This window comes from Podarcis liolepis (genome assembly GCF_965112155.1).
Source record: "Podarcis liolepis genome assembly, chromosome: 2".
NCBI lineage: Eukaryota > Metazoa > Chordata > Lepidosauria > Squamata > Lacertidae > Podarcis > Podarcis liolepis.
The window spans coordinates 173,886-245,557 of record NC_139555.1 but is presented as its reverse complement, the minus strand read 5'-3'; the positions used below and the strand labels follow the sequence as shown (position 1 = coordinate 245,557).

At 45.8% G+C, this 71,672-nt stretch overlaps 1 protein-coding gene, 1 long non-coding RNA gene and 2 pseudogenes across 4 annotated transcripts; 2 read left to right on the top strand and 2 right to left on the bottom strand.

Moving 5' to 3' along the window:
• Positions 1 to 12,499: 12,499 nt before the first annotated feature.
• On the top strand, positions 12,500 to 13,836 carry LOC310700887 (1-phosphatidylinositol phosphodiesterase-like; annotated as a pseudogene). The gene is made up of 2 exons: positions 12,500 to 12,604; positions 12,813 to 13,836. The product of its transcript is annotated as a 1-phosphatidylinositol phosphodiesterase-like (transcript).
• Positions 13,837 to 31,046: 17,210 nt separating this feature from the next.
• On the top strand, positions 31,047 to 34,975 carry LOC310699129 (olfactory receptor 10K2-like). Its single transcript, XM_083486757.1, has 2 exons — positions 31,047 to 31,098; positions 33,936 to 34,975. Exon 2 carries the CDS (start codon positions 33,975 to 33,977, stop codon positions 34,923 to 34,925), a length of 951 nt encoding a protein of 316 aa, XP_083342883.1. The 5' UTR covers positions 31,047 to 31,098; positions 33,936 to 33,974; the 3' UTR covers positions 34,926 to 34,975.
• LOC310699162 lies at positions 31,097 to 40,773 on the bottom strand. The gene is made up of 3 exons (XR_014521952.1): positions 40,421 to 40,773; positions 32,302 to 32,421; positions 31,097 to 31,462 (listed from the first exon to the last, which is right to left on the bottom strand). It is a non-coding gene; the product is annotated as an uncharacterized lncRNA (long non-coding RNA).
• Positions 40,774 to 58,248: 17,475 nt separating this feature from the next.
• On the bottom strand, positions 58,249 to 59,541 carry LOC310700286 (olfactory receptor 13H1-like; annotated as a pseudogene). Its single transcript has 3 exons — positions 59,443 to 59,541; positions 58,757 to 59,298; positions 58,249 to 58,512 (listed from the first exon to the last, which is right to left on the bottom strand). The product of its transcript is annotated as an olfactory receptor 13H1-like (transcript).
• Between the last annotated feature and the right edge of the window lie 12,131 nt (positions 59,542 to 71,672).

The following is a 71,672-nucleotide window of genomic DNA, read 5'->3' as shown; positions in this document are numbered from 1 at the left end:
TCTCCTTTATTTCTTCTCCGTAAGCCTCTGGCACCGATCTAAATCTCAAATTATTTTCCCTCTGTCACAGTTCATTCATCGCTAATGCATCCCACATGTCCTCTGGAGTCTTATTAACTTCTGACACCTCTGCTTTAATTTTTTCTTCCTCCCTCTTAATTTCTTTAATTTCAATTTTAGTCCTTTTCGCCCCTTCTTCCAGATTTTGCGTCCCTTTTATCATTTCTTTCATCTGTCCATTTATTTCATTAACTGTTTCATCCATTTTTTTCACTGTCACATCTATTTTTTTATCCATTTGCTCCAATTTTGTCTCAGTATTTTTCTCACTTTTCTGTATTTCTGATTTAAGGTCAGATTTAAGTTCAGTAAACATCTTTATTAAATCTCCTTTAAGATCAGATTCTTGTCTAGAACTCTTCCTTTCTGCTGGTGTCCCTCCTTCCCCTTTCTTCTGTGTGTGAGACATTCTTAAAATAACAAATTTTAAGTGTACCAATAAAATTGTCCACTAGGGGTCGCTAAGTACGTAGAAATTATTTTCAAATTTACCAAGACTGTGTTGGTTTCTGCTCTCTTCACTGTGCAGCGAAGTGCTTGTCAAAAGACAATGTTTACATTCCACAGTCAGAGTACTGTTGGGTTTTCCCACGGGAATGGGAGACTGGATGTGATGTACACTGGTTTCCTGTTTTTCACTTTCTCTCGGTGTTCTTCGTTCCGAGGAGAAGGACGGTTGCTCCTCTGCTCCCGCAGAGGCAAGATGCATGTTTGTAATTTCTCAACATTGAACTGAAAATAAAGCAACGTTAAGCATGTGGCACGTACTGCTCATCATTCCGTTGTGCACAGGACTCTGCAATTACAACATTTTTGGTTCCGGGCCCAGAAAGACGCAGTCAAACTGAAGGATGGAGACTCCAGAAGCCGAGTCGGAATGCCGGCAGAGGAACAGAGAAACGGATCGGTGTTATCTGCTCTGCGCGTCAAGTTTGATTGATGAGAAGGTATGTGCTCATGCTCCGGGCAGCCTGCCAGTTTCCAGTTTATGGTTTTATGGCTGGACTTTGAACTTTTAAAGCCGTTTTGCCGCAATACAGGCAAAGGCTCTAAGGCACAAGCTCACAGGCTTGGAGGCTGGGAAAGCGAAAGTACTTTTACAAGTGCTTTTGGAAGCAGCAATGATGGCTAATGCAAAGCTGGCTGATGCTTTTGGGATTCCTAAGCTCAATAAGAAAAACTACACGGACTGGGTACTCTATGCAGAGGCAATTCTGCGGAAAGAAGGTCTGTTTAATGTTATTACAGACAACCCCCCAGCTCCAATTACAGATGAATGGGCTACTAAGGATTCCAAAGCAAGGGGAACACTTACATTGATAGTATCCCCAGAAGAGCTCTGTCTGTTGCGTGGTAAGACCACAGCCAGAGAAATTTGGGACACTTTAAGAGAGGCTCACTTGAGGACAGAAGCTGGTTCCTCAATGTACTATTATGCCAAGCTGCATGGTATGGCTCTTGCTGAAGGTGGAGATGTGCATAAACATCTGATGGAAATGCAGAATCTGAGACACGAGCTGCAACAGAGAGGACTCAACTTTCCAGAGGCTGTGTATTCCTTTATGATACTACATTCTTTGGGTCCAAGTTGGGAGTCCGTTGCCACTCAGATTGCTGTTCAGCCAACTGCTCAGCTCACAGTAGCCTATGTTACTGCCGTGATTCAGAATGAAGCAGATCGCCGGGGTGCTAGCTGCATGGATAAGGGGGAGTCTTCACAGACATCATCCCTGAGTGCAGTGGAACCACCAGAGGGCGCCAAAGCTTTGAAGGCAGTGAAATGCTACTCGTGTGGACGTCTAGGCCATATGAAGAGGGAATGCAAATATCCCAGGGTCAAGACAGAGCAGCGCAGCGGAAGCTCATCGCGTGGAAAAGGCCAAAGCAAAGGCAAAGGTCCGGTCTCCAGAACAACGCAGCACAAGGCAATGGTCTCACGCTTCACTCCAAAGGTTGCAAAGGTCCAGAAGACGTCTAGATCTTTCTTCGTTGTTGATTCAGCAGCTACCCACCACATGTGCAACAATAAGCGACTGTTCGTGTCTTTTACACCGCAGGAAGGTGCGATTTACCAGGCGGATGACCACACGATCCCCAGTCAAGGCTACGGAACTGTTGTACTTCACAGTTTGGACTTATCGATACAAGATGTACTGTACGTTCCAGATGCCACACACAATCTACTCAGTGTGATGCAGCTGAATGAATGAAACATTGACGTTTCATTCAAGAACAAGAAATGCACCATCACAAAGAAAGACGATTATGTATTGCATGCTGAAAATGTTGATCGTTTGTTTGTTTTGTATTATGATGATGTGGTGCAGAATGAAACTTGTTGCATTGCAGGTTCTAACAAAAGTTTGCATGCAGGATGTATTCACGATTTTCACAGAAAATTTGGTCATTTGCATTTTGAGGCAGTATCTAAAATGCCTGCCTTGGTTGAAGGTATGACTATTAAACCCTGCAGGTACCACATGAAGTGCAAGGCATGCGCAGCAAACAAGGTGAAAATGGCTGCAAAAGGTAAGGTGTCTAGTAGGCAAGCTACAGAACCATACCAGGTTGTTCATGCTGATTTAGTTGGTCCACTATCGCCCTCTTTGGGTGGCAATAGGTACTTCATGGTTCTCATTGATGCGTTTTCCAGGTATATTTATGTGTATAATCTCAAGCAGAAATCAGAGGCTTTTCCAAGGTTCAAGGAATTCTGTGCTTGGTTGGAAAATGTGCATGGTAAGAAGATAAAGACTCTTTTCACTGATCGCGGGGGAGAATTCACTTCTCAGCAGTTTGAAGCTTTTCTGACTGAGAAAGGAATTCAACACGATTTGTCTAGTCCTCGCTCGCCATGGCAGAATGGACTTCGCGAAAGGGCAAATCAGACATTGCTTCAAGGGTTAAAAACCTTGCTGCATGATGCCAATCTTCCAGAGAGTTATTGGGCCGAATCTCTCTCGTGTTTTGTTTACAGTTACAATCGCAGGTTATCATCAGTGATTGGTTGTACCCCCTATGAGAAGATGTTTGGCAAGAAACCATACATCAAACACATGAAAATTTTTGGTTCTGACATGTGGGTTCACACACCACAAAGCTCCAAGTTAGGCAAGCGTGGATTGCATGGTATCTTTCTAGGTTATCAGAAAGGTTCTTGCAGAATAATGATGACTGACTCTAAGACAATTAAGCTCACAAGAAGTGTTGAGTACAATGCCAAGTGGGGGGAGAACGTGGGAATTTTCCAATGTTATCCTGATGACAGTGATGAGACTGAGGATAAGCAACAGCAAAAGCAGCCGCAACAACCCACACCCACTGATGAAGGTTCTGATTCTGAGTCTGAAACTGAATCAGATAATTCAGAGGATTTCAAGAGTACGAAAGCCTCTGTGCGACCCTCTGAAAGCTCTGATCAAGAATTGGAAGAACCATTGTTCACAATAGGCCACTTTTCTCCTAAGAAGGAAGAGGAAAGTGTTGAGGACTTAAGGCTGATTCGCAGGTCACAAAGAGACACAAAGGGCAGACCTCCAAAGAGATTTGCTGATGAATTTGCTAAGACAGCAGTAGCAGCTGTTAAAAGCTCCAAGAAGGTATTTGAACCTTCAAGTTTCCAAGAAATCCAGGATTTGGATTCAAAGGAAGCCGAGCCATGGTTAAATGCCATGAAGGCTGAGCTTGATTCCTTAGAAAGGAACAAAACTTGGGACCTAGTTCCAGTAGTTCCAGGAATGAAACTGCTTGGAAGCAAATGGGTCTTCAAAGCGAAGACTGATCAAAATGGCAAGATAGTCAGACACAAAGCCAGATTGGTAGCCAGAGGTTTTGCACAGGTACCAGGTGAAGACTATCATGAGACCTACTCATCCACTGTGAGATATGAGAGCATTAGGCTTATGCTCAAGCTAGCTGCAGAGGAGAATCTACACGTTAGTCACCACGATGTGAATACAGCGTTTTTGTACGGATCTCTAGGTGAATCACTTTATATGCTTCCACCTGATGGCGTACAGGTAAAACAGGGATTTGTTTGCGCTCTAAAGAAGTCCCTTTATGGTCTCAAACAAAGTGCACGGTGTTGGCACACAAAACTCACTGAAGTATTGTTTTCTCTAGGTTTTCAGCAAGGGAAAGCTGATCCATGTGTATTTGTCAAAGAGGAGGGGCAAAAGAAGCTGTATTGTTTGTTTTATGTTGATGATATTTTATTCTTTTGGAAAGATGTCACAATGTACAATAACGCCCTAGCTCAACTGAAAGAGCACTTTGACATGAAAGATCTTGGTGAGGTAAACAACTACCTATCTCTGGAAATAGAAAGAGATCAAAGTGGTAACATTCTAGTACACCAGTCACGGAAAATTGCTGATGTGTTAAGCAAACTGAACCTGATGGATGCTAACCCTGTAGACACACCGATGACAACAGGTTATCAGGTAGATGACACTGAAGAAGCATTTTCTGACACTACACTGTACAGAAGTGTGCTAGGCAAGCTAAACTTCATTGCCAGATGTTCAAGACCTGACATTGCTGTTAGCTGTAATTTGCTAAGCAGACAAGTTAACAATCCTACTGTTAAGGATTGGAAAGCTCTGAAACGCATAGCACGCTATTTGAAAGGCACTATGCATTACAGACTGAGATTTAACAATCAGAAGTCTGGTGGTCTTGAGATTTTTGCAGATGCAAGTTTTGGAAGTGACACTACAGACAGGAAAAGTACGTCTGGAGTTTGCTACATGTACAATCAGAGTCTATTTGATTGGTCATGCAAGAAGCAAACAACAATTAGCTTAAGTACTTGTGAAGCTGAACTGAATGCACTGTCTTATTCACTTAAAGATTGTGAATGGTTGTTACAATTGTGCAAAGACATGAAAATTCCTGTCAAATGTCCAATCCAGGTTTACCAGGACAACAAAGCATGTTTGGCTTTGCTGAATTCGGAAGGTTGTAAGCAAAGCACGAAGCACTTGCAATTGAAGTTGCAACATGCTAGGGAACATATTCAAAAGGGACTCGTAACGGTGTCCTATATGCCAGGAAATGAAATTCCTGCTGATGTATTGTCCAAGATTGTATCAAGGGATCAACACTGTACCTATGTACAGAAGTTGGGTTTGTACTGATATTGTACGAACACGCTGCCCAGTGATGTTCACAGAAAGGGGGAGGATGTTGGTTTCTGCTCTCTTCACTGTGCAGCGAAGTGCTTGTCACAAGTCAATGTTTACATTCCACAGTCAGAGTACTGTTGGGTTTTCCCACGGGAATGGGAGACTGGATGTGACGTACACTGGTTTCCTGTTTTTCACTTTCTCTCGGTGTTCTTCGTTCTGAGGAGAAGGACGGTTGCTTCTCTGCTCCCGCATAGGCAAGATGCATGTTTGTAATTTCTCAACATTGAACTGAAAATAAAGCAACGTTAAGCATGTGGCACGTACTGCTCATCATTCCGTTGTGCACAGGACTCTGCAATTACAACAGACTGCACCAATAAGAATGTCCACCAGAGGGCGCTCAATACCTAATAAATCAAATTACGTGCCTCAGAGGTATTTTCAATATATTTAAAAATAAGGAGTATTTTATTTAGTCTCTTCTTTTCTTCTTGCCACTTGGATGGCTATATCCAATATTTAAAGTGCTTATAATTATAATCCACCCAGCCGGAAAAAACAAAAACCTAGAATCATAGAATCATAGAATCATAGAGTTGGAAGAGACCACAAGGGCCATCGAGTCCAACCCCCTGCCAAGCAGGAAACACCATCAGAGCACTCCTGACATATGGTTGTCAAGCCTCTGCTTAAAGACCTCCAAAGTAGGAGACTCCACCACACTCCTTGGCAGCAAATCCCACTGTCGAACAGCTCTTACTGTCAGGAAGTTCTTCCTAATGTTTAGGTGGAATCTTCTTTCTTATAGTTTGGATCCATTGCTCCGTGTCCGCTTCTCTGGCAACCTTTCTCCCTCCTCTATGTGACATCCTTTTATATATTTGAACATGGCTATCATATCACCCCTTAACCTCCTCTTCTCCAGGCTAAACATGCCCAGCTCCCTTAGCCGTTCCTCATAAGGCATCGTTTCCAGTCCTTTGATCATTTTGGTTGCCCTCCTCTGGACACGTTCCAGTTTGTCAGTGTCCTTCTTGAATTGTGGTGCCCAGAACTGGACACAGTACTCCAGGTGAGGTCTGACCAGAGCAGAATACAGTGGCACTATTACTTCCCTTGATCTAGATGCTATACTCCTATTGATGCAGCCCAGAATTGCATTGGCTTTTTTAGCTGCCGCGTCACACTGTTGGCTCATGTCAAGTTTGTGGTCAACCAAGACTCCTAGATCCTTTTCACATGTACTGCTCTCAAGCAAGTTCCAATTGAACTTGTGCAACAACTTCACAAGCTCATCAAAAAAATCTGGGAGAGTGAGGAGATCTCAAAAGACTTTAGGGATGCCAAAATTATCAATCTCTTTTAAAAAGGTGACAGAATGGATTGTGGAAACTATCGAGGCATCTCTTTATTAGCTGCAGCCAGCAAAATTATTGCAAGGGTCTTAGCAAACTGTCTCTTAACAATATCTGAGGCTACCCTTCCTGAATCCCAAAATGGTTTTAGACCTTCTAGGGGGACAGTGGACATGATTTTCACTGCTCGACAGCTTCAAGAAAATTGCAGAGAGCAAAACCAATCCCTGTATATCGTGTTCATTGTCCTGACTAAGGCCTTAAACACTGTAAATCGTAATGCCCTGTGGACTGTCCTTCTGAAAATTGGCTGCTCAGAAAAATTTGTGAACACCCTTCAGCTCCTCCATGATGATATGACAGCAGCAATCACAGATAACAATGGCTCTCAAAGAGAACCATTCACAGTGGGATCGTGTGTAAAACAGGGCTGTGTTGCCCCAACTCTATCTATTATTTTCATTGCCATGATCCTTTGTCAAAGGGAAACTGCCCACCAGAGTCAAAATCATATATCAAACAGATAGAACACTCTTTAATCTGAGTAGACTGAAAGCAAAGAGTAAGGTTACCATAACTTCCATCGGAGAGCTTCAATATGCTGATGACAACGTTGTGTGTGCACACTCAGAGGATGACCTCCAAACCATCCTAAATATCTTTGCAGAAGCTTACAAAAAGCTTGGCCTATTGCTCAACATCCAAAAAACCAAAGCACAAAACACCCCATCTACAGCACTACAAATCCAACTCAATGGTGTAACGTTGGAAAGTGTGGATCATTTCTCCTACCTGAGTAGTTATCTTTCCACACGGCCGACATTGATACTGAAATCTAGCATTGCCTAAGCTCTGCAAGAGCAGCTATTTCCTAATTGAAGTGCAGAGTGTTGAGGACCAGGACATTCACAGGGGAAGCAAAGTGCTTGTTTACAAATCTATTATACTACCAACCTTACTGTATGCTTGTGAAACATGGTCTGCTTATAAACACTATCTCCAGCTTCTCAAAAGATTCAATCAACGGTGTCTATAAAAATTACACATCACTTGGGAAGACAGGCAAACTAATTCCAGTGTACTGGAAGAAAAAAACATTAGCAGTGTCGAAGCAATTATTCTTCAACATCAACTTCGTTGGACTGGTCATGCAGATGCCTGATTATCGTCTTCCAAAGCAACTACTCTATTCCGAGCTTATAAATGGAAAGCGTAATGCTGTCTCAAGGCAAATCTTTAAAAATATAGTATAAACATTGACAACTGGGAAACGCTGGCCTGCAAGCGCTCCAATTGGAGAACAGCCTTTACCAAAGGTGTCATGGACTTTGAAGACACTCAAACTCAGGACAAAAGGGAGAAACATGCTAAGAGGAAGGCATGCTTGGCAAACGCTTACCGGGATCAGCTCCCACCCGGAAACCTATGTCCCCACTGTGGAAGGACGTGTAGATCCAGAATTGGCCTCCACTGTCACTTACGGACTCACTGTTAAAACCATGTTCATGGAAGACCATCTTACTCGGCTACGAGTGAATGCCAGAGAAGAAGAAGATGACCTTTGAGTACCCCCAGAAAAAAGCACTGGATGGCTTTAATAATTCACATTTAAGTGAGAACTTAATAATTATTGAAGGGAACTCTAGGAAAATTAAATTGAACCTTCTCTTTTAAAATGTTTCAATTCTTATCAGACCATAATATTTATAAAATAAAATACTTCCATGACAGTGGAAGGGAGATTTATTTTCTTTCACATTCAATTTATGGTATTTGAGAAAGTCAGATCATGCATTGAGACTTCAGAAGCAATTGTGTTCCTTTGGAAGTATTTCCTTTGGTTATAAATATCTGCTCAGAAGTAGGACCCATTGAACCCAGGTTAGTGGATATAGGATTGTGGCCTCATTCACTTAGATTACAGATTACAGATTACAACCACTCTGAAATTATTTAAACCAAACCTAATTGTTTTAAGATGAGCCTGTAACAATGGGCCTGTAATCACTGCACTACAAATAACTACTTGCACTACATGAACAATATTGGCAAGCTTATTAACCTTCAGCTGTTATTTAATAAACATCCTATTCCCTGTTAGCATTTATTGCATGGGCCAAGCGCATAAGGCATACTGTGTGCCAATGGGGATTTGATAGTGAAAATAAGACACAGAAGACTATGGGGTGGATTAGATTAGGCCACAACTTTATAGATTTCAGATGTAAGCCGTTTTGACATCAGGCATTGGATAAGCATCCACCATCCACCCTTAACCAGACCACGTGCTGGTTGAACTTAATAATAATCATCGTCATCATTATCATTATTATTTATTATTTTATTTATACCCTGCCCATCTGGCTGCATTTCCCCAGTCACTCTGGGTGGCTTACAGAATATATAAAACATAGTAAAATATCAAACATTAAAAACTTCCCAATACAGGTCTGCCTTCAGATATCTTCTAAAAGTTGTATAATTCTTTATCTCCTTGACATCTGAAGGGAGGGCATTCCACAGGGAGGGCACCACTACCGAGAAGGCTCTCTGCGTGGTTCCCTGTAACCTCAGTGTCCAGGCTGGATGATGGGGTTAGAGATGCTCCTTCAGGTATACTGGGCCAAGGTCATTTAGGTAGGGCTGCCAAACGTCCAGACTTTACCGGGATTTCAAAGGCTGAATTGATGTCTGGGGGGAATTTCAGAAAGGCAGCACTTTGTCCTGGATTTTCGGGTTTTCCCTACTTTAGGGCTTTAAAGGTCAGCACCAACATTTTGCATTGTGCTTGGAAATATTCTGGGAGACAATGTAGGTCTTTCAGGACCGGTGTTATATGGTCTCGGCGGCCACTCCCAGTCACCAGTCTAGCTGCCGCATTCTGGATTAATTGTGGTTTCCGGGTCGCCTTCAAAGGTAGCTCCACATAGAGTGCATTGCAGTAGTCCAAGCGGGAGATAACCAGAGCATGCACCACTCTGGCAAGACAGACAGTGGGCAGGTAGGGTCTCAGCCTGCGTATCAAGTGGAGCTGTAAACAGCTGCCCTGGACACAGAATTGTCCTGGGCTTCCATGGACAGCACTTAACGAAATAATACAATAAAATACTGGCGTGTTCTGAAGGGCCTTCTAGGCTTTGAGAAACTGCTTGGACCCATGTTTCCTAGGCGCAAGTGCAAGTCTGGATGAGCCCATAGTGCAAAGGGCACATGTGAAATGTGTCAAGAGCAGTGCACCAGCTCAAGTAACTTTGGCAGCCCAGCCCAGGTGAAGCTGGTGAAGATTGACTAAATGAGGGAGGTGCTTGGCATGATGTTCCAGATTGGTTGATAAAGCCCTGTCAGATCTGCAAACGAGGCTTAAGCAGGCACTCAAACCTGTCTTTCCTGCCTGTTGAGTAAGGTGACATCCACAAACTGATGAAATATTAATCTGTTTGTAACATTTTAGCAATTAAATCTGAACTCTAAAGTGAGAGAGGCAGGAGAGGATCATGATTTCCAAAACAAGTAAATGGATCTGGGGCAGAAGAGTTGCTTAAACCATAGAACAAGGGGGACCTGTACCCAAAATGTTCCACTATGCAGCGCTCCCTATCCACCCTTTGATTCTTTCCAGCACTTTGTTTTCTCTATTTTCCTCAGTTATCATTCCTTGCCTACTGAGCATGTTGAGTCCTCGTCAGCTTGCTTCTTTTCCTTTTTGTTCTTCGACAAAGGGGTTTCCCAGAACACAATGGAGCAGTTCCCTTATTGGGGAAAAGTTTCACTGTTCTGAGCTTTTTAGTTTAAGGAAAATGCGATGAGGGACTCATACCTGCTTCCTTTTGCACCATGCTTTTTGCACAAGTCTGGGCTGCTTTTCCTGGAAAAACCCACATTTCACTGTGGAATTGGAGCAAATGGCAATCTGCGGAAAACCTGACTGACAAAATATGCTTGGACACAGTAAAACCCAGACCTGTGCCTAGAAATGCAGCACAGAAGGCAGTCTGGAGGAGCACTTCAAGGCAACATGATAGAAGAGTGTAAAATTATCCATGGCTTAGAGAAATTGGGCAGAGAAAAGCTCCCCATCCATCCCCATAGCACTATGTGAACTTGTGAACATCCAATGAAGCTGAATGTTGAGGGATTCAGGGCAGGTAAAAGAAAGTCCTTCATGCAGCCCAGTGTTAAACTGTGGAATGTTCTCCCTTAGGAGGCAAGGATGGCCACTAACGTGAATGGCTTCAGAAGAGGGTTAGACCAATTCATGGAGGAGAAGGCTTTCGGTGACTGCTAGCCACAATGGTTGGAGGCAGCAGGTCTCTGAATGCCAGTTGCTCTTGTGCGCAGTGGCTGCTTGGGTACTTCCCACAGCTATCTTGTTGGCCACTGTAAGAGCAGGACACTGGACTTGGTGGGCCACTGGCCTGATCCAGCAGACTCTTCCAGTGCTCTTAAGCTGATACAATACCCTCTTGTGTATGCCATTTTGGCTACGAAAGGACCAGTGGTCAGAGAACTGAGACCTGCAACAGAATGTTGTAGTGCAGGGTGTTAAGGATTCCAAGCATTCCATTATTTCCAAATTGCCTGTAGGTTTCCTGTTTCTCTTCCCAGCAGTGCATGAGCATTCAATGCCACTAAGCATGCTCAGTCCAACTTCCCTCAGAGCTGCTTTTTTTTTGGGGGGGGGGGTGTCCAGAGGCGGAGCTAGCGGCTCTGGCACCTGGAACGGCACACATGCTGTGCACCCAGGGGTGGGACGAGAATCCCAGGGGGACGCCGCAGTGATGTCACCCCTCCTCAGGGATGACACCCGGGGTTGGCCACATACACTGCACACCCCTTCCTCTGCCAGTGGGGGGGGGGTCCCTTCCCATGAGGGTTTCTTCCCCTAAAGATTAGTTGTATTTCTGCAAAACTTAGGGTATCTTGAGTCAGTGGTGTATTGGGGGGCACAACCAGGGCCCCCCGCTACAGGCTCCCTGCCAAGCTCCTACTGCCTTCCAGAGCTGTGAAGAGGCAATTCATGCCCAGCCTGATATTCAGATGCATTAGTGCCTCCAAGCATGAAGACTGATCAACCATACTGACCATTTTTACACAATTCAAACTCCAGCAAATCCTCCTAAAGGAGGTGTTCTGAAAATCAAGGGGTTGGGTTTTGAAAGGTAGGGGTTTTTCACATTAAAAATATGAGCACTAACCTCCCCAAACAGAAGATAAGTGCACCTGTGTGTTGAAAGTGGGCTGCTCTTCTGAAGAACTGGGATTCAGCTGTGGTGCTTCTGTAGCAAAAGTCCTTCCATATGCCTTTAAATCCACCAATGACAGATGAGGCAGCCACAGCTCCTCTTGCCCCATCCCTTGCTGATCCTTCCATCCACCCCCTTCCCTCACCCAGTGCTGCTGGGCAGAGAGGGGGAGGACATTCAAATCTAGAAGGGAATGGGTGGGGGAAACTCTGGATGCCTCTTCCTGTGCTACCTTGAGAGATCTAAATATGCCTAAGTGTTCATGGGGTTATTCACCCACGCACCTACCCATCAACCTCCCAGATATAAATGAGGAAGAGGGCATTTATGTGGTGGTGGACGTGCTCTGCAATGGCCTACCCACTGGAAATAAGGGGTGCACCAACTTTTATACAATATCAGTGTATGCTGAAAACTTCCTTGTTCATCTTGGTCTTTGCTAGCTGTTGATGCTAGCTGCTCTAGAATTGTTAATGAGAGCTTGTTGGGACTTGATTGTAACTGTATATTTTAAAAATTGTATTTGTACTGTTTATAAGATAATACAACACACTGAATAACTTGAATTTGGTATGTACGCGTATATTCTCTCTGTGTGTATGTGTGTATGTTGTTTTTATGTAGACACACAGAGACAGACAGAGACATTCGTTTCTCAAGTTCTCAGCTGCCTTATATTACTACAGGAAGTGGTAAAGCTTCCCTTGCAGGAAAGTTCATTTTCACCATGGAGACTGAAAATCATGAGCAGACGGAGGCATTTGACAACACTCCATGGCCCACTGTTACCCTCCCTTACTGGATGTCAGATATGACAGTTTGATTCCCTCCCCCTCTTTCTTTTTCTTTTTCCTTTCCCCTCCTGTGAAGAGGCTGCATCCTAATGTTTTAATGTTGTATCTTAAGCTTTTAAATTGTATTTTAATCAACTTGTTTTTATTATTGGTTGTTAGCCGCCCTGACTTGGCTGGGGAGGGTGGGAAATAAATAAATAAATAAATAAATAAATAAATAAATAAATAAATAATCTTCTCCTTTCCAGAGTCTCAATCCCTGGTACCCATGATTCCATGAGTCTCCTTGGTGACTTGAAGATCCACTGTCAGAGCTGGCCTCTCGAAGCTCAGCTGGCTGCTGGCATGCGCTTTCTGGACATCCGCTGCAAACTAGAAAGTGGCCATTTTCTTATCTACCATGTCAACACTTTCCAGAAGGCTGATTTTTCTGAAGTTCTGAACAAGACATTGAGCTTCCTCAGGGACCACCCACAGGAGACTGTACTTATGAGGGTCAAAGAGGAACTCCCAATTATTCCCAAAGAAGACTTTGTCCCCTGTTTGCAGCAGTATTTGGGTGAAGAAGGCCAGGGCTGTGTTTGGACAAAGGAGGCCATTCCCACCTTAGGCCAGGCATGAGGCAAGGTGGTCCTCTTGGAGGAACTGGAGAAAGAGGTGTTGGGAGTGCTGTATGAGGAACTAAGTGTTGGTGATGCCTGGGACGTTTTCTCTGCGGAGCGCAAATGGGACTGGGTTAAGGAACACCTTAATGCAGCAGCCAATGGTGACCAAGCTGTCATACACCTTACCTATTGCTCTGGTAATGGGCTTTTCACCAACCCTGAGGAACTAGCCAAATAAATCAATCCACTCTGCTATGAACGCCTGAGGGCTCAGGCTGTGGAAGTTGTGTGCTGGGGTGTGGTGATAATGGATTTTTCTGGTACAGGACTGATTCGCACCATTGTGGAGAGTAATTTGGAGATGGGGAGCGGCCACACAACCACTTAGCTTGGTAGAGGTTAGTTTTTGTTAAGAGATGTACTAAGGAAGCCAAGTTAAGGAGAGCCTAATCTATAATCACAGATATTTGTAGGCAGGTTGTTATCACCTAGTGGTGTCCAGAATCACTTTGTTTTGTCCATTATTCCTTTACTACTGACTAGACGATTTGCCTTTGTTCTGTTTGCCAGCATGAAGTTCAGTGAAGTGTTTCAAGAGGAGTGAGACCAGAGCTCAGTGATAGTCCATGCTTTGCATGGAGATGTTATCAGGTTCAATCTCTGGCATTTCCAGGCAGAGTCCAGAAAGAGCCCTGTCTGTTAAAAAGAAATGCACATGAAAAGTCATATTTCTATACATATAATAACAATCTAAGAATGTTGTCACACTGCAGTTCACTTGGCCAATGACAGAGGGTGCTGTTGCCATACTGTAGTATGGCAACAGCTCAGCAGTAACAGCAGAGAGGACGGGGGGGGGGGGCTTTCTCCTCTTTATTTCACTCTCCCCCACTGATGACATGCTGATCCTTTCAATCTTAGACATCAGAAATTAAAATGTTGACTCCAAGGTGGATGAGACCTTCCCCTTTCCACCTCATGCTGCTGCCAGTGTCACTCCAGAGCCAGTGGTTGGCTGCCACTTCTGGGTGCTTTCCATGTCCCTTTCCATCTCATGCCATTGTGGCCTATGGCGGGGGTGGGGAATGAGGGACAGAAAGTCTTTCCTCACATTCACCACCCCATCACTTCAGAGCTGCCTTTCTGCTGCAGTTAGCAGCACCAACTTGTCTGTGGTCAAGCGGAGTGCAGTGTGGTGACATTCTTAGTTTTTTATTATATGCAGTGCTTTTTATTGGGGGGGGATGCAGGGGTACGCATACTCCTAAACATTTTGTGAATCTTTGTATTTTTGGAGGACTTCCGGTCGGCGCCAGCGTTAATGGCGGTCCTCTTTCCGAGCTCCGGAGGAGGACTGCTCTGCGAGTTCGGGTCTGACCCGCTACGGCAAGCGGGGGACCCCTAAAATCACAGGCGCTGAAGCCTGTGAACAAGGAGACTCGGTGGGCACCAGAAGCGCCCCCCCTTACTGCAGAAAGAGCCTTTTTAAAGGCTCTGGAACGGCATCGGGAGAGCGCGGTGCTGAGAGTCGCTACCCAGCCCGCAGAGTGAAGCCGCGTCGCCATTGACGGAGAGCGCCGATTTCTTCCTGTAAATCTGAGACTGGAAAACCTGTGAGTAAGACTGAACGCTAATTTGGAACCCTTTAAAAGAAAATTTGGCTGAAAATGGGGAAGGTAAAAATTAAGGAAGTCTGCCTCCCCCTGACTGCATGACTGCTAAAGCAACGGAATTTTAAAGCTGCATCCGCATGAAACATTCCTTGACTATTTAGCCTGACATTGGACTTAGATCCCCCCTCTAACAAGCAGGATAGAGGGGAGGAAAAAAAAGGGGACAATAAGAACTGCATGACTTATCTAAAAGGGAAAAATCTTCTGCTGCCTTAATACCCTGAAACGGACTGCCAAATAAGACAATAGAGCACTGAACTGTCTTTAAATTCTTGGGAAAGTTACATGGTTGAAGTTTCCTTTGCTACAAAATTTTTAGATCTTGTTGCTACAGTATATTGGAGTATGCTGAAATTGTATCTATTGGAAAAGTGCTGTAACATATATCTACAAGCCTCCTGATATAATTGTCTTTAACTTTTTTGTCTCCGTACTCGGACATTTTGTTTCGCTCCCCCTAGAGGGCTAAAGTAACAGGTGTAACAGTCTAGGACAGTGGAATTTTCCACCAGGGGACTGTTGTTGTGGGAACGACCTTGGGACATGAGTGGCCCAGCAGAAGAGATAACCACCAGAGCCAAAGCTAAGCAACAACAACACCAGCAGCAGCAACAAAAGAAAAGAGGCTCAATTACAGGCGTAACTCCTACAGGAACAACAGGACAAGAAAAAGTGACAGCTGCCTCCATGGAGTCAGTGACACAAGCGTTACTCAAGATAAATCAATCTTTGGAGACTTTGACAAAGCAGAGTACAGAAAATACACAGAAACTAACAGAACTAACAGCAAGATTGGACTTGAACACAGAATCTATAAATAGGCTGGTTCAAGAAAATTCTGCAACACGTAAGATTGCAGAGGAAGCTAGAACTATTGCTGGAGAGACTCAAGAGAATTTAGAACCGATTGCTAAAAAGGTTCATGAACATGATGTAACTCTGGCCTTGTGGGAATTACAGAGAAAGGAAAGAAATCTCAAATTGAGACTGATTCCCGAGAGTGAAGGAGACAACCTGGTGGAGTTTTTAACACAAGAGTTTGCTGATTTCTGGGAAGATTTGGAGGAGGAAGAATTTAAGATAACAACAGCATTTAGACTGGGCAAAAGACTGAACAGAAAGACCCCGAGGGATTGCTTGATCACCCTGAGATCTAAGGAAGAAAGAGATAAAATATTAAAATTACACTACCAAAAGGCCTTGCAAATTGAAAATTCATCCATACAGATTTTCAAAGACATCCCTAAACATATCTTGGAGTTGAGAACATTCTACAAGGATTTGGTTTACCTGCTGAAGAAGAACACCATTCCTTTCAGGTGGGAGTTCCCACAAGGACTGTCTTTTGACTACAAGGGAAAGAAGGTGGGGGGGATACAATCTATTTCAGAGAAACAGACCAGACAAGAAAGGAGGAGGAGTGGCGTTGTATGTCAGAGATGTGTATACCTGTGAAGAGATCCAAGATTTAGAACCTCAAAGCCAAAGTGAGAGCATTTGGGTCAAAATTAAGGGAGAGAAGAATAACAGAGACCTCATTGTGGGAGTTTACTATAGATCCCCAAGCCAAACGGAGGACGTAGATGATGCCTTCCTGGAACAGATGGCCAAGCATGCAAAAGGAAGGGAGATAGTAGTAATGGGGGACTTCAATTACCCGGATATTTGTTGGATGTCAAACTCAGCCAAGAGCATAAGGTCAAACAGATTCCTCACTGGCCTTGCAGACAACTTCATTGTCCAGAAAGTGGGAGAAGCAACAAGAGGAACAGCCATTTTAGATCTGGTCCTAACCAATGTTGATGACCTGGTTAGTGGGGTAGATGTGGAAGGATCATTAGGCGCGAGTGATCATGCTCTTCTGAAGTTTACTATACAGCGGAAAGGAGCAGCCAAGCATACTAGGACTCAATTTCTTGACTTTAAGAAAGCCGACTTCATAAAACTTAGGGAAGTGCTGGGTGAGATCCCATGGACAACAATACTAAAAGGAAAGGGAGTTCATGATGGCTGGGAGTTTGTTAAGAGGGAGATAGTAAAAGCACAATGTCAGGCAATACCAATGAGACGGAAACATGGAAGGTGCCTAAAGAAGCCAGGGTGGCTATCTAAATAACTTTTAACTGAATTAAGATTAAAAAAGGATGTGTACAAAAAATGGAAAAGGGGGGAAACCACCAAAGAGGAATTCAAACAAATAGCCAGCACGTGTAGACACAAAGTCAGAAAAGCTAAAGCACAGAATGAACTCAGGCTTGCTAGAGAGGTTAAAAGCAACAAAAAAGGCTTTTATGGGTATGTTCGTAGCAAAAGGAAGAACAAAGAAACAGTGGGGTCACTCAGAGGAGAAGATGGTGAAATGCAAACAGGGGACACAGAAAGGGCTGAACTCCTCAATGCCTTCTTTGCCTCAGTCTTCTCCGATAAAGAAAACAATGCCCGACTTGAAGAATTTGGAGCAAATGATTCAGCAGAGGAAACACAGCCCAGAATAACTAAGGAGATAGTACAAGAATATTTGGCTAGTTTAGATGTATTCAAGTCTCCAGGGCCAGATGAACTGCATCCAAGAGTATTAAAAGAACTGGCAGATGTGATCTCAGAACCACTGGCAGTCATCTTTGAGAATTCCTGGAGAACAGGCGAAGTCCCGGCAGACTGGAGGAGGGCAAATGTTGTCCCTATTTTCAAAAAGGGGAAAAGAGAGGACCCAAATAATTACCGCCCAGTCAGTCTGACATCAATAGCAGGGAAGATTCTGGAACAGATCATTAAGCAAACAGTCTGTGAGCACCTAGAAAGGAATGCTGTGCTCACCAATAGTCAGCATGGATTTCTGAAAAATAAGTCACGTCAGACTAACCTGATCTCGTTTTTTGACAGAATTACAAGCCTGGTAGATGAAGGGAACGCAGTGGATGTAGCCTACCTTGATTTCAGCAAGGCATTTGACAAGGTGCCCCATGATATTCTTGTAAAGAAGCTGGTAAAATGCGGTCTTGACTATGCTACCACTCAGTGGATTTGTAACTGGCTGACTGACCGAACCCAAAGGGTGCTGATCAATGGTTCCTCTTCATCCTGGAGAAGAGTGACTAGTGGGGTGCCACAGGGTTCTGTCTTGGGCCCGGTCTTATTCAACATCTTTATCAACGACTTGGATGATGGACTCAAGGGCATCCTGATCAAATTTGCAGATGACACCAAACTGGGAGGGGTGGCTAACACCCCAGAGGACAGGATCACACTTCAAAACGACCTTGACAGATTAGAGAACTGGGCAAAAACAAACAAGATGAATTTTAACAGGGAGAAATGTAAAGTATTGCACTTGGGCAAAAAAAATGAGAGGCACAAATACAAGATGGGTGACACCTGGCTTGAGAGCAGTACATGTGAAAAGGATCTAGGAGTCTTGGTTGACCACAAACTTGACATGAGCCAACAGTGTGACGCAGCAGCTAAAAAAGCCAATGCAATTCTGGGCTGCATCAATAGGAGTATAGCATCTAGATCAAGGGAAGTAATAGTGCCACTGTATTCTGCTCTGGTCAGACCTCACCTGGAGTACTGTGTCCAGTTCTGGGCACCACAGTTCAAGAAGGACACTGACAAACTGAAACGTGTCCAGAGGAGGGCAACCAAAATGGTCAAAGGTCTGGAAATGATGCCTTATGAGGAACAGCTAAGGGAGCTGGGCATGTTTAGCCTGGAGAAGAGGAGGTTAAGGGGTGATATGATAGCCATGTTCAAATATATAAAAGGATGTCACATAGAGGAGGGAGAAAGGTTGTTTTCTGCTGCTCCAGAGAAGCGGACACGGAGCAATGGATCCAAACTACAAGAAAGAAGATTCCACCTAAACATTAGGAAGAACTTCCTGACAGTAAGAGCTGTTCGACAGTGGAATTTGCTGCCAAGGAGTGTGGTGGAGTCTCCTACTTTGGAGGTCTTTAAGCAGAGGCTTGACAACCACATGTCAGGAGTGCTCTGAAGGTGTTTCCTGCCTGGCAGGGGGTTGGACTCGATGGCCCTTGTGGTCTCTTCCAACTCTATGATTCTATGATTCTAAGACAATACAAGACAAAGAGAGGTTCCTGGAAAGAAACCAAGAGGACTTACAGAAGGGAACGGTGGATCCAATTGCAGAACAAAGGAGAGCATTAGACATTCTGAACCTATCTTTGGACTTAACCCACCACCATCAGAGGAAGAGCAACAACTTGGAGCGGTTGGAGGAGTAACAGAAAAATAACAAGATGGCCCTGCAATTCCTTAGTTGGAATTGTAATGGGCTCAATATGCCTTTGAAGAGACGACAAGTTTTTCATATTTTGAAAAGAGAACAACTGGATTTGATATGTCTACAAGAAACCCATGTAACCAGAGCACACAGGAAACTACTCACAAATAAAAGATTAGGACAAGAATTTATCTCATCGGACAAAGTTAAGAAAAGAGGAGTTGTGATTTATGTAAAAGAGAAATGGGCCCCAAAAATGATGTTTAAAGATGAACAAGGAAGATATTTGGCAGTTGAAATACAAGTACAAGGAGAAAAATTTTTAATAGTTGGAATTTATGCACCAAATGAAGGTAAGGCGGAATTCTTCAAGAAACTCCACGAAACTCTGATGGACTATTTGGATTATAATATGATAATTATGGGAGATATGAATGGTGTGGTTTCTACAAATATGGATAAAGCACAAAGACTGACAATCTCAAAGGAAGGGAGACTACCGAAGACTTTCTTTGAAATGACTGAAAATATGGACTTAATAGATATATGGAGAACAAGGAACCCTCTTGAGAGAGAAGGAACATTCTTTTCTCAAGCAATGATGACCTGGACCAGAATTGATCAAATCTAGATCACTAGTGGGATGGCTCCAAAGATTAAGAAGATAGAAATCTGCCCAAAAACTTGCTCCGACCATAACGCTGTAAAGATGGAAATGAAACTCACAACAACTGGTCAATTTAGATGGAGGATGAACGACACCCTGTTTAGAGACAAGGAGGTCCACATGAAGGCCCAAAAAACCTTAAAGGACTATTTTGAAATAAATTTAAAGGCCGACGTGGAAAAAAGAGTGATCTGGGACGCAAGGAAAGCTGTGATGCGAGGTTTTTTAATTCAACAAAACTCAATAAAGAAGAGAAAGCAGAATGAGAAGAAGGAAAAGATTTTGGAAAAGATAAAAGAAGGAGAGAAAAAATTAAGATCAAAACCAAAGTCCCAGGAGATTTTGAGAGAGATTAAGTTATACCAGACACAATACATGGAATTGATGAATCAAGAGATTGAGTGGAAGTTAAAACAAATGAAACAAAAGACATTTGAATCGGCAGATAAATGTGGCAAACTTCTGGCATGGCAACTGAAGAAAAGGCAGAAACTAAATACAGTTACAAGTCTAGAAGTGGAGGGAAAGAACATATCTAAACCTAATGAGATCAGAAACTGTTTCCTGAGCTACTTTAAAAAACTTTACTCTCAAGGACCACAAAATGAAGAGGACATAGATAAATTCCTTAATAAATATGGATTACAAAAAATCTCTCATCAAAGCAAGGTGGATTTAAACCAGAGAATAACAGAACAAGAGATAGAGGGTGCCATTCAGGACATGCAATTGGGCAAATCTCCAGGGCCAGATGGACTGACTTCCAGATATTATAAATCTTTGAAGGAATGGTTGGTTCAACCGTTAAAGGAAGTCTGTAATGAGATCTTAGAGGGAAAAAAGGCACCAGAATCGTGGAAAGAAGCGTATATTTCACTCATACCAAAGACAGAGACTGAAAAGACTCAACTTAAGAACTACCGCCCAATATCATTACTTAATGTGGATTACAAAATTTTTGCAGACATTTTGGCAAAAAGATTTAAAAGAGTGTTGATGGAGAAGATTCATAAGGACCAAGCAGGCTTTCTCCCAAAAAGGCATTTATCAGACAATGTAAGAAATATAATAGACATTTTGGAATTGCTAGAGGTGAACATAAACACCAAAGCAGTGTTGATCTTTGTGGACGCGGAGAAAGCCTTTGACAATATTTCTTGGAGTTTTATGAAAAAGAATCTTCATGGGATGGGGGTAGGCCAAGGATTTGAGAACGGTATGGGTGCGATATATTCTGAACAAAAAGCTAAGCTGATTGTAAATAATGTGATAACTGAGGAACTTAAGATAGAAAAAGGAACACGACAGGGGTGCCCAATTTCCCCATTGCTCTTTATTTCTGTTCTGGAGGTGTTGCTGAATATGATTAGAAATGACCAGCAGGTTAAAGGTGTACAGGTCGGAGATAAACATTACAAGTTAAGGGCTTTTGCAGACGACTTAGTATTGACCTTACAAGAGCCAAACACTAGCGCAAAAAGGGTGTTGGAGATAATTCAACAATTTGGCCAGGTAGCCGGATTCAAACTGAATAAACAAAAAACTAAAGTCATAGAAAAAAATTTAACAGCTAGGGAGAAGGAGAAATTTCAAGAAGAGACAGGTTTGACAGTGGTTAAGAAGGTGAAATACCTAGGGGTCCACTTGACATCTAAAAATTTGAACTTGTATAAGGACAACTATGAAAAATGTTGGTCAGAAATTAAAAAAGATCTAGAAATATGGTCAAATTTGAAACTATCACTGTTAGGCCGAATTGCAGTTATCAAGATGAATGTATTGCCTAGAATGCTATTTTTGTTTCAAACTTTGCAAATCCTTGACAAGATGGATTGTTTCAAGAGGTGGCAGAAAGACATCTCAAAATTTGTCTGGCAGGGCAAAAAGCCCAGAATTAAATTTAAAATTCTGACAGATGCTAAAGAAAGAGGGGGATTTGCCCTGCCGGACTTAAAATTGTATTATGAAGCAGCAGCGTTTTGCTGGCTGAAAGACTGGATGCTCCTCGAGAATACAGACATTTTGGACTTGGAAGGTTTTAATAATACATTTGGTTGGCATGCATATCTATGGTATGACAAAATTAAGAATCATATTGTCAGAAAAGCACTGTTTAATGTTTGGACAAGATATAAAGATTTGTTGGAAAATAAAACCCCTAGATGGTTGTCACCCTTGGAGGCTAAGGCATTTAAAAAGCCCAATATGGAGGCCGAATGGCCAAGGTATTGGGAAATTTTGGAACAAGATGGAGACAAATTGAAATCACAGAGTCATGAGAAACTGAAACCTAAAGTACGAGATTGGCTCCATTATTATCAAATAATGGAGGTTTACAAAGAAGATAGGAAAATTGGCTTCCAGGTGGAGAAATCAAAACTAGAAACCAAATTGTTAGAACCCAACACTAAGAACTTGTCAAGAATGTATAATTTGCTGCTGAAATGGAATACACAAGATGAAACAGTTAAATCGGCTATGATTAAGTGGGCACAGGACATTGGTCATAACATTATGTTTGCTGACTGGGAATGGTTGTGGAATACTGGTATAAAATTTACGGCATGTAATGCTTTAAAGGAAAATATTATGAAAATGATCTATAGGTGGTACATGACCCCAGTCAAGCTAGCAAAAATTTATCACCTGCCTGACAATAAGTGTTGGAAGTGTAAAGAAACTGAAGGTACTTTCTATCACCTTTGGTGGACGTGCCCGAAGATTAAGGCTTTCTGGGATATGATATACAATGAATTGAAAAAGGTACTTAAATGTACTTTCTCTAAAAAACCAGAGGCCTTTCTCTTGGGCATTGTCGGCCAATTGGTGTCAAAGAAAGATAGAATTTTCTTTATGTATGCTACGACAGCAGCAAGAATACTTATCGCAAAGTACTGGAAGACACAAGATCTACCCACTCTGGAAGAATGGCAGATGAAAGTGATGGACTATATGACACTGGCTGAGATGACTGGCAGAATCCGCGATCAGGGGAAGGAGACGGCGGAAGAAGAATGGAAGAAATTTAAAATCTATCTTAAGGACTACTATAAACTCGATGAATGTTAGAATGTTGAGGTTTTGAGAAAGAAAGGGTTACAGTGACATAAGATTAGACTGAAGGAAAGATTAAGAGGACAGAGGCTTGACAGAAATATTTAGAAGTTGCTAAAAAATTTTGGACATTGGGATGCAGAAAGGGGAGGTATGGGGGAGTCTGAGAAACAAGGTTTATGAAAAAGAGGCTATGAAACTATACGTGTTTGTATGTCTTTTTATATGTTTGTATTGTTTTTAAAAAATTTCGTAAAACTAATAAAAAATTTTATAAAAAAAAAATCTTTCTATTTTTGTCCATTTGTTCAGTGGTGTAGGTAGCCACTCGAGTGCTGGGGGCGGTGCGCGTGTCCTGCAGCTGGGGATGGGGTGTGCTGCGTGGAGCCTCTCTGCCGCCTCCCCCTCAGCTGCAGGGCAGTGGAGGGAGAGGCAATGGGCAGATGCAAACACCACGTTGCAGGCCCCTTTTTTTTAAAAAACACACTCAGATTTTTGTCACTTTGTCACCCCCCTCAGAGATGACACCCGGGGCAGACCGCACCCCTGCACCCCCTTCCTCTGCCACTGCATTTACTGTATTTATTTTCCCCAATTTTAACTATAAAATGGTGGTTTTCTAGAGTCAAAATGAGAGTATCCCTAAACATTGTTTTATAGAAAAAAGGCACTGAAAAAAGGCACATATGAATTTCCATGTGAATTTTAAGTTTGGGTTTTTTGGTTTTTTTTACAAGTTAATGAAGAAACTGGACAGAATGCATTTAGGAATATATGCATGAAAAAGTGGCATGGATCAGAAATGGTCTGATGCCTTATTATTCACTCTGCTCTAGCCAATCTAGGGAGTCGGTTGGGCCAGTTAAAGTGCAGAAGGTTACAGGGCTTTCTAATGAAGGCAATCAGTGGTGGGGGGATAGATATTCATGGGGTGATAGGGGTGAAGTTAAAAGGAAGGGGGCATTGGCTTACTTGGTTTGCTTGCTTCCCTCCTCTCTCATAGTGCAGGCTACAGTCCACATTGTAAGAAACTCAATGGGACATGTATAGGGTTGTGCAGTTAGTCTCCCATTTACTCCCAATTTATTTTGCTGCATATGTACTTGTAGTCCAGGTTTAAGATATTAGCTGAGGCTAGGGATGGACCAGTTTATCCCCCCACTCCCCCACCCTGACCTTGAAACAAGATTTGTTTTTACTTAAGATTTTCATAATGCAACAAGTTAAGCAGTTTTTGAGTAAATTATATAAAACAACTAGTTTTACAGCATCCCATAAGAGAGAATAAAGCAGGACTTGAACCTGCTATGCTACATTCTTACTACCATATAATACTGAGTCATGCTCAAGGTTCTCGTATTAATTTACAAGGCCCTTAACAACTTGGGTTCAGGAGACTTCCGGAGGCGGCGCGAAACAGCAATGGCGGTCCTCTTCATGCTCTGAAGAGGGGCTCCGCGGAAAAGGGTCGTCCGCTGCGGCACATTAAGAAAAACCACGGGCAGAGCGAGCCCGTGGCTGTGGGACTCGGCGGGCACCAGAAGCCCCCCCAGAAACGGAGAAGGAACCCCGTAAGGGGCTCTGGAACGTAGAAGGGGGAGCGGTGCTGTGAGTTCATCGCTCTTTCTGCGGAAGCGAAGCCGCGCGGCTGCTGCTGATGAGCGCTGACCTTTCTTCTTGAAACATCAGACTCCAAACAACATACCCGTGAGTAGGGATTATAAAAATTTCGGGACTAAAGTTATAAATTCGGCTGAAAACGGGAGACGAAAAACAGGAAGTCCGTCTTCCGATCGTGCTTATAAGATCAAAGCAAAGACTCTGACAAGCGGGAAGCGCTTTAAAAGGGACTACAAAAAGTTGGGATTATCGTGTATTAACGGAATTGGTTTTTAAGGAAAAAAGAAGGGAACTTGTTTTAAACTTATTGGATCTTAAATGGAACTTTCCTCTCTTTTGCGGATTATAAAGGTTTAAGAAACCAAAGCTCCGGACTGCCAGGATATAAGAGAACTGTCAAATTGCGGAAACTGTATTTTAAACTGAAAGTGTTACTTTGAGCGTTACTGTCTGGATACAAACAGGGAAACTGTTTCTTGCACCCTTTTTGAGACTTTGTTTTAACTTGGGAAGAGCTCTACACGTTAAAAAGGTAAATGAAGGACTCTTTGTAATTTGTATGGGACTGCAGGGACTTTAATGGCGGAAAAAGTTCTTTCTTTCTCTTGAATTACAGTGGTACTCCCCCTAGAGGATTTTGGATTTATAAGTGTCTGGGAACTACACTTTATTTTGACTCTTTGCTGCCTTGTTGTTTATACTCTGGAACTGTCTTTCCCATGGGACAGCATACAATTTGACCTTGACACATAGGCAGGTGTGGAATGAGTGGCTCAGGGAAAACAAGATCTGCTAAAACGAAAGCAAAACAATCAGTACAATCAGTACAACTGGTTCAAACAACTTTGACTTCCCAATCACGCAGATCATCTGTCCCAGCTGTTCTGGGAGTACAAGAAGGGGAAGTTGGGCAGCCAGTATCAGAGGATATGGCTTCAGGAGGATCTGAAACAGTTTTAAAACAAATTTTGGAACAACTGGCAATTCTAAATCAAAAGGTGGATGATCAATCGACAAAAATCGACCAAGCTACATCCTCTATTAGCAAACTGACTGACCAGGTTGCCCAGCATACACAAGCAATTGGGAATCTACAAGGAGCAACTGCAGAAAATCGCAAACTGGTTGAGGAAGCCAATCAAAAAGCAGAGGAAGCCAATAAGAAGGTCGAGGTGATCAAAGTAGAGGTGAAGCCATTGCATAAACAGATTGGTGAACAACAGGCCTACCTGTCTATGGTTGAATTGAGAAACCGGGAAAACAATCTCAGATTGAGAGCTATTCCAGAACTTGAACAAGAAGACTTGATCGGTTATCTGACATCAGAATTTTCAAAGTTCTGGGGTATAGAAGAAGACAAAGACTTTAAAATTGCAACTGCGTTTAGATTGGGAAGAGTGGTAAGGAAGGACAGATCCAGAGACTGTCTGATCATTCTGAGATCCAAGCAAGAGAGAGACAAGATATTAGGCCTTCATTTTAGAAAATCACTTGTTATTCAAGGCAAAAGAGCAGAAATTTACAGAGACATACCGAAACAACTTTTGGACCTCAGAGCTACATACACAGAACTAGCAAGACTACTGAGAGGCAACTCAATTCCTTATAGGTGGGAGTTTCCCCAAGGACTATCTTTTAACTTCAAAGGAAAGAAAGTTAAAATTAAAACAACAGAAGACCAGCAAAAGTTCCTGAATGACCACGGAGAAAACCTTCAAAAGGGAGCAGCAGCATCTTGGCCACCACCACCGCCTGGAGCTGTACTGACGCCTGTACCCTCGGGATTAGAGGAAAAGGATGAGACGCCACTATAGGACCAACAGATTAATCCAGGATGTCTCTGCAGCTGCTTAGTTGGAACATTAACGGCGGAAATTCCCCGGAAAAAAGAAGAAGAATCTTTCATATATTGGAAAAAGAACAACTGGACATTATTTGTTTGCAGGAAACTCACGTGACAAGGCTCCATAGGAAAGTGTTAATTGACAAAAGACTAGGCCAAGAATTTATTTCATCGGACAGAGTCAAGAAAAGAGGAGTGGTGATTTATGCAAAGGAGAGCCTGTCACCAAAATTTTTATTTAAAGATGAGCAAGGAAGAATTTTGGCGATTGAAATACAGACACAAGGAGAAAAATTTTTGATATTAGGAATCTATGCACCAAATGAGGGGAAATCAGAATTCTACAATAAGCTGCATGAGATAATGCTGGACTATCTGGACTATACTAACATCATTATGATGGGAGACATGAATGGGGTGGTATCTATAAATATGGACAAGTCACAAAATCAAAATTTAACAAAAGACGGCAGACTACCTAAAACTTTTTTTGAATTAACTGACCATATGGACTTGATTGACATATGGAGGACAAAGAACCCCTTAGGTAAAGAAGGAACCTTCTTTTCTGAGGCCCATTTGTCATGGACAAGAATCGACCAAATATGGACAACTAGAGGGCTGGCACCTAAGACTAGAAAAGTGGAAATCTGCCCAAAAACCTGCTCCGACCATAACGCCATGAAAGTGGAATTGAGGCTTACTCCAATCGGTTCCTTCAGATGGAAAATGAATGACACCCTATTAAGAGATCAGGAGATTGTGAGGAAGGCCCAAAAAACTTTAAAAGATTATTTTGAAATAAATTTGAATACTACGGTGGAAAAGAGAACAATCTGGGACGCAAGCAAAGCAGTTATGAGAGGGTTTCTGATACAACAGAATACGATTAAGAAAAGACTCTGGAATGAAAAAAAGGATAAGCTCTTAGAAAAGATAAGAGATGGAGAGAAAAAATTGAGATCAAAACCAAAGTCGAAGGAGGTTCTGAGAGAAATTAAATTCCATCAAGCACAATATTCGAAATTGATAAATCAAGAGGTTGAATGGAAAATTAAACAAATGAAACAAAGATCATTTGAATCAGCGAACAAATGTGGAAAACTGCTAGCATGGCAGTTGAAAAAGAGACAAAAATTGAACACGGTTACTAATCTAGAGATCGAAGGGAGAAACGTCCAGAAACCAGAAGAAATTAGAAAGTGTTTCCAGAGATATTTCAAAAAACTTTACACGCAGGGGCCACAGGAAGAGACTGAGATAGACCAATTCTTAAAAATTAATGGATTATCAAAATTAGCCCAGGAAAAGAGAACAATCCTGAATTGTAAAATAACACAACAGGAAATTGAGGGTGCCATCCAGAATATGCAACTAGGCAAATCTCCAGGCCCAGACGGACTTACCTCCAAGTACTATAAGACATTAAAAGACTACTTGATACAACCACTAATGGAGGTTTGCAATCAGATTATGGAGGGGAAGAAGGCACCGGAAACGTGGAAAGAAGCTTTCATCACATTGATACCCAAACTGGAAACTGAAAAGACTCAACTTAAGAACTACCGTCCCATCTCACTCCTAAATGTGGATTACAAAATTTTTGCGGATATTTTGGCAAGTAGATTTAAAAAAGTGCTAAATGAAGTAATTCATAAGGACCAGGCAGGCTTTCTCCCAGGTAGACATTTGTTTGATAACACTAGGAATATTATTGACATTTTGGAACTTTTACAAACTAATATCAATACGAAAGCAGTGTTAATTTTTATTGATGCGGAGAAGGCCTTTGACAACATTTCTTGGAAGTTTATGAAGAAAAATTTGGAAGGGATGGGAGTGGGACGGGGGTTTGAAAATGGAATAGAAGCAATTTATTCAGAGCAAAAAGCTAAACTGATAGTGAACAATATGGTGACAGAAGAGTTTAAAATTGAAAAAGGAACACGACAGGGGTGCCCCCTATCCCCTCTTTTATTTATTTCAGTCCTGGAGGTGCTTTTGAACATGATTAGGGAGGACCGGTTGGTGTAAGGAATACAGGTCGGAGTGAAACAATATAAACTGAAAGCTTTTGCAGATGACGTGGTTTTAACATTACAGGAGCCAGAATCTAGTACAAAAAGAGTTTTAGAACTGATTCATGAGTTTGGTCGGGTGGCGGGATTTAAGTTGAATAAGCAAAAAACCAAGGTTCTGGGAAAAAACTTGACATCTTTAGAAACAGATGGGTTTCAGAAAGAGACAGAGTTAAATGTGGTTAAAAAAGTGAAATACCTAGGGGTTAATTTGTCTGCTAAAAATTTGAATTTATTCAAAGATAATTATGAAAAATGTTGGTCAGAAATCAAAAAATATTTAGAAACTTGGTCAAGATTGAAACTTTCCTTGTTGGGTCGAATTGCAGCTATAAAAATGAATGTATTGCCAAAGATGTTGTTCTTGTTCCAAATAAAAAACAGAGTGGAATGTTTTGGAAAGTGGCAGAAGGATATTTCTAAGTTTGTCTGGCAGGGCAAAAAGCCCAGGATAAAATTTAAAATTTTAACTGATGCAAAAGAAAGAGGGGGATTTGCCCTGCCGGACTTAAGGTTATATTACGAAGCTGCAGCTTTCTGCTGGATGAAGGATTGGTTACTGTTAGAGAACACTGATGTCCTAGATCTGGAAGGGTTTAATAATTCTTTAGGATGGCATGCATATTTGTGGTACGACAAGGTAAAGACTCACAAAATGTTCAAAAACCATATTGTCAGAAAAGCAATATTTATTGTCTGGACAAAATACAAAGACTTATTAGAAAACAAGACCCCGAGATGGTTGTCACCAATGGAGGCTAAGGCCCGAAAAACCCCCAATATGGAAGCCGGCTGGCCGAAATATTGGGAAATAATAGAAAAAATTGGAGACAATTGGAGGTTGCAGAGCTTGGAGAAATTAAAGAATAAGGTGCGAGATTGGCTACATTACGCTCAAATTCAAGAGGTTTTTAAATTGGATAAAAAAGTAGGGTTCCAGGTGGAAAAATCGAAACTAGAGACAGAATTGCTTGAACCAAAGACTAAGGTACTTTCGAGAATGTATAACTTGCTGCTTAAATGGAATACTCAAGACGAGACAGTCAAATCAGCCATGATAAAATGGGCTCAGGATATTGGGTATAACATTATGTTTGAGGACTGGGAAAGGTTATGGACCACCGGAATGAAATTCACGGCATGTAATGCCTTGAAGGAAAATATTATGAAAATGATATATAGGTGGTACATGACCCCAGTCAAGCTTGCTAAGATATATCACCTGTCTGATAATAAATGTTGGAAATGTAAGGAGGCTGAAGGGACATTCTTTCACCTCTGGTGGACCTGTCCAAAAGTGAAGGCCTTCTGGGAAATGATCTACAATGAGTTAAAAAGGTATTTAGGTACACATTTCCCAAGAAACCAGAGGCCTTCCTCCTGGGCATTGTCGGCCAGAAAGTGTTAAAGAAGGATAGAACTTTTTTTATGTATGCAACTACAGCAGCAAGAATTCTCATCGCAAAATACTGGAAGACACAAGATCTACCCACACTGGAAGAGTGGCAGACGCAATTGATGGACTATATGGAACTGGCTGAAATGACTGGCAGAATCCGAGATTTGGGAGAAGAAACATTGGAAGAGGACTGGAAAAAATTTAAGGACTATTTACAAAAATATTATAAGTTGTATGAATGTTAAAAATTGCACGATTTGGAAATTTTAGCTTCAGCAATTAGATTTGGTGAAACAGGAAACTAAGTCATAAGTAAGAAAAGGTTGAAATTTAAAGTAATACTATGGTTGATTTAAGGTACAAGTAATTGATAAAAAGTATTTTAAATTTAAGAATATAATATTTGAAAGGTACAAAATAAGACATGAAACAAGGTAATAATTTGCTGATATTTTTATTGTAAAGAACGCATGGTGGGGGAGATGCGAGGAAGTCCGGTTGGTTATGTAAAAATGTTTTTGAAAGTTGGATTTTTTCTTTTTTCTTTCGTTTCCTTTATTTCTTTTCTATGGCTCTTATATTTCTGACTTTGTATCTGAAAATGTAATAAAAAATATTTTTGAAAAAAAACAAAACAACTTGGGTTCAGGAGACCTTGAAGACCACTTGACTTCTCATATCCCAAACTAATCATGACAGAAGTCACTTTTAGAGGGCCCACAAGGCTTGGTCACACAGCTTGCCTCCACGAGGAGCTGTGTTTGGTACTGTGGACCCAATTCTGTGGAATTCTCTCCCACCCGAGACCAGACAGGCCCCCCGTTGATCTGCTGGCATGTGATGAACATCTTTTTTTTCCTCAGCAGGCATTTAAAGCAAATTTTATGATTTTATAGTTAGTTTTATTTTTCTTTGTTTCTTTTTAACATCAGAGAGTGGCTGTGGTGTTAAGCAGTAAATGAATTGTTGAAATAGAATAAAATAATTCTTTTGGCGAGAGAGACATTTTATCTCAACCTAAGTTATTCACCTTCAGCAGCATGCATCCTGTTCCTATTTTCCTTCTGGACTTCTGGTGGAAAAGGCTGGCAAGATCTCCCTGAGGACCAAACAAACCTATAAATGGCTCAGATAGCTATTCCATCTCTGCAGCAGCCAGCACCTCCTGCTAGTGATGCATGTTCAGATTACAGCAAGCCTTCCTATCTGACCACCTAGACTTATGAATAAACATATTCAGCATGAGAAGAAAAGTTTGTAGTTGCTGATTCTTGATCGAAAAAATGTCCAAACTTCTCAGGAAAAGAATAACGAAACAAATCAGACTTCTGACAGGTAAGGAATTGCAGGGTTTTAAAGTTCTAAAGCAGGACAATGTTTCACAGGAACATAGGAAAGGCCAGAGCATACAGAGCCAGACCATTAGCCCATCTACTTCAGTACTGTAGCCACTGATTGGCAGCAGTTCTCTAGCATTTCAGGCAGGGTTCTCTCCCAGTCCTTCCTGGATGTGTTGGGGACTATTCTGGGACATTTCAGATTCAAAGCAGATGCTCTACTAATGAGCTACAATCCTTCCTCTTTTCAGCTGCAGGAGTTGAGAATCATAAGCTACAGCTAGACTTTGCAGAGACCATTTTTCAGAATGGTCCTTTTTTGAGCCTCTCTTACTTTACTATGTTAAACTTCTGATAGTTGCCTGGAAGGGAAAGCAGAGAAAAAATGTGTTTGTATTGCAAACTCGGTTGAAGCAAGATCCACTTTGTGAAAATGCCTGAAAGATATTCAAGGCAGCCTTTCCCAGCTTGAGGCCAACCAAATGTTTTGGACACCAGGTTGGGGGAGCTGGGGCTAAGGATTTGCATAGCCAAGCAACAATGGTGGGAATGGAAAGGGAACGCAGGAGCATACAGTTCCAAGAATTTCTTTTCAGAGCCAGTGTAACTGATGGACTCTCCTTCCTCTGGCAAGTGAATGTGGTGCAAATAAAGTTTTCAAGTTTGTTTGTGACAGATTTGCATAGAGGAAGCTGAAGAATGAGGACTATAAACAGAAGCTGGATGGGGGGTTCCTACATCTACACTTTAAATGTCAAAACTTTGCAAGATTGCTTCCATTTCTAATTAAAAGCTGAAGGCTGCTCTTTATCTGGATGAAGAGTTAGCTGGACCTTTGTAGCAGTTTTGTGACAGTCATCCTAATGAACTGGATATTATGCTATGGTGTCCTGATGCTCTTTGAGGAAGCTGCATGTTCCATAATGAAATATATAGAACACTTAACTAAAAAACCCCCCTCTGGGTGGGTTACACACATGCAGATGTACATGCACACACTTGTGTGTGTATGTAATAAATGCAAAAAATAAACAAATCTGCCTGCGTTTTTGGACTTTCCTTGGAGACATGGCTAGGAAACTTCTTTTGCAGGCACCTCTCTGTGACACACTTCAAAACTGACCACTGCATAGATCTATAACACCTGTCATACCTCTCCACTGGTTATTTATTTATTTATGTATTTACATTTATATCTCACCTTTCTTCCAAGGAGCTCAAGGTGGGGAACAGGCTTCTCCCTCTCTCCATTCTTGCATCACAGCCACTCATTGAAGCAGGTTATGCTGAGAGATAGTGGGAGCAGTAAGCTTGCTACAACCTGCAATAATCAACCACTTCTTAAAAAAATTAATCCAAAAACATGCAGCCCTTACTCTGTTGTTGTGGGGATCTCATACATCCTACTTAAACAAACGTCCAAATGTCTAGGTGAGTTATTTTTATAGGACAGGAATATAGGAAGTTGTCTTCTACTGAGTCAGACAAGTACTGTTTACAGCAGGGCTTCTCAAGCTGAGGTCTGTTGACCACCAGCCATCTATGAGCTTCATTCAGATATTCTGTGACATATCTGTAAAGATACAATTAAAAAACTATACCACATCTAGTAGAATACATTACAATTGCCATAATGGGCAGAAAAATAATTAAGGCTCTATGGGGATAAATGTGTACAACTTTGGTTGGTGTGGCTCTCCAAAGTTTCAGGCAGGTGTCTTGCCTAGCCTTAACTGCAGATGCCAGGGATTTCAACTGGGATCTTCTGCATTTAAAGCAGATGCTCTACCAACTAGTGCTTTTGTTTCAGAAGAACCACTTCCAGACTCTGTGTACAGGGGGATTTCCTTTCCATTGAGGCCATGAAGAAACATAGGAAGCTGCCTTGTACTGAGTCACACCATTGGTCCATCTAGCTTGGCATCACCCACTCTGGCTGGCAGCAGCTCTCGAGAGTTTCAGAGAGCAGACATTCTTAGCCCCATCTGGAGAATGAGCATTGAATCTTCTACTTGCAGAGCAGATGCTCTACCACTCAGCAAAGAGTCACATGATCTGGTGCTAAGCTCCCGGTCCAGGTCAGGGTGCCATGCTAGCGTCCTGCTCCAAATCCACCCCCATCCCAGCTTTTATTTGGCCTCTCGGATGCTGTTTGCAGTAAAGAAATACTGCCAACCAACTCATACTGTTGTTTGTTATTTTAGTGGGGTTTTTTGCAACACTGTGTTTTTAGTCTGTATAGTGCAATATCTTATATAAAAGTGCATATTCGAAGGAAGGAAGGAAGGAAGGAAGGAAGGAAGGAAGGAAGGAAGGAAGGAAGGAAGGAAGGAAGGAGCTGGGGAAGGGAAGTGATTTTTGGCAGGAAACAGTTGTGGGTACCAATCTGGGTTGTGAGCATGGTACTAGGTCAGGGTTCCAGTTGGCTGATTTCCCTTCAAAATAAGTGGCCAGTTTAAGCTCCCCCCACCACCCCGCTTTAGGTTTGAATAATATCACATACCATTTGGTACATGATTTTCCTCTCTGCCCTCCAAAAACCACTACCACCACCAAAAAACCCAAACTGGCTTCCAAATTGCAAAAAGGGGAAAGCGTATGTAAACATTGTAGCAACTGATGATCTGGATGCCTCTGCTAGGGCTGTCACTCAATGATAATGAAATCTTACCTGACTCATCAAATTTGTCTTAACTGATTAACTGATCAATTAAAACTGCATACATTTACTTTTGACTAAAAGAGTAGTTTCGAAGGCAATCTTTTCATCTTTGCCTGTTGCCTCTTGCTAATATTATCCTGTCTTTATTTTATCTTTGTTTCACTCTTGTACAGACTGACAGCAAGCACTGCCTGACAACTATGTAACCTAGGATGGAGCAACATGGGCAGAACAAAAGCCTGGGTGCTGATTTTTTCATGCTGGGATTCAGCACCAATGCAACTTTGCAGTCTCTGTTTTTTGCCTTGTTCCTTGCCATGCATCTTATCACTCTGTCGGGACACTTGGCCATTGTGGTCATAACCTTAGTTGACCCTGCCCTCTACACCCCCATGTATTTTTTTCTGCGCAACCTGTCTTTCATTGAGGTCTGCTACACTCTGGTCATTGTACCCAAAATGTTGGCCAACTTCTTGGCCAAGAGCAGAAGAGTCCCATTGACTGCGTGTGCTGCTCAGATGTATTTCTTCATTGCCCTGGGGGGCACTGAGTGTTTTCTGTTGGCCGTGATGTCCTATGACAGATATGTGGCCATATGCAACCCATTGCGCTACACTCTCATCATGAGCAGGAATCTCTGCATGCGACTCTTGGTGGTAGCCTGCGCCAGTGGATTCACAATCTCACTGGGACTTACCATGCTGATTTTCAGCCTACCCTTCTGTGGCTCACATGATATCAACCACTTCTTCTGTGATATCCCACCTGTGCTGTACCTGGCCTGTAGTGACACACATTTCAATGAAGTGGCTGTGTTCCTTGTTTGCATGATGATCTTGCTCATTCCATTCCTGCTTATTCTCATTTCCTATGCATTCATAGCCAATTCCATCTTCAGGATCAAATGTTCTGAAGGCCGGAAGAAGGCCTTCTCCACCTGTTTTGCTCACCTGATTGTGGCCGTGCTCCACTATGGCTGTGCCATCTTCATTTACATCCGCCCTAAAGCTAGCTACTCCCTAGAGCAGGACAAGGTGGTCTCTTTGATCTACACCAATGTCACGCCCATGCTGTACCCCATGATTTACAGCCTCAGAAACAAGGAGGTCAGGGGAGCATTCTGGAGAATATGGGAAAGGAAATTTCCTTCCACTAAAAACTAATGGGGCATATGCATCTTCACTTTGAAAGATTGCATGGAAGGGTTAGGGAACTGTATGAGATAGGTCCATCCAGTGCTATTGCTGTGACCCACAGCCATGCTCTCACCCAGTTCCCACATGTCTAACTCATATCTGACGATGTGTGCTGTTGCATGTCTTCATCCCCATCTTTCAGCCCAGACACTGAGGTCCAGCTCTGAGGGCCTCTGGTAATTCCCTCATGGCAAGAAGTGAAGTTACAGGGAACCAGGCAGAGGGCCTTCTTGGTAGTGACACCCTCCCTGTGGAATGTCCTTCCACCAGATGTTAAGGAGATGAGTAAAATAAAACCCTGGATTTGTTGTGCCAGAGCAAAAGAGTGCTTTAGTCCACTTTCATTATGTAAACCTAAATTTCTGTTATGCATTTGAATCCCTCCCCCCAAATACTCCCAATTGGGAGGCGGCCACTTTCAGTACATGGATCTAGGTAGCTGATCTTTACATGCCAAACCTGCCATTTAGGATTAGGAAATTTTAACCTTTTCACATTTCCTTCCCCTTGAGGCTTATGAGATAGAATGATAGAATCATGGAAGGCACCCCAAGTGTAATCTAGCCCAACCCCCTGTAATACAGGAATCTGAGCTTAAGCATTCATGTCAGATGGCCATCCAACCTCAAAATAAAAAAATTCCTTCCTGTAGCACCTTAAAGACCAACTAAGTTAGTTCTTGGTATAAGCTTTCGTGTGCATGCACACTTCTTCAGATACACATGCACACGAAAGCTTATACCAAGAACTAACTTAGTTGGTCTTTAAGGTGCTACAGGAAGGAATTTTTTTATTTTGACTATGGCAGACCAACACGGCTACCTATCTGTAACTGCATCCAACCTCAGTTTAATAACGTCCAAGAAGGGAGAGTCCACGACCTCTCATGGGAGTCTGTTCCACTGCTGAACAACTCTTACTGTCAGAAGGTTTTTCTGAATGTTTAGTTGGAATCTCCTTTCTTGCAACTTGAAGCCATTGGCTTGAGTCCTACCCTCTGTCAGGGATTGGACTCCAGGGAACAAAATGGAGGAGGAATGGTGACCACCACCACCCATTCTCCTGACACTGCAGAAGAAGAGGAATGCAGCAGGGGTTTGAGGAGGGTCACACCTCAGAGTTCGTAAAAAAAAAGAGTTGGAAAGTGTTAGGAGAAGGGGAGGGGGGCAGCCAGCTGACAGATTGTCGCTGGAGAGTATTGTTGGAATTCATAGTGTATGTGCAGCTTGGCAAGTGAGCAATTGGTGTCTCAACAGCAGGCTAGGGAGACGGAGCACGGAAGAAATCTGCCTAAAGATAAGAGGACCCAGTAACAGCTCTGTGATTGGCTGAGGTCTCTCATATAGGCAGCATGACCTATGACACTAGTTGTGAGTGGTGTGTGCTGGTGTGTTAGTAGTATTCTGAGTGCTTGGAGAGTTAAGAAGTTGTGTTTGTATCTAGTAAATTGTATATAGCTTGTGAGTTTACTGCTGTGTAAATAAACTACAAGAATCAAGTTACTAGTCATCAGTCTTTGTTCCTGATCATCGTTTCTGACTGAGCAATCTCAAGAGTTGTCTAAGAAAAGCTGCAATACTCTGCTAAGCTCTGCTAACAGGAGAAAGCACTTCACCAGTTCGCAGGCTTTAAAGTTTTTGTGGGAATGTTCAGGGATGCAGGAGAGGATATATTGTGTGATCATATCTGTAGTGGTTGGGAGTTACTTGTGCATAATCCTGCTCCGTTTGAGCATCGGATTGCCTGGTTAAACCCTCCGGACTACGCAGCCCATATTAGCGTGGCTGCCCTTAGTCACTTGTAGAATCTGTCTGTGGGCGTTTCTTAAAGCGTTGCCAACATAAGAGTTGTTTGATGCCCAGTCGTTTCCGCCTCTCACTGCGCGGGAGTCTCCTGCACAGGGTGGGCGTGGGCAGCGGGGTGCTTGGGCTCTCCTCGCTAACTTCCAATGAAGAGTCCTGGAGCCCCTGCACCTCCCTGTCCCGTTGCTCTCCTGGATCCCTGGTGTTACACTCATTCTCTTCCCCTTCTTCCCGGCTGAGTCTCCCTCTAGCGCTTGGACCTTCCCCTGCAGAATCAGAGACCCTCTCCTTCTCCCGTGCCTCTGATGGCAGTTCCCTGACAATATCCTTATCCAACTTGTGTTAAAAAGTTCCTAATATCAGCAGAGTAAAACATTCCCCTTAATCTTAAGTTTGCAACGGTAGCGTTTGCTCAGGTTCGCTAGAACCTCTATAATAATCACTCTGATAATTTCCCCTTTATTCCCTCTTAGAATCATAGAATCATAGAGTTGGAAGAGACCACAAGGGCCATCGAGTCCAACCCCCTGCCAAGCAGGAAACACCATCAGAGCACTCCTGACATATGGTTGTCAAGCCTCTGCTTAAAGACCTCCAAAGTAGGAGACTCCACCACACTCCTTGGCAGCAAATCCCACTGTCGAACAGCTCTTACTGTCAGGAAGTTCTTCCTAATGCTTAGGTGGAATCTTCTTTCTTGTAGTTTGGATCCATTGCTCCGTGTCTGCTTCTCTGGAGCAGCAGAAAACAACCTTTCTCCCTCCTCTATGTGACATCCTTTTATATATTTGAACATGTCTATCATATCACCCCTTAACCTCCTCTTCTCCAGGCTAAACATGCCCAGCTCCCTTAGCCGTTCCTCATAAGGCATCGTTTCCAGGCCTTTGACCATTTTGGTTGCCCTCCTCTGGACACGTTCCAGTTTGTCAGTGTCCTTCTTGAACCGTGGTGCCCAGAACTGGACACAGTACTTCAGGTGAGGTCTGACCAGAGCAGAATACAGTGGCACTATTACTTCCCTTGATCTAGATGCTATACTCCTATTGATGCAGCCCAGAATTGCATTGGCCTTTTTAGCTGCCGCGTCACACTGTTGGCTCATGTCAAGTTTGTGGTCAACCAAGACTCCTAGATCCTTTTCACATGTACTGCTCTCAAGCCAGGTGTCAACCATCTTGTATTTGTGCCTCTCATTTTTTTTTGCCCAAGTGCAATACTTTACATTTCTCCCTGTTAAAATTCATCTTGTTTGTTTTTGCCCAGTTCTCTAATCTGTCAAGGTCGTTTTGAAGTGTGATCCTGTCCTCTGGGGTGTTAGCCACCCCTCCCAGTTTGGTGTCATCTGCAAATTTGATCAGGATGCCCTTGAGTCCATCATCCAAGTCGTTGATAAAGATGTTGAATAAGACCGGGCCCAAGACAGAACCCTGTGGCACCCCACTAGTCACTCTTCTCCAGGATGAAGAGGAACCATTGATGAGCACCCTTTGGGTTCGGTCAGTCAGCCAGTTACAAATCCACTGAGTGGTAGCATAGTCAAGTCCGCATTTTACCAGCTTCTTTACAAGAATATCATGGGGCACCTTGTCAAATGCCTTGCTGAAATCAAGGTAGGCTACATCCACTGCGTTCCCTTCATCTACCAGGCTTGTAATTCTGTCAAAAAACGAGATCAGGTTAGTCTGACGTGACTTATTTTTCAGAAATCCATGCTGACTATTGGTGAGCACAGCATTCCTTTCTAGGTGCTCACAGACTGTTTGCTTAATGATCTGCTCCAGAATCTTCCCTGGTATTGATGTCAGACTGACTGGGCGGTAATTATTTGGGTCCTCTCTTTTCCCCTTTTTGAAAATAGGGACAACATTTGCCCTCCTCCAGTTTGCCGGGACTTCGCCTGATCTCCAGGAATTCTCAAAGATGACTGCCCAGTGGTTCTGAGATCACATCTGCCAGTTCTTTTAATACTCTTGGATGCAGTTCATCTGGCCCTGGAGACTTGAATACATCTAAACTAGCCAAGTATTCTTGTACTATCTCCTTAGTTATTCTGGGCTGTGTTTCCTTTGCTGAATCATTTGCTCCAAATTCTTCAGGTCGGGCATTGTTTTCTTTATCGGAGAAGACTGAGGCAAAGAAGGCATTGAGGAGTTCAGCCCTTTCTGTGTCCCCTGTTTGCATTTCACCATCTTCCCTCTGAGTGACCCCACTGTTTCTTTGTTCTTCCTTTTGCTACGAACATACCCATAAAAGCCTTTTTTGTTGCTTTTAACCTCTCTAGCAAGCCTGAGTTCATTCTGTGCTTTAGCTTTTCTGACTTCGTGTCTACACGTGCTGGCTATTTGTTTGAATTCCTCTTTGGTGGTTTCCCCCTTTTCCATTTTTTGTACACATCCTTTTTTAATCTTAACTCAGTTAAAAGTTCTTTAGATAGCCACCCTGGCTTCTTTAGGCACCTTTCATGTTTCCGTCTCATTGGTATTGCCTGAAGTTGTGCTTTTACTATCTCCCTCTTAACAAACTCCCAGCCATCATGAACTCCCTTTCCTTTTAGTATTACTGTCCATGGGATCTCACCCAGCACTTCCCTAAGTTTTATGAAGTCGGCTTTCTTAAAGTCAAGAAATTGAGTCCTAGTATGCTTGGCTGCTCCTTTCCGCTGTATAGTAAACTTCAGAAGAGCATGATCACTCGCGCCTATGTCCTCCGTTTGGCTTGGGGATCTATAGTAAACTCCCACAATGAGGTCTCTGTTATTCTTCTCTCCCTTAATTTTGACCCAAATGCTCTCACTTTGGCTTTGAGGTTCTAAATCTTGGATCTCTTCACAGGTATATACATCCCTGACATATAACGCCACTCCTCCTCCTTTCTTGTCTGGTCTGTTTCTCTGAAATAGATTGTATCCCCCCATTATTACATTCCAATCGTGGGACTTATCCCACCAGGTTTCAGTGATGCCTATTATGTCATATTTAGTTTGCTGTACCAAGAGCTCAAGCTCATCTTGTTTATTTCCCATGCTTTGCGCATTAGTGTACAGACATTGAAGTCCATTAATCACCCCCCCGTGTCTCTTATTTAAGGATTTTTCCTCCCACCACTAGGTCTGCGTGCTGTTTGCTCCATTTGGTCTATGACATTTGGATGATCATCTTCATCAATTGATAGACTCCTACCTTCAGGAGCACTGTCTCCCTCCCCCACATTAGTCAGTTTAAAGCCCTCCTGTTGAGGTTTCTCAGATTTTTGGCAAAAACATTTCTCCCAACCGTTGTGAGGTGCAGTCCATCGCTTGCCAGAAGTCCATCTTCAAGAAACTGCAGTCCGTGATCTAAGAATCCAAACTGTTCCTGTCTACACCATTTGTGAAACCAGCTGTTCACTTCCACTATTTTCCCCACTCTCCCTGGGCCACGTCGTTCAACTGGGAGGACAGATGATATGACAATTTGTGCATTTAATTGCTTCAATTTCCTGCCCAGAGTCTCGTAGTCTCTTTTGATCTTCTGGAGGCTATTGCTTGCAGTGTCATTGGTTCCCACATGAACCAAGAGGAAGGGGTATTTGTCATTTCTATGACAAATAATTTCTATACCTCTTAAAATACAAGACATGACACAGTCTTTTACAAAAGTATAAAAAGAGTTTACTCACATTCTGTTCACATCAGATCCCAGAAAGGCAGACAGCTTAATAAAGTAATATACATTTGGATTCTATCTTATAAGAAGATAGTTCCTTTGTCCTCTCTTGGCTGGGAGCCAAGAGGACATCTTTAGATGTTGCTTCTTCAAAGGAAGAGAAGAGAGAGAGAGAGATGGCTGCTCCTGCCCTGTGCTTTTGTCATTACCTGCCCTGGTGAGGCCACACCCACCTCTAGTCACATGCGGAGGAAGTCTGTCCCAGGAAGTTTACCTGCTGGCTGGACAAACATCCCTCCCCATGTCTAAACATGTACACTCTAGGAATGTTGTAATTGACTGCTCCTGTGTTTTACATCCCAAAGTTTTAACAGGTATTTCTGACCCCCCCTTCTCCCAGAACTCAGTGTTCGTTGAGAGTGCAGGAACAAGGGACTCAGAGACAACTGAGCTCGAGTGGCCACCGTAAGGGGAACTGCTGTTGCTAGGAAGGAGGGAGGAGGAGCTCAGTTGGAACAACGCCATGATTAGGGTAGATGGCGTTCTTTTGCCTCTTGCTGTTATGAATGAACAAACTCTTGTTCTTGTTTACTCTGTTTGTTGCTGCCACTGGGGAAGGAATAGAATTCCTGAAGCCCTGATACCCTCCAGAGCAGGAGAAAACAAGTATGCTCCCTCCTCCATGTGATAGCCCTTAAGATATTTGAAGATGGCAATCTCATTTCCTCTCATTCCTCTTTTCCAGGCTAAACATACCCAGCTCCTTCAAGCACACCTCCTAAGGCTTGGTTTCCAGACCCTTGATCATTTTGGTTGCCCTCCTCTGCATATGCTCCTGCTTGTCAACATCCTTCTTAAATTGTGGTGCCCAGAATTGGACACAGTATTCCAGGTGGAGTCTGACTAAGGCAAAATAGAGTGGTACTATTACTTCCCTTGGGGACGCGGGTGGCGCTGTGGGTTAAACCGCAGAGCCTAGGACTTGCCGATCAGAAGGTTGGCGGTTTGAATCCCCGCGATGGGGTGAGCTCCCATTGCTCAGTCCCTGCTCCTGCCAACATTCAAAAGCACATTAAAGTGCAAGTAGATAAATAGGTACCGCTCCAGCGGGAAGGTAAACAGCGTTTCCGTGCGCTGCTCTGGTTCGCCAGAAGTGGCTTAGTCATGCTGTACACTGGTTCCCTCGGCCAATAAAGCAAGATGAGTGCCACAACCCCAGAGTCAGTCATGACTGGACCTAATGGTCAGGGGTCCCTTTACCTTTACCTTTAGTACTTCCCTTGATCTGGATACTAGACACTAGCATTCACTTTTTTCTTTCTTTCTTTTCTTTTTGCTGCTGCTTTGACAATCACTTATAGCTGTGTAAAATTATCTTCCATAAACATGGTTTTAACAGTGAGTCTGTAAGTGACTGTGGAAGCCAATTCGTGCATGCACACGAAAGCTCATACCAAAAACTAACTTAGTTGGTCTTTAAGGTTGTGATGGCCTGGGATTCCGAGTCTGAGAGCGATCCGGAGGAATCCCAGCCGGCACAGGAGTCCCCGCCTCCAGGGCCGGCTGAACTGGGGCAAGGCCTAGATGCTGAGGAAACTCAAGAGCAGGCACCAGGTGAAACCATTCTGGCCCCAGAGGTGCTGGATGACTCAGTGGCCACAGGTGAGCCTCCTCCAGGGCCCAGTAACCCTTCGGCCTCTCCTGATCTGCAGAGGCTTAGGGCAGAGAGGCGAAGGGAACTGGTTGCCCCCAGGAGGAGTGCTCGCCTTAAGGCCAGAGGAGGCGGGGCTCCTGGGGGTCGGGACTGCCCCTGACCTTAGAAGAGGATAAAAGCCCAGTCAGGCCGGCCCCAGGTTGCGGGAGCAACGTCGTTGTTGGCTACGGACCTTCCTGTGTTCTTGATCCCTGCTCGGCTTCCTGTTCCTGATTATCCAGTACTCCGGTTCCCTGCTCGGCCTCCTGTTCCCGACCATCCGGCGTTCCTGTTACCTGCTCCGCCTTCTGTTCCAGTGTTCCTGTTCCCCGCCCGGCTCTCTGCATCGGACCTCGCCCCTCTTCGTGTGGACACTGCTACACTCACGGTACCTTACCCCTGGGGCCAGCACAGTTTGCTCCCGCCCCACCCGCACTCCCCCTTCGTAGGGGTGCGTTCGGGAAGAGTCAGAGGCCATGGCCGACCAAGCGGCTAGACTGTTGGCAATCGCCCAGGAGAACCAGGCTTTGAGGCACACCGTGCAGCAGCTCAGTAACGCGGTTACGGCACTGCAGCAGCGTTTGGACGCCCTACCGGCTCCTGGGGCCGACGCCCCGGCTTCTGGCAAGTACCCAGTGGCTTTGCCTGAGAAATTTGATGGGGCCCCGGCCAGCTTTCCCATGTTCCTTGCCCAGGCCAAGCTGTATATTCAGGGGCGCGCCCGGAATTTCCCTGACGACCGCACCAAGGTGCATTTTTTGATTAGTTTGTTAAAGGACCAGGCGGCCAAGTGGGCGTTGCCGCTGCTCAGGCAAGACTCCCCCTTGCTGACAGACTACGGGGGGTTTTGCAATCTGTTGGAGGCCGCGTTCGGCAACCCCCAGAAGGAGAGTCAAGCCAACCGGGCGATTCGGCGGTTGAGGCAGGGCAAGACCACGGTGGCCGCATACACCACAGAATTCCGGCTGCTGGCACAGGACTTGACCTGGAACGACTCTGCTCTCCGGGACCAGTATCTCGAGGGGCTTTCAGATGAGATACTGGACCAGCTGGCCACAATGGAACGCCCCACCACGCTAGACACTCTTATTCAATGGAGTCTACAGATTGACGATCGGCTAGAGGACTGACGTCAGGCTCGGGACCGCCGGCACCTCCAGTTCTTGGCCCCAGTGTCTACCAGCAGCCCCACGGGCCCAGCTAAGTCATTGGAGGAACCTATGCAGCTTGGGGCAGTGCGGCCACGCCTCTCCCCCGCAGAGAAGTCGCGGCGTCGGGAGGGGAATCTATGTCTCTATTGTGGCGGAAGCGGACACTATGCAAGGTCCTGTCCTGAGAAACGCCAGCCGCAGGGAAACCACCAAACCCCAGTAGCTGATGGCCCTGGCTACCTGGGGCCCCAAACAGCACAAAATGGGGCCGCACCAATTGAATTACAACACCTTATGGTTCCGGTACATCTATACCCTCCAGGAGGGCCATGGATTCTTACCCATGCTGTCAGGGGTTTAGGAGCAGAGGCACGGGCAAGGGAGGAAACAGAGAGCGAAGGGGAGGAGGCAGAAGAAAAGATGAGTGATGACGACGACCCGAGATCTCCCAGTCTTTCCAGTGAATCAGAGGATTCACAGAAAGGAGCACCAGTAGCCAGGGCAAGGGGGGAGTCCAGGGGGGCACCCCAGGAAGATAGAGCCAGAGGGGACTCAGAGGAGAGCAGCTGGAAATCGGGACCAGCGTCACCGCCAGGAAACAGGGAAGAGGAAGGGAGCCAGGGGGGAAGCGCTGGCAGCTCACCACAGGAGGGAGGACATGAGTCAGGAGTGGCCACACCTCCATCGGGGAGCGAAGAAACGGTTAAGAGGAAAGTGGGAGGTTGGGCGCGCGCGCCAAGTTCAAATGCAGAGGAAGGCGGCGCAGTAAGCCCCGAAAGGGAGCCAGGTCCTAAAGCCCGGCGCAAGGAGGCAGAAGGGTCCGGGTCAGCGTCAGAAGAATCCCGGAAGAAAGAAGCCCCGGGGGGTAGAGGGACCCAGAGGAGGACAGTCAGGCGGAAAAGGTGGAGCAAGGCTAGGATATTAAGTTGGTGCACACGGGGCGGGAACTCAGACGGAGCTTCGCCGATCTAGCTACTAGACGTAGAGTTGCCCGCAGCAGCGTGAGAATGGAAACTGTAATTCAATAAAGACTTTTACTTAATGATCGCTGGCTAGCGTGATCCTCTGTGAGCTAGGATCTTCAAGCAGCTCTGACACATGCGCTGGTGGATTCGGGCACAACCCGCTCTTATATGGACGCTGCTTTTGCTGCCCAGCATCGGGTGCCACTTCGGAACAAGCCAGAACCGGTGCAGGTGGAGGCAATCGACGGACGGCCCCTGCGTTCGGGTGCCGTCACTCAGGAGACCCAGCCCCTGGTCCTGTGCCTCCAGCAGCACCGTGAGATGCGAACTCTGGATATTGCCTCCATGCCTCGGTTCCCCCTGGTGCTTGGGATGGACTGGCTGGAGGCTCACAATGTGCGGATCGACTGGGTCAAACGGACTGTACACTTCCCAGACCCCAGTTCTCCTGCTGAGACTGAGATGCTAGCAGCTGCGCCCACTGAGGAGGTTGCTGCAACGCTCCCCGCTGAATACCGGGAATATCACGACGTGTTTGAGGAACGGGGGGCAGACCAGCTGCCGCCGCATCGGTCCTTTGACTGTGGCATAGACCTCCAGCCCGGAGCGCCTCTACCGGTGAGTCGCTTATACTCGTTAACAGAGCCAGAGCGCGAGGCTTTACAGGACTTCTTGCGCAAGAACCTGGAGCGTGGGTTCATTAGGCCTTCTACCTCGCCCACTGCTGCGCCAGTGCTCTTTGTGAAAAAGAAATGTGGGGAGCTACGCCTTTGCCATGATTACCGGGCCCTGAACAAAATTACCATCCCGGACCGGTACCCCTTGCCCCTTATTTCGGAGTTACTGGAGCGGGTGCAAGGGGCGCAGGTGTTCACCAAGCTAGACCTCCGGGGTGCCTACAATTTGATTCGGATCCGCGCCGGGGATGAGTGGAAGACCGCATTTGGGACCCGGTACGGACAGTTCGAATACCTGGTTATGCCCTTTGGTTTGTGCAACGCGCCTGCTGTGTTCCAACGGTACATCAACCACGTGTTCCAGGACTTACTAGACAAGTACGTGGTGGTGTACTTGGATGACATTCTGGTTTACTCCCGTGACCCGGCGTGCCACGAAGGCCACGTCCGGACCGTGCTGCAGCGCTTGCGCGAGCATCGTCTGTATGCAAAGCTCAGCAAGTGCGAGTTTCATCAGCGGTCAGTGGACTTCCTGGGTCACCGACTCTCACCAGGTGGGGTGCAGATGGATCCTGGGAAGGTGGCAGCGGTTCGAGAATGGGCGGCACCTCGGAACCGCAAGGACCTACAGCGTTTCCTGGGGTTCGCCAACTATTACCGGACTTTCATTGCGGACTATGCTCACCGCACCACCCCGTTGACCCGACTACTGCGCCCCAAGACGCCGTTTTCCTGGGACAAGGAGGCGGAGGAGGCGTTTCAAGGGTTGAAGGCCTGTTTCCAGAGAGCGCCAATCTTGCAACATCCGGATCCTTCTCGACCCTTTGTGGTAGAGACTGACGCCTCCAGTACGGCTCTCGGTGCCGTCTTGTCTCAGCAGCTCGGACCGGAAGCGCCACTTTTACCTTGCGCCTTCTATTCCCGCCAGCTCCTCCCAGCGGAGCGTAACTATACCGTGTGGGAGCGGGAACTACTGGCCATCAAGGTGGCCTTTGAGGTTTGGCGCCATCATCTTGAAGGAGCACGACACCCGGTGGAGGTGAGAACCGACCACCGGAACCTGGAATACCTCCAGACCACCCGCAAGCTGAACCAAAGGCAGATCCGGTGGGCGTTGTTCTTTTCCCGGTTCCAGTTCCGGATCCGCTACATCCCTAGCTCCCAAAACCAGAAGGCGGATGCCCTGTCCCGGAAACCCGAAGACAACGTAGACACGGTTCAGCAAGCAGCACCCACCACGATCCTACCACCAGCGGCATTCCTGGCCACCCAGGAGGTTGAGCCACTGCAGGCTCGGGTGCGGGAACAGCAGCGGGTTGACGCTTGGGCCCAGGAACGACTCCGGGAACTGGCCGAAGGATCATGCCCTCAGTATCCAGGGCTGGTCTCGCATCAGGGTCTTCTGCTGCACCACGGGCGCCTGTACATCCCATCAGGGCCGCTGCGGGCTGAGATTCTCCGGATGACCCATGATGCGCCAGCGGCGGAGCACTTTGGGCGGTATCGGACCACCCATCTGGTAAGCCGTGAGTTTTGGTGGCCCCGTTTGAAGGCCGACGTGGCTCGCTACGTCGCTGGTTGTGATGTCTGCAGGCGGGCCAAGGGGCCTACCGGGCGACCCCCCGGCCTTCTTCAGCCGTTGCCGGTTCCACCACGTCCTTGGCACACAGTTTCTTTGGACTTTGTAGTGGAGTTACCCCCGTCTCGTGGCTGCACCTGCCTTCTAGTTTTCTCCGACCACTTCACGAAGATGGTGCACTGTGCCCCCTGCCCATCCGTACCCTCAGCTAAGGAAACCGCGCAGCTGTACCTTCAGCATGTCTTCCGCCTGCATGGCCTACCTGAGCGTGTAGTGTCCGACCGTGGCGTTCAGTTCACGTCCCGGTTTTGGCGTGCTTTGCACCAGGCCCTCGGGACAGAGGTCTGTCTCTCATCTGCTTACCACCCACAGACTGATGGCCAGACGGAACGGGCGAACGCGGTGCTGGAACAGTACCTCCGGTGTTACTGCAGCTACCAGCAGGACGACTGGGTCGACCACCTAGCATTGGCGGAGTTCGCTTATAACAACGCGGTGAATGCGTCCACCCAGCAGACCCCGTTCCAAGCCAGTTATGGTTTTCATCCACGGTTGTTTCCGGATGTGCTGCCGGCATCTGCGGTCCCTGCGGTGACAGAGTGGCTTCAGGAGCTCCAGTCCCAGCAACAGCTGTTGATGGAGCAGCTGCGCCAGGCCAAAGAGGCGTACAAGGTCCAGGCCGACCGCCACCGCCAGGTGGGGCCGGAACTTCACGTCGGTGACCTGGTGTGGCTTTCCACTCACCACCTCCACCCTTCTTGACCTTCGCGGAAGCTGGACGCCCGGTTCACCGGCCCGTTCCCTATCGTGAACCAGGTCTCGCCTGTGGCTTTCCGTCTCCGGTTGCCAGCACACCTGAAGGTTCACCCGGTATTCCACAGGTCCCTTCTGAGTCCGGTGGCCCCACCCGACGAGTTCCACCCGAACCGTCCCCGACCGCAGCCAGTTTTGGTGCAGGGAGAGCCTGAGTACGAGGTGGAACGCATTCTGGACTCCCGATACCGCAGGGGAAGGCTGCAGTATCTCATTGACTGGAAGGGGTATGGGCCAGAGGACCGTTCCTGGGAACCAGCGGCCAACGTCCACGCGCCTGCCTGCATCCGAGAGTTTCATGCAGCGTACCCCAGCAAGCCGGGTCCGGACCCTCAAGTGAGGGGGGGGCCTGGGAGGGGGGATGGTGTGATGGCCTGGGATTCCGAGTCTGAGAGCGATCCGGAGGAATCCCAGCCGGCACAGGAGTCCCCGCCTCCAGGGCCGGCTGAACTGGGGCAAGGCCTAGATGCTGAGGAAACTCAAGAGCAGGCACCAGGTGAAACCATTCTGGCCCCAGAGGTGCTGGATGACTCAGTGGCCACAGGTGAGCCTCCTCCAGGGCCCAGTAACCCTTCGGCCTCTCCTGATCTGCAGAGGCTTAGGGCAGAGAGGCGAAGGGAACTGGTTGCCCCCAGGAGGAGTGCTCGCCTTAAGGCCAGAGGAGGCGGGGCTCCTGGGGGTCGGGACTGCCCCTGACCTTAGAAGAGGATAAAAGCCCAGTCAGGCCGGCCCCAGGTTGCGGGAGCAACGTCGTTGTTGGCTACGGACCTTCCTGTGTTCTTGATCCCTGCTCGGCTTCCTGTTCCTGATTATCCAGTACTCCGGTTCCCTGCTCGGCCTCCTGTTCCCGACCATCCGGCGTTCCTGTTACCTGCTCCGCCTTCTGTTCCAGTGTTCCTGTTCCCCGCCCGGCTCTCTGCATCGGACCTCGCCCCTCTTCGTGTGGACACTGCTACACTCACGGTACCTTACCCCTGGGGCCAGCACAAAGGTGCTACTGGAAGGAATTTTTTTATTTTGAGAATAGACCAGCTTAAAGATGTGTTATGACATAATGAAACCATAAAAGTACACTAACAGAATAAGGTGAAATACAGAAAACTGACCACAAGTTTGATTTTAAAAACCCATATGAAACTATTGTTTCTATTGGACTGTGCAAGGTCCCCAGTTGGTTCAGGACCTGCATCAGGCCTGAGTCTCTCAGCCCAGATCAGTCTGGGTTGGGTGGCTACCTGATCAGGATGGATGAATTGGGTTCAGAAGCAAATTTGGATGGTTGCACAGTCTTAGCATATAAATGCATATGTTAGTGAAAATAACATACAAAAATGTGTTCTATTAGGGAAGAGCTAACTACTCTCCAACTAGTACTCCTGCCATACTTTGATTGGTAGTTCTGGTTACATCCATATTTTGTAAGTCCCAAAATGAATGGGATTTTGATCAAAGGATATTCAGTTCTCTGAACTTTACGGTAATTTAAAAATCAAATGAAGAAGTGAAGAAGTAGGTGATGAAAAGTCTGCAGGGTTATGGATACATATTAGGTACCCTGTACATAGTTTCTGCCTCTTCTACAATGCTTCTTTGTCTTCTTATGCCCACTAACCATGGGCAGCACCAGAGGGAAAGAGGCAAGGACCTCCCCAACAATGAGCTCACCCAACCATTGTTGGACTCCTGTCACTACATACACAGCTATTTCCCTTTTAAAGAACAACCCCCTAAAAATATACTTTGCTTCTTCTGTGCCCACCCTAGATCCCAGTGCCATCACTGTCCCTTTGGTCTGCTAAGATTTCTTTCAGTCCTGCTATCTGAGATCCTTTTAATGGGAGTTTTAACCTTATTTATTTATTTAATTCCTATACTGCTTTACATTTTAAATAAAATCCTCAAAGCGGTTTACAGCATATTAAATCAATAAAACAATAAAACAGTAGCCAGACAATGTTCCTTCAGCCTCACGAGGAGCCTCTTTCTTTTGTATCTGTAAGTATCTTATGCTTTATCCTTGGCCTTTTGCCCCCCCAGATAAACTTGGAAATTTCCTTCTGCCATCTTTTGAGGCAGTCACCTTTCACCATTACTGGGACTGTCTGGAAAAGAAAGAGCATTTTTGGCAGAACATTCATTTTTACCGCTGCAGTATTTCCTAGTAGGGAAAGGTTCATTCTACTCCATATTTCCAAATTTCTTTTTATCTCAAGCCACACTTTTTCATAATTATCTTTATAGATATTTATATTTTTTGGTGTTAACTATATCTCTAAATAGTTTACCTTTTTATGGACTTCTATCTCAATACTTTGCTCCAACTCTTTTTTCTCTTCTTCCTTCAGATTTTTAACTAATAACGTGGTTTTATTTCTGTTTAATTTAAATCCTGACACTTCCCCAAATTTTTGAATCTTTTCTATAACTCTAGGGAGAGAGTTTTTTGGATCTTCCACTGTAATCACTAGATCATCAGCATATACTTTCAATTTAAACTCACTTTCCCCAGTTTTTATCCCAGTGATCTCCTTGTCTGCTCTTATATTTCTGGCAAGCACCTCCAGGACCAGGATGAACAAAAGCGGTGATAGTGGGGAACCTTGTCTAGTTCCTTTTTGTATTTTACAGTCTTCCATTATCACCTGATTTACAATTAATTTGGCTTTTTGTTCTGAATATATTGCTTGTATTCCTTTTAAAAATTTGGATCCGCAATTAATTTCTTCGAGTAATTTTGTCATGAAATTCCAAGAGACGCTATCAAAGGCTTTTTCAGCATCTATAAACATCATTGCTGCTTTCTTTTCATTTTTGACCTCCAGGTATTCAGAATATTTCTTATATTCTCTTTCATTTGTCTATCTGGAAGGAATCCTGCCTGATCTTGATGTATATACTCATTTAATTTTTTTTCATTCTGTTAGCTAAAATGTTTGCAAATAATTTATAACCATTATTTAACAATGAGATAGGCCTATAATTTTTAATTTGCAGCAAATCTGAACCTTGTTTTGGAATTACTGTAATGTAAGCCTCTTTCCATGTTTCTGGAATTTCACCTGTATTTAAAATCTCATTCATAACATCTTTCAATGCTTCTGATCCATTGATATCATTTGGAATTCAGTTAGTCATGGCTGAGGGCTTATCCACACTTACCTTTTGTACTGCCCTTTCCAGGCACAGGTCTACACTTATTAATATTATTTTGCCCCAGAGCTTTCTCTGCAAAAACCCACTCTTTAGCACTCAATAGGGGAATGTCAGTTCAGGTTTTCCATATATTGTTCCGATTGAGCTTTAAAGGGTGACTTTTCATGGGGAAAGCTCTGGCAGGGAAAAAGGTGCTTGGGCAAGGTGCTTTAAAGCACAGATTGTGCCTGGAAAGAGTGGAGGAATGGTAACTGTGACTAAGCCCTAACCTATCCCCCCCCCCCATGATTCAATGAGGTTGCAGCGTGCCTGCTGTAGCCTGGATCCATCCCAGTACTATAAGTTGGAGGGTTATGCCTTTAGCAGCAGCTTGAACCACAGAAATTAGCAGTGGATGCCTTTCACTGTAACATCAGTGTTACCATCTGCTATTGTGTGTGGCTCAAGCTGTGTTAAAGGTGTGAAAAATGGCAGCCCCAGACACATCTACAGAATTGCTGGGAAATCAAAACCAGCAATCAGGAGCTGGATGTCTAATGAACAATTCAGTTTAACATATGCATATCCACTTGAAAAATGAATTGACTCACACACTAAAGGTTGCATGGACCAAACATTAAAGAATTTGGTGTGATTGAAGACAGGTAGGAACATAAGAAGATGCCTGCTAGATCAAACAAAGTTCTATCTAGTCCCGCATCCTGTTCCCCACAGTGGCTAAGAAGATGACTGTTGGAGACCTGTGAAGAGAACACATGGGCAACTGTTCCACAGTGACTGGAATTCAATGTAGAGGTAGGAGACGCGGGTGGCGCTGTGGTCTAAACCACTGAGCCTCTTGGGCTTGCCAATCAGAAGGTCGGTGGTTCGAATCCCCGACACAGGGTGAGCTCCCATTGCTTAGTCCCAGCTCCTGTCAACCTAGCAGTTTGAAAGCACACCAAAAAGTGCAAGTAGATAAATAGGTGCAGCTCTGGCAGGAAGGTAAATGGTGTTTCTGTGCGCTGCTCTGGTTTCAGTGTTCCGTTGCACCAGAAGCGGCTTAATCATGCTGGCCACACAACCCAGAAAAACTGTCTGTGGACAAATGCCGGCTCCCTCAGCCTGTAAAGCGAGATGAGCGCCGCAAACCCACAGTTGTCTGCGACTGGACTTAACTGTCAGGAGTCCTTTACGTTTTTAGATATTTCTTAGAAACTTGGTGTCAGGGCTGCCGCCCAGTCCCAGCTCACATAGGACCAAGTCAGCCAGCGTTCAGTTTCAAAGAGTCTTTATTGGATTACAGGTTCCATTTCCAAACTGCAACGTGCAGCCCTACTTCTTCTAGGTCAGAACGACGAAGACCCGTCTGAGTCTCCGCCTCTAGCGCACCAGCTTAATACCCTAGCCTTGCTCCACCTCCTGCGCCTTTCCTTCCGTCTCTGGGTCCTCCTGCCCCCCTGGGTCTCTCCTTTCCTACTCTCTTCTGACGCGGACCCCCCTGACCCTTCCGCCTCCTTGCGGCGGGCTTTGGGACTCGGTTCACTCTCTGGGCTGCTGGCTGCGCCAGCTTCCGTTACATTTGAACTTGGCGCGCGCGCCCAACTCTCCACTTTCCTCTTGATCGTTTCCTCGCTCCCCGAGGTGGGCGTGACTACTCCTGACTCATGCCCTCCCTCCTTCTGAAAGTCTCCGGAGCCCGATATCTGGTCCCCTTTCTCCCCGCTGCTCCCGGCTGGGAACGTGGGTCCCGATCTCCAACTGCTGCTTTCTGATCCCTCTCTGGACCCTTCTTCCTGGGGTGTCCCCCTGCTCTCCCCCCTTGCTCTGGCTGCTGGCGCTCCCTTCTGGGAATCCTCGGACTCGCTAGACAGGCTCGGTGATCTCGGGTCGTCATCCCCACTCATCCTTCCTTCGTATTCCTCCCCCTCGCTCTCTGTCTCCTCCCTTCTCTGCGTCTCTGCTCCTGAACCCCTGACATCCATCCCCCCCTCGAAGCCTCCCCTTCCCCCCTCCCCGCTTTCAAGGGTGGTTGGTGGGTGCTCCGTCATCACGGGAGTGAATGTCGGATACAGTTCGCTCCCCGTTGCTGGCCGCCAACTGAAGACCTCCGAGTCTTCCTCCCCGCGTTCGTCAACGGTGGTCTCCTCTGCCTCCATCTCGGTGCCGCCGTGCTCGAAACCAAGGTCCTCCCCGCAAACGTCCATGTCCGTCTCTGCGTCTGTCGCTGGACCTGGTGTCTCCTGCCACTTCCGGCGCCACTGCTCCTCTGGCCGATCGTCCCACCAATACGAGTTGTCGGACGCCGAACCCTCCGGTGACCCCTCTGGGGAACGTGTGCGCGGTGCGGGTTCCCCTTCCGAGTCGAAGCCATGGAACGTGCTGGAGGAAAGCGTGGGCGTGAACAACCAGTCGTCGAAGAAGCCCGCTGGCATAGGTCTGTGTGGGAAAAGGGCATGAAACTCATCCTTGAGCAGGGGTTCCTCCAAGGCGTAGTCCGGCACCCAGCTATTAGTACTGGCCCGGGTGCCCTCCCTTGCTAGTAGATATTCTACTCCATCTTCCCCCCATCTGGAGTCCAAAATCTCCGTGACTTCGTTGATGGGGTCCTGCTGTGGCAATCTCCCCACCTCCGTCCGCTCCGGAGACTGACTCGGTGCCGTTCCTGGTTCCTGGAACCTGTGCGGTGCCCTGTAGGGAGTGAGCACCGACCTGTGGAACACCGGATGCATCCTGGAACCCTCTGGTAGCACCAGCCGGAAAGCCACCGGGTTGATCTGCGCTTCGACTCGGTATGGACCGAGTTGCTTGTGCCCTAGCTTCCTCTTGGCTAACGATCGGGTCGGCACCGCGTGGGCTGCCAACCAGACCCAGTCTCCCACTCGGATCTCCTCGCCAACTCGCCTGTGCTTGTCAGCTTGGACCTTGTATGCGTGCTTCGCCAGCTCCAGCTGCCGTCTGAGTTGATCGTGGACCTCTTGCAACTCAGATGCGAAAGCGTCCGCCGTCTGTGGTTCCCCTTCCCCCACTCTGTCCAGTCCCGGGAAGGTTCTGGGATTCCTCCCATTGTTGGCGAAGAACGGCGTCACCCCTGTGGATACGTGTTTCGTGTTGTTGTAGGCGAATTCGGCGAGCGGCAGGTAATCCACCCACGTCGCCGGCTGTTGATTGGCATAGCATCTCAGGTACTGCTGCATGATGGCATTGACCCTCTCCGCTTGCCCGTTGGTCTGCGGGTGCCTTGCCGATGTCAGGTTGATCTTGACGTTCAGGAAGCCCATCAGCTTTTGCCAGAAATTCGAGATGAACTGGCGTCCGCGGTCGGACAGTATAGACCGTGGCAGCCCGTGCACTTTGAACACGTGATCTATGAACAATTTGGCTGTTTGTTCTGCCGTGGCCACCTTCGCACACGGTATGAAATGTGCCATCTTGGTGAACAAGTCCACCACCACTAGTACAGCTGTCTTGCCTCTCGAGCTGGGTAGATCCGTGACAAAGTCCAGGGCCACCCTCTCCCATGGTTCAAACGGCGTTTGCAGCGGTTCCAGCAGTCCCGCCGGTGGTTTGTGCACCGGCTTGGCCCTCTGGCAGGTGTCGCACCTCGCGACGTAGTCCGCGACTTCCCCCCTCAGTCTGGGCCACCAAAAGTCTCTTGCGACCAATTCCACCGTTTTTTCTGTGCCAAAGTGCCCGGCCGTGGGTGCGTCGTGCAGCTGCTGCAGTACCCGGGCGCGAAGTTCGTCTCCCGGCACGTAGACGGCCCCTTTACGTAAGAGCAAGCCGTCTCGTATCTGGAACTCGTCGCCCTTCGCCGTGCCCTTGTGCACCTCTGCCATCTTCGCCTGCGCGAATGAGTCGTCCGTCAACGCCCTTCGCACCGCATCCAGGTCTACTGTGGCTGAAGCGCACGCCCACGCTGTTGGCGCGAAGATGTGCATGGCCGCCGCTGGCGTCGCCTCTTCGAGGTACTGCGGTTTTCGGGACAGGGCATCCGCCATGATGTTGGTGTCGCCCGGGACGTACTCAATTCGGAAATTGAAGTCAGCAAAGAACTCCGCCCAACGGATCTGCCTCTGGTTCAGGAACCGAGCCGTGCGCCAGTGCTCCAGATTCTTGTGGTCCGTGCAGACCTGCACCGTGTGCTTGGCGCCGATCAGGAAGTGCCTCCACGCCTTGAAAGCTGCATGAATGGCAAGCAGCTCCCTATCCCAGATGGTGTAGTTCTGCTCCGACTTGCTGAGCTTTCTGGAGTAGAACGCCCCCGGCCTCCAGACCCCCTGCGGGTCCTTCTGCAGCAGTACCGCTCCCACTGCTCTATCGGACGCGTCTGTCTCCACCCTCAGCGGTCTGCTGGGGTCGATATGCAGCAGTTGCTCTTCCGACGCGAAGAGACGCTTGAGTGTCTGAAAGGACCGCTCCGCCTGCTCCGTCCAGATGAATTTCTTTTTCTTGGAGCTTAGCGTGTCCGTAATAGCTGCCGTCTGCATCGCGAACCCCTTGATGAACTTGCGATAGAAATTGGCGAATCCGACAAACCTCTGGACCTCTTTCCGGTTGCGCGGGCTCTTCCAATCCAACACTGCACGAACCTTGGCGCTGTCCATGGCTAGCCCCTTGTCCGACAGCTTGTAACCCAAGAAATCCACCTCCGTCGTGTCGAACTGGCACTTCTCCAGTTTGGCGTACAGTCTATGCTGCTGCAGCCTCTTCAGCACCTCCCGAACGTCCTGGTCGTGTGCTTGCTGCGAGTCAGAGAATATCAGGATGTCATCCAGAAAGCAGACGCACTTCTTGTAGAGGAGTCCCGCCAACACGTGATGCATAAAAGCTTGAAAAACGTGGGAGCCATTTTGCAATCCAAAAGGCATAACTCTATATTCGTAGGTGCCCAGAGGCGTGAACATGGCTGTCTTCCACTCATCGCCCTCCCTCATACGGATGAGATTGTACGCTCCTCGCAGGTCCAACTTGGTGAACACGCGTCCCTTGCGCACCGTCGCCAGCAGGTCGTCAATCCTGGGCATAGGGAAATCGGAGGGCTTGGTCATTCTGTTTAAGAGGCGGTAATCCACGACCAATCTTTTTTGGGGCGTGTCCTTTTTCTTCACGAAGAAAACAGGACTGCCCCCTACTGCGCTGGACTCCCGGATGAAACCGCGCTGCAAATTGTGATCGATGAACTGTTTGAGTTCCTGTAGTTCGTCCTCAGACATGGAATATAGCTTCCCCTTCGGCAGCGTCGCCCCTGGCAGGAGGTCAATCTTGCAGTCATATTGCCTGTGCGGTGGTAGCTTGTCTGCCTCTTTCTCGCAGAAGACCTCCAGAAAGTCCGCGTATTTGTGGGGAACTGCTTGCAACGTTCCCAACTGCAGTTGTGAGTCCTCCTCCTCCCCCTCCTGCCTGGGCAGGATGCAGTGTTCTGCACAGTAAGAGGAGCCGAAGATCAGCTGTCTCTGGTACCAAGCCAGCGTTGGACTGTGCCTGTCCAGCCAACTCATGCCCAACACAATGGGCGTGTCCGACAGTCGGGTGACATTAAAACTGATGACTTCCCTGTGGTTACCAAGTTGCATCACCATTGGTGGCGTCTGCTTCACCACCTGCCCCCCTAGCAACTCTCTGCCATCCACTGTGACGACTTGCAGGGGCAGAGTGGCAGGCAGCAGCTTTATAGCGTGCTGCTCCACAAAATCCTGTGCTATAAAGTCTGCGTTGCTTCCAGAATCCACAGAAAGCGGCACTTCGATGGTGACTCCATTGGGTAGCTGGAGAGACGCTGTGAGTTGCACTACTGGTTTGGGTGGGAGGGGGTCCGTGGGTTGCAATATCGCTGGGGACTGCTTCACTGATGCGTCTGGCTGGGCCCCAGTGCCTCTGTCTCCAGCCAGACATCGTCGTTTCCCTGCTGGTCTTCGCTGCATTGTGTGGCCACTTTCACCGTTGCGGAGGCTGCAGTGTGCTTGGAGCTCCTCTGGGGACACTCTTTCGCCAAGTGTTGAGGGCTCTCGCATATGTAACACTTCCTGGTCCCTCTAGGAGGTTTAGTCTTGACTGCTGTCGGTGCAGAGGCTCTGCTAGCTGACTGAGCCCTGGCGCCTCCCACTTCCATAGGTTCCACTCCCCCTCCTGGCGGAGGTGTGGATTGCGCACGCGCTGCTTCCCTTGGAACGAAAGAGAAACTTCTCGCTGCTTCGCGCCCTCCACGGCCTTCATCTCTGCACCATGGACGTTCTTCCAGCCTCACCCCCACAGTCAGCGCCCTTTGGACCACCTCCTGCGTGCTCCGGGGCCTCTCCCCCCTCGCAATTTCATCCTTCACAGCAGAGCTGAGACCCTCCCAGAACAGGTCCCTGACTGGGGGCGAGTCCCGGTCCCATTCCAATGCACTGACCAGCGCAAAAAAGCGGGCGTGGTACTGTCGGACGCTCGCCCTCCCTTGTTTCAGTCCATGAATCTCCCGTCGGGCAAGATCCACATCAATGGTAGACAAAAAACATGCATCCATCGCTTTGATAAAGGCATCTGCACTCTGAAGCGCCGGATCTTTATCCCTCCACAAATTGCGCAGCCACGCCTTCGCATCCCCATGCAAATGGGACAGTATAAACCCCACTTTCTCTTGCTCATCTCTAAAGTCTTTTGCCAGCAGTTGCAGTGCGCACATCACATCTGCTCGAAAGTTGGGGTACTGTTGTAAATTCCCATCGAAGTGAGCCACCAGCCCTCCTGCTCTCCGTGCCAACCCAACCCCCTCCGGTCTGGGTCCTGGCTGCCCATGCTTAACCCATGCTTCAAACCTGGCGTGGAGATCTCGGTAGGCGGCTGCCACATCCTCCTCCCTTTTCTTGGATGCCAGTACCTCCGCATTCAATTGGGTAACTGCCTGTTGCAGCGCTGAAACTTTCTCTGCTTCCGTCATCTTTGCCAACCGTCGTGAGCTTGCTCCCACACACCGATCCCCTCCTCCAGCTGCTTCTGTCTCCGCTGCGAGGTATCAGGTGTCAGAAGCTTGAGAGACGGGTCTTACTGTCAGGGCTGCCGCCCAGTCCCAGCTCACATAGGACCAAGTCAGCCAGCGTTCAGTTTCAAAGAGTCTTTATTGGATTACAGGTTCCATTTCCAAACTGCAACGTGCAGCCCTACTTCTTCTAGGTCAGAACGACGAAGACCCGTCTGAGTCTCCGCCTCTAGCGCACCAGCTTAATACCCTAGCCTTGCTCCACCTCCTGCGCCTTTCCTTCCGTCTCTGGGTCCTCCTGCCCCCCTGGGTCTCTCCTTTCCTACTCTCTTCTGACGCGGACCCCCCTGACCCTTCCGCCTCCTTGCGGCGGGCTTTGGGACTCGGTTCACTCTCTGGGCTGCTGGCTGCGCCAGCTTCCGTTACATTTGAACTTGGCGCGCGCGCCCAACTCTCCACTTTCCTCTTGATCGTTTCCTCGCTCCCCGAGGTGGGCGTGACTACTCCTGACTCATGCCCTCCCTCCTTCTGAAAGTCTCCGGAGCCCGATATCTGGTCCCCTTTCTCCCCGCTGCTCCCGGCTGGGAACGTGGGTCCCGATCTCCAACTGCTGCTTTCTGATCCCTCTCTGGACCCTTCTTCCTGGGGTGTCCCCCTGCTCTCCCCCCTTGCTCTGGCTGCTGGCGCTCCCTTCTGGGAATCCTCGGACTCGCTAGACAGGCTCGGTGATCTCAGGTCGTCATCCCCACTCATCCTTCCTTCGTATTCCTCCCCCTCGCTCTCTGTCTCCTCCCTTCTCTGCGTCTCTGCTCCTGAACCCCTGACACTTGGCAAGACATGAACAAATCAGTTTAGATTTCTGAGGGTCTCTTATTCTGGGAACTTCCTCCTGAGCAGTTTCTTCAGGGCACATTTGACATCTTTGTTCCTCAGGCTGTATATCACAGGGTTCAGCTTGGGAGTCACTGCTCCATAGAAAACAGAGATCACCTTGTCCTTGTCTGTAGTATGTTTAGATTTTGGTTGAAGGTAAATGAACATGGCTGAGCCATAGAAGATGCCAACTACAACCAGATGGGAGCTACAAGTGGGAAAGGCCTTACTTTGATCCTGAGCAGAATGGATCCACCACACAGAAGAAGAAGAAGAAGAGTTTGGATTTGATATCCCGCTTTATCACTACCCGAAGGAGTCTCAAAGCGGCTAACATTCTCCTTTCCCTTCCTCCCCCACAACAAACACTCTGTGTGGTGAGTGGGGCTGAGAGACTTCAGAGAAGTGTGACTAGCCCAAGGTCACCCAGCAGCTGCATGTGGAGGAGCAGGGAAGCGAACCCGGTTCACCAGATTACAAGTTCACCACACTGGCTCTCCCACACAGCCAAGCCAATGCGCAAGTACATCATCAAGATGAATAAAAAGGGGGCAATGAGAACAGTCACAGTGTTTATAAAAGAGATGATGTCGTTGAGATGGGTGTTGGCACAGTGCACTTTGCAAATGGTCTGTGCCTCACAGGTGAAGTGATTGATGATGTTGGAGCCACATAACTTTTTCTGACCAATTGCAGTGAGGATGAGAGTCAATATCAGGCCACTGCCCCGTGTTCCAGCTGCTCGTTGGGCATACACTTTCCAGTTCATAATCAGAGTGCAATGCAAAGTTATATACCATAACAGCCAGGAGGATACATTCAGTCATGCCAAAATATAGGCTAATGTGGATTTGGGCCATGCAGCCCATGAAAGAAATGGTGGTTTTCTCAGTGGTACAGGTGACCAAGGCCTGGGGGACACTGCTACTGGTGTAGTTAATGTCCAGTAATGTTGCTGAAGGAAAAGTACAAGGATGTGTGTAGGTGGGGATCAGTTATGATCAGCACCACCATCAGCCCATTCCCAACTAGGTTGATAAGGTAGACCAGGCTTCCTCAACCTTGGCCTTCCAGATGTTTTTGGCCTACAACTCCCATGATCCCTCGCTAGCAGGACCAGTGGTCAGGGATGATGGAAATTGTAGGCTCAAAACATCTGGAGGGCCAAGGCTGAGGAAGCTTGAGGTAGACTGCCAAGAGGATCCAGAAGAATACAACCTGATCCAAGGGATGGTTGGAGAGACCAAGCAAAATAATTTCAGTCACCACTGCATCACTGCTGTTACCCATGGTCTTGGCATCTCCTGGGAAAAGCTCTGACTTCTGGGCTGGGAAAAGATGAAAGGATGGTGACTTTTTCTTTAGCAGGCTGTTTGATGAGTGAAGACCATCTGAGTCATTTAAAATCATAAGCCTAGCAAGACCCTGACTAGAGTTTACATGCAAAATAAAGCTATTTGAAGGCTGTGACAACCTCCTTCATCCTTTCCTCTTCTTCATTTGCTTATATATTATCTCCCTCTTTCTTTCCCCCCTAAATTTCACAGGATGAAGGGTAAATGTTAAGCAAAGTCTACCATAAATTTTAGACAGCATCTTAAAAAGCAGAGGCATCACCTTGCCAACAAAGGTCCGTATAGTAAAAGCTATGGTTTTCCCAGTAGTGATGTATGGAAGTGAGAGCTGGACCATCAAGAAGGCTGATTGCCAAAGAATTGATGCTTTTGAATTATGGTGCTGGAGGAGACTCTTGAGAGTCCAATGGACTGCAAGAAGATCAAACCTATCCATTCTTTTTTTTTAATAGATATTTATTGAAGATTTTCCATTTTAATACATTCAAAAGCCAAAAAGAAAAAAGAAAAAGAAAAATTAAAAACATATACAGTTTACAATCCTTATTTTTCAATAACATATTTCCCTGACTTCCCCACACCTCCCCTTCTTATATTCCAATTCAAATTGTTAATTCAACAAGTTCTTATCCCCAATTTTTTAACCTTTTTATATTTAATTCATTATAAAAAACCGATTTTATCTTATAAACATCAAAATTTATACATCAATACTCATTCTTAAATCCTTTTTCTAAAGTCGACCCAAATTCCCTTCCACAAATTCCCCACTTTTCATGCAAATAACAAAACAGAATAAAAATAAAAAGACGAATTATAATTATACACCCTTTGGATCCCCAAACCCCACCCCGTCCCCTTTCCCGGTTTCAATCCCCAACAAATGTCCATCAGTCTTAATCTACTATCAGCCTGGGGATCTCACGTCCGAGGCTCTTAATTGTCTCTCAGTTCCTCTCTGCTGGTTTTTTTGATAGTCCTTAATATTAAGCACCAGATCTCGGAGATGCTCTGGCCCAATAGGGACAATGTTTCTTCCAGCCAGACCTCCATACTTAAAAGTGGAGCCCAAATCTTGTTTCTTACTCCTTTCAAGTCCAAATGTCCCCAAAGCTCCAACTTTCACCTTAATCAACTTTGTAATCCTTGGGTCTTCAGATCTCCACAAAGGGAGATCTCTCCATTCTTCAATCTCCAATTCGGACCAGATTTTCATCATCAAGTTCTTATTTTCCTTTATCTCCATCATGTCAGGCCTCTGGCTCTCCTTTGTCATCTGGAACATTACATCTCCTCCTTCCTTTTCTTTTCTTTTCTTATAAATTTTTTATTGGTTTTACAACATTTTTTAAACAATACAAACAAATAAAAAGACATACAAACATGTATAATTTCATAACCTTTTTTTCATATCCCTCAGTTCTCGGACTCCCCCAAACCTCCCCTTCCTACATCCCAATTTCCAAAATTATTTCAGCAAATTCTAAATAATTTTATCAAATATATTTCTTCTTATTCTTTTCTTTAACTTAATCTTATGTCGCTGTAATCTCCTTTTCTTTCTCAAAACTTCGACATTTTAGCATTCATCAATTTTATAATAGTTCTTAAGATAAATTTTAAATTTCTTCCAATCTTCTTCCGCCGTCTCTTTCCCCTGATCACGGATTCTGTCAGTCATCTCGGCCAGTATCATATAGTCCATCACCTTCATCTGCCACTCTTCCAGGGTGGGTAGATCTTGTGTCTTCCAATACTTTGCGATGAGTATTCTTGCTGCTGTCGTAGCATACATAAAAAAACTTCTATCTTTCTTTAACACCAATTGGCCGACAATGCCCAAGAGAAAGGCCTCTGGTTTCTTAGGGAAGGTACATTTAAGTACCTTTTTCATTTCATTATATATCATCTCCCAAAAAGCCTTAATCTTTGGGCACGTCCACCAAAGGTGATAGAAAGTACCTTCAGTTTCTTTACATTTCCATTACATTTCCATTACATTACATTTCCATTACATTACATTTACATTATTATCAGGCAAATGATAGATTTTTGCTAGCTTGACTGGGGTCATGTACCACCTACAAATCATTTTCATAATATTTTCCTTTAAGGCATTACATGCCGTAAATTTTATCCCGGTGTTCCACAACCATTCCCAGTCAGCAAACATAATGTTATGACCAATGTCCTGTGCCCACTTAATCATAGCTGATTTAACTGTTTCGTCTTGTGTATTCCATTTCAGCAGCAAATTATACATTCTTGACAAGTTCTTAGTATTGGGTTCTAACAGTTCAATTTCTAATTTTGATTTCTCCACCTGGAAGCCAATTTTCCTGTCCTGTTTGTAAACCTCCATTATTTAATAATAATGGAGCCAATCTCGTACTTTGGCTTTCAATTTCTCGTAACTCTGTAGCTTCAACTTATCTCCCTCTTGTTCCAAAATTTCCCAATACTTCGGCCATTCGGCTTCCATATTGAGTTTTTTCAACGCTTTAGCCTCCTTAGGTGACAACCATCTAGGGGTTTTGTTTTCCAACAGATCTTTGTATCTTATCCAAACATTATATAGTGCTTTTCTAACAATATGATTTTTGAAGGCCCTATGCACCTTAACTTTATCATACCATAGATATGCATGCCAACCAAATGTATTGTTAAAACCTTCTAGATCCAAGATATCTGTATTCTCGAGGAGCATCCACTCTTTCAACCAGCAAAACGCTGCTGATTCATAGTACAGTTTTAAATCCGGCAGGGCAAATCCCCCTCTTTCCTTTGCATCCGTTAATATTTTAAATTTTATTCTGGGCTTTTTGCCCTGCCAGACAAATTTCGAAATGTCCTTCTGCCACCTCTTGAAACAGTCCATCTTGTCAAGAATTTGCAATGTTTGAAACAAAAATAACATTCTAGGCAATACATTCATCTTAATAACTGCTATTCGGCCTAACATTGACAGTTTCAAATTTGACCATATTTCAAGATCCTTTTTAACTTCTGACCAACATTTCTCATAATTGTCTTTATACAAATTCAAATTCTTAGATGTCAAATGAACCCCTAGGTATTTCACCTTCTTAACCACTGTCAAACCTGTTTCGTTCTGGAACTTCTCCCTCTCCATGACTGTTAAATTCTTTTCCAAAACCTTAGTCTTTTGTTTGTTCAGTTTAAATCCGGCCACTTGACCAATTTCTTGAATTAACTCCAACACCCTTTTTGTACTAGTGTCTGGCTCCTGTAGCGTAAGTACTAAATCATCTGCAAAGGCCCTTAACTTATAATGTTTAGCTCCGACCTGCACACCTTTAACCTGCTGGTCATCTCTAATCATATTAAGCAACACCTCCAGAACAGAGATAAAAAGTAATGGGGAAATTGGGCACCCCTGTCGTGTCCCTTTTTCTATTTTGAGTTCTTCAGTTATCACGTTATTTACAATCAACTTAGCTTTTTGTTCAGAGTATATAGCACCCACACCATTCTCAAATCCATGGCCTACCCCCATCCCATGAAGATTCTTTTTCATAAAACTCCAAGAAATATTGTCAAAGGCTTTCTCCGCGTCCACAAAAATCAGAACCGCTTTAGTGTTTATATTCACTTCTAGTAATTCCAAAATGTCTATTATATTCCTCACGTTGTCTGAAAAATGCCTTTTTAGGAGAAAGCCTGCTTGGTCCTTATGAATCTTCTCCATCAACACTCTTTTCAATCTTTTTGCCAAAATGTCTGCAAAGATTTTGTAATCCACATTAAGTAATGATATTGGGCGGTAGTTCTTAAGTTGAGTCTTTTCAGTCTCTGTTTTTGGTATGAGTGTAATATACGCTTCTTTCCACGATTCTGGTGCCCTTTTCCCCTCTAAGATCTCATTGCAGACTTCCTTTAATGGTTGTATCAACCACTCCTTCAAGGCTTTATAATATCTGGAAGTCAGTCCATCTGGTCCTGGAGATTTGCCCAATTGCATATTTTGAATGGCACCCTCTATTTCTTGTTCTGTTATTCTCTGATTTAGATCCACTTTACTTTGATGAGAGATTTTTTGTAATCCATATTTTTTAAGGAATTTATCTATTTCTTCCTCCTTCTGTGGTCCTTGTGAATATAATTTTTTGAAATAACTCAAAAAACAGTTTCTAATCTCATTGGGTTTGTATATATTCTTTCCATCGACTTCTAGACATGTAACAGTGTTTAGTTTCTGTCTTTTCTTCAATTGCCAAGCCAGAAGTTTACCGCATTTGTCTGCAGATTCAAATGTCTTTTGTCTCATTTGTTTAATCTTCCATTCAATCTCTTGGTTCATCAATTCCATATATTGTGTCTGGTATAACTTAATCTCTCTCAAAATCTCCTGGGACTTTGGTTTTGATCTCAATTTCTTCTCTCCTTCTTTTATCTTTTCCAAGATTTTATCTTTCCTTTCATTTTGCTTTCTCTTTTTAACTGCGTTTTGTTGAATAAAAAATCCTCGCATCACAGCTTTGCTTGCGTCCCAGATCACTCTTTTTTCTACATCAGTTTTTAAATTTATTTCGAAATAGTCCTTTAAAAATTTTTGGGCCTTTCTGTGGGTCTCCTCATCTCGAAACAAGGTGTCATTCATCCTCCATCTAAATTGACCAGGTATTGTAAATTTCATTTCCATCTTCACGGCGTTATGGTCGGAGCAAGTCTTTGGGCAGATTTCTACTTTCTTAACCTTTGGAGCCATCCCACTAGTAATCCAAATTGGGTCAATTCTGGTCCAGGTCATCATTGCTTCAGAGAAGAAGGTTCCCTCTCTCTCGAGACGGTTCCTTGTTCTCCAAATGTCAATCAAGTCCATATTTTCAGTCATTTCAAAAAATGTCTTTGGTAATCTCCCATCTCTGGAAATTGCCTGTCTTTGAGCTTTGTCCATATTTGTAGATACCACTCCATTCATGTCTCCCATCATGATTAGATTATAATCCATATAGTCCAATAATGTCTCATGCAACTTCTTAAAAAATTCTGACTTCCCTTCATTAGGTGCGTAGATCCCTAGTATCAAAAATTTTTCACCTTGAACTTGAACTTCAATTGCCAAATACCTTCCTTGTTCATCTTTAAAAATAAACTTCGGAGAAAGTTTTTCCTTTGCATAGATCACCACTCCTCTTTTCTTAACTTTGTCAGATGAAATAAATTCTTGGCCTAATCTCTTGTTGACGAGTAGTTTCCTATGCAATCTTGTTATATCAGTTTCCTGTAAACAAATTAAGTCCAGCTGTTCTTTTTTCAAAAGGTGAAATACATTTTTTCTCTTCCACGGAAGGTTAAGTCCATTACAATTCCAGCTTAGAAGTTGCAGGGCCATCTTGAAATTATTTACCTCCTGTTGCTCCTAGTAGTTGTTCTTCTTCTGTCGGTGATTTCAATCCAAACGTCAAATTTAGAATGTCTGTTACTTCTTTCGTTTCTGATGTTAATTCCTCTCCGACTGTTCCTTTCAGAAGGTCTTCCCTGTAGTTATTCAGAAATTGGTCTCGATCCTCTACTGATCTTATCCTTATTTTCCTACCTTTGAATTTGAAAGATAGGCCTTGCGGGAATTCCCACCTGAAAAGTACGTTGTTCTTCTTCAGCAATCCGACCAGTTCTCTATAATATGTTCTTGCGTCCAGGATTTCCTTAGGGATGTCTTTAAAGATCTCCACAAAAGAATTTCCAATCTCAAGTGTTCTTTGAAAATGCAAGCTCAGTATTTTGTCTCTCTCCTCTCTTGATCCTAATGTTATTAGGCAATCCCTTGGCTTCTTCCTGCCTTGTGCTCTTCCCAATCTGAAAGCAGTCACTATCTTGATTTCTTCCTTCTCCAACTCCTGTTGCCAAAAATCCGAAAATTCTTTAGTAAGGAAGTCCGCCAAGTTATCTCCCTCACTTTCAGGCATCTCCTCCTTCCTTTTCACCAAAAACAACATGTGTCTCTTTCTCCACACTCTCAAAGTTCTCAAATTTCTCCTCTTGTCCAGCTGCATGAGCTTCCTGGATAAAATCGTTATCAAATTCAGTGAACTTATTTACTGTTAAGTCCAGAGTTGCAACGTTGGTAGCCAAAACATCAATTTGGCCTTGTAACTTTCCCAAGAGAAAGAAAACTCTGTCCAATTTAGCTTGAGTTTTCCCTCCTTCAGCCATTCTTGTAATCCTCTAAAGGGATTCTGGTTACTTAGTATTCCTTCCAGTTCAAATCCAACAATCAAGTTAGTTTGTGTCAGTTCTTCCTTGTTTTCAACAAAGTATAGCCAAATTGTAACAAATATTACCAGCAGAGACAATAGAAAACAAAGTTCGCTTTTTCCGTCTTGACAGCTAATTTGACAGCTGGCAAACTCTTCAATATCTCTCCAACAGGCTCTCTCACGGATCACTCCTGGGTCCAGAGGGGTGGCACCTCAGCTCCGAAAATTAGCTCTTATCCTCTAGTAAAATTGCTTAAACTGCCAAATCGTGAAATTAATAGCTTTTACCCAATAAAGAAGAAAAAATCCTCTCGACCTTAGTTAGCTAGTCCTTGCTTTAGATTATTTACCATCTGGCTTGGGGCGGGGCCTGGGGCCTCATAAGGACTGTGTGCTGCTTGCGGCCTGCTGCCCAGGAAGACTCCCTGAGTGAGTGCTTGAGGGCCCTGCTCTTGCCACTTACCATCTGGCTTGGGGCGGGGCCTGGGGCCTCATAAGGACTGTGTGCTGCTTGCGGCCTGCTGCCCAGGAAGACTCCCTGAGTGAGTGCCTGAGGGCCCTGCTCCTCCCTGCCACTTACCACCTGGCCCAGGGCGGGGCCTGACAGGCCTCACTAGGACAGTTGTTACTGCCGGAGAGGCACAGAGTGTTTTTAAAATGTTTTTTAAAAATTTTTTCTGGATTTTTTGTATGTGGGGGGTGGGATTGATGTTTGGTTGGGCTTGGGGAATTATTATTTTTTATTTTGATGTTTTTGTAATTTTTATATTTTTTGCTTGTATTGTTGTATTGGTTTTGTTTGTTTGTTTAAGGTGTTATTTTGTTTTTAGGGGGAGGGGTCAGGGCTGCCGGGGAGTGGGCCCCAGCCCACAAAATAGCTGGGGCATGTTCCACAGGGGGGGATGCACTGGGACAACCGATCTCAGTGATCACGGGTAGGAGGAGGAGTTACGCTAAGACCAGACCATGTCATTACAGAGGAGGCAGGTTTAGTCGTCGTCTGAGGACTATCCCTGCCTCCGGGTCTGGTCCTGTCCGGACGGATACTAGAATCAGCAAGGGATACCCACATGGCCTGAAGGTGCTGCTGTGCAATGCCAGGTCAATGATTCAGAAGACCACTGCCATCCATGACTTGATCATGGATGGAGGATTTGACCTGGCTTGTGTAACAGAGACTTGGTTGGATGAAGCAGATGGGCCTGTTCTTGCCGCTGCTTGTCCACCAGGTTTCTCTTACGCACAGCAACCCAGGTCATGTGGGCGGGGAGGGGGGGTTGCAGTGATTTTTAGGAAGTCATTAGTTTGCACCAGGCGTCCTATTGGGAAGACCCAGTTTTCTGAGTGCATGTTCTGGAAGTTGGGCAATAGGGGCAGTACAGGATTCCTTTTGGTGTACCGACCTCCCCGCTGCGCCAAGGATTCCCTGCCCGAGCTGCTTCAGGTCGTGGCGGATGTTCTCCTGGAGACACCTAGCTTGGTCGTCCTAGGGGATTTTAACATCCATGCCGACACGACCTTACAAGGGGCCGCTCGGGACTTCGTGGAAAGCATGGCCTCCATGGGGCTGTCCCTGAATAAGTCTGGCCCAACCCATAGCCGTGGACATGCCTTGGACCTGGTGTTTACCTCTATGGATGTTGGTGATCTGACACTAAGTAAAAGCGAAACGAAAGAAGTGCCATGGTCAGATCACTTCCTGGTGCAACTGGACTTCTCTGCGACCCATCCCCTCTGCAGGGAGGTGGGACCAATTCGGATGGTCCGCCCCCGCCACTTAATGGATCCAAATGGTTTCCAGAGAGTGGTAGGGGATGCTTTATCCCATGTTGATGGCCTTTCAGCTGATTCCCTGGTGGCCCGCTGGAATGTGGAATTAACCAGGGCTATTGACTGTTTGGCTCCGAAGCGCCCTCTCCGATTGCATGGAGCCCGGACAGCCCCGTGGTTTTCCACGGATCTGAGGGCAATGAAACAATCATTGAGACGGCTAGAGCGCCGGTGGCGGAGAACTCATTCCGAATCTGACCGGACACAGGTTAGAGCTCAACGTCGAGCCTACCAAGTGGCGATAGCGACGGCGAAGAAGAATTTCTTCACCGCCTCTATTGCATCTGCAGAAAACAGCAGCAGGAGACTTTTTCAGGTGGTTCACAATTTAGCGGAACCACCTGCAACATCGGGGCCCAGTACGGGCCACATGTTCTCCTGCAATGATTTTGCAAAGTTTTTTGCAGATAAAATCGCTCAGATTCGGGAAGAAGTAGACTCCACCGTGGGAGCAGGGCCGGGGCGGGAGAGTGCAAGAGTTCTGTCTGGTCAAGTTGAGTGGGATCAATTCCAATCTGTTACCTCCGAGGATGTGGACAGGCTGCTTGGACGAGTGAAACCAACCACCTGTCTCCTGGATCCTTGCCCATCCTGGCTAATAAAAGCAAGCCGGGAAGGGCTGGGTGATGGGCTTCGTGGGGTGGTGAATGCTTCCCTCCGTGAGGGAGCCTTCCCACACCCGCTGAAAGAGGCGGTTATTAAACCGCTTCTTAAAAAACCATCTTTAGATGCGGCCACGATGGCCAACTATCGCCCAGTCTCAAATCTTCCATTCCTGGGCAAGGTGATTGAGCGAGCGGTTGCCGAACAACTCCAGGCACGCCTGGAAGAAGCGGACCATTTGGATCCCTTCCAGTCGGGATTCAGGCCTCATCATGGGACTGAAACTGCCTTGGTCGCACTGGTTGATGATCTCCGGCGGGCTAGGGACAAAGGTGAGAGCTGTTTCCTAGTTCTGCTGGATCTCTCAGCGGCGTTCGATACCATCGACCATAGCATCCTTCTGGACCGTCTTGAGGGGCTGGGAGCTGGGGGCACTGTTATACAGTGGTTCCGCTCCTTCCTCCTGGGCCGTGTTCAGAAAGTGGTGGTGGGGGATGAGTGTTCAGACCCCTGGGCTCTCACTTGTGGGGTGCCTCAGGGTTCTGTCCTCTCCCCCATGCTTTTCAACATCTACATGCGGCCGCTGGGAGAGATCATCAGGAGGTTTGGGCTGGGTGTTCATCAGTATGCGGATGATACCCAGCTCTACCTCTCTTTTAAATCAGAACCAGTGAAGGCGGTGAAGGTCCTGTGTGAGTGTCTGGAGGCGGTTGGAGGATGGATGGCGGCTAACAGATTGAGGTTGAATCCTGACAAGACAGAAGTACTGTTCTTGGGGGACAGAAGGCGGGCAAGTGTGGAGGATTCCCTGGTCCTGAATGGGGTAACTGTGCCCCTGAAGGACCAGGTGCGCAGCCTGGGAGTCATTTTGGACTCACAGCTGTCCATGGAGGCACAGGTCAAATCTGTGTCCAGGGCAGCTGTTTACCAGCTCCATCTGGTACGTAGGCTGAGACCCTATCTGCCTGCGGACTGTCTCGCCAGAGTGGTGCATGCTCTGGTTATCTCCCGCTTGGACTACTGCAATGCACTCTACGTGGGGCTACCTTTGAAGGTGACTCGGAAACTACAACTAATCCAGAATGCGGCAGCTAGACTGGTGACTGGGAGCGGCCGCCGAGACCATATAACACCGGTCTTGAAAGACCTGCATTGGCTCCCAGTACGTTTCCGAGCACAATTCAAAGTGTTGGTGCTGACCTTTAAAGCCCTAAACGGCCTCGGTCCAGTATACCTGAAGGAGCGTCTCCACCCCCATCATTCTGCCCGGACGCTGAGGTCCAGCGCCGAGGGCCTTCTGGCGGTTCCCTCATTGCGAGAAGCAAAGCTACAGGGAACCAGGCAGAGGGCCTTCTCGGTAGTGGCGCCCGCCCTGTGGAACACCCTTCCAGCAGATGTCAAGGCGATAAACAACTACCTGACATTCAGGAGACATCTTAAGGCAGCCCTGTTCAGGGAAGTTTTTAACGTGTGATATTTTATTGTATTTTTGGTTTTTATGGAAGCCGCCCAGAGTGGCTGGGGAGGCCCAGCCAGATGGGCGGGGTATAAATAATAAATTATTATTATTATTATTATTATTATTATTATTATTTACAAGACGGGGAGACGGACTTCCTGTCTGCGCCTTCCCCGATCGTGCCTAATTAAAAAAAAAAAATTCTTTAGAAATCCAATTTCCATACTACTCACGGGTTGCTGCTTTAAGATCCAATTGTTCACAAGAAGAAGTCAGTGCTCTCTGACCATGGCATGCGGCTTCACTCCGCAGGAGAAGCAGTCGACTCTCAGCACCGCGCCACTCACCCCGTCCCCCGTTCCGAAGCCTTTAAAAAGGCTCTTTCACGGTTCGGGGGGGGGGTTGCAAATGGTGCCCACCGAGTCACCAGGTTCACAGGCTTCCCCGCCTGTGATTTTTAAGGGTCCCCGCTTTGCCGCAGCGGCAAGACCCAAATCCTGCGGAGCCGATTCCCTCTGGAGCTCGGAGGGAATCCGCCATTAGCCGATGGTGCTAACCCGGAAGTCTCCAAACCTATCCATTCTTAAGGAAATCAGCCCTGAGTGCTCACTGGAAGGACAGATCGTGAAGCTGAGACTCCAATATTTGGCCACCTCATGAGAAGAGGAGACTCCCTGGAAAAACCCTGATGTTGGGAAAGATGGAGGACACAAGGAGAAGGGGATGACAGAGGACGAGATGGTTGGACAGTGTTCTTGAAGCTACCAGCATGAGTTTGACCAAACTGTGGGAGGCAGTGGAAGACAGGAGGGCCTGGCGTGCTCTGCTCCATGGGGTCACGAAGAGTCGGACATGACTAAACAACAACAACACCATAAATTTGTGGGATGTGAAACACATAGCAGTCAAGTACAACATGAGTGGACATAAGGAGGAATGTTTGCACCAGCCAGTAGGTAAACTTCCTGTTTCCTCCTGGGCTGGGGCAAACTTCTTCTGCATGTGACTAGAGGTGGGTGTGACCTTACCTGCCCAGGTGACACAGCCCTCTCTCTCTGACTCCATTCTTCGAAGAAGCAACATCTCTTCAGCTAGAGATGCCCTGTTGGCTTTCAGCCAACAAGGGACAAAGGAACTAACTCGCTTATGGGACAGTTCCACATGTATATATACTTTTGTAACCTAAATCTGCCTTCAGGGATCCAATTGTGAACTGATGATACTGTGAGTAAACTTTCTTTTACTGACTTTAAATAAGATTGTCATGTCAAAACAATGAGGAAGCCTGAGCAAAAGCATTGCAGACATGGGCAAAGCTTGCAACAGTAATCCTGTATCTTCAAAAATTAGTATTCAGTGCACTGTAATTTGTCAAGTACACTATAGATACTTTCTCAACATAGTTGTGGAACAAATCCTGTAGATTAAGAAGCATAATCCTTGATTCCGGGTTAGCTGAAGTGTTGAATTCCCTGTTATCAATACACACAAAGTAATTTTGTTTTGGACACACAGTCCCTCAGTTACACACAATTACTGGGAAAGCATCTTTTCAGCTTTATAATCTGTGTGCCTGACACTCAGGACTTTATACAGGGTGAGTCCTTTAAAAGAGGCCCCGTGGATATAGAGCACATATGCAGAAAGATGCATAGAAAATCATCACAGGAAGCTACTGAATTCAGAGGCAAGCTCCACTCTAGACAAGAACACGATAAATTTTGTAGGCACTATGTTGAATTAATAAACCCTTAAAACCTCCCAATCAGGGCTGGTGTTATGGCTTGGTCTCTCCCACAAATGCGAGACAACTCTGGCTGTTAATTATTTCAGATTTATTGCTAAAACAATGAACTAGGATGGAGCTCCTCTACTCATCGTCCTCCCCAGAAGATGAAGTTGTCCAGACTGAGCTCCTCCCCCTTCCCCAGCATGGAAGCCCCCACCTTCTCT

Bases quoted from the DNA above. Each gene is read 5' to 3' on its own strand.
- LOC310699129 (XM_083486757.1), top strand. From the start codon at position 33,975: ATGGAGCAACATGGGCAGAACAAAAGCCTGGGTGCTGATTTTTTCATG.